This window comes from Haliotis rubra, unplaced genomic scaffold (genome assembly GCF_003918875.1).
Source record: "Haliotis rubra isolate DU_JTF1 unplaced genomic scaffold, ASM391887v1 Scf279, whole genome shotgun sequence".
Taxonomy (NCBI): domain Eukaryota; kingdom Metazoa; phylum Mollusca; class Gastropoda; order Lepetellida; family Haliotidae; genus Haliotis; species Haliotis rubra.
Window position 1 is genome coordinate 963,844 of NW_025766880.1, and position 72,089 is coordinate 1,035,932.

At 39.4% G+C, this 72,089-nt stretch overlaps 2 protein-coding genes and 1 pseudogene across 5 annotated transcripts; 2 read left to right on the plus strand and 1 right to left on the minus strand.

Moving 5' to 3' along the window:
* The first annotated feature begins 563 nt into the window (after positions 1–563).
* LOC124281083 (acid-sensing ion channel 3-like) lies at positions 564–10,233 on the plus strand. 4 transcript variants are annotated; one of them, XM_046717098.1, is made up of 10 exons: positions 564–647; positions 847–982; positions 1,551–1,707; positions 3,619–4,339; positions 6,331–6,429; positions 7,224–7,407; positions 8,188–8,247; positions 8,384–8,560; positions 8,683–8,774; positions 9,351–10,233. In XM_046717098.1, the coding sequence occupies exons 2-8, from the start codon at positions 979–981 to the stop codon at positions 8,452–8,454; spliced, it is 1,296 nt and encodes a 431-aa protein (XP_046573054.1). In that variant the 5' UTR covers positions 564–647; positions 847–978; the 3' UTR covers positions 8,455–8,560; positions 8,683–8,774; positions 9,351–10,233. The 4 variants fall into 4 exon arrangements, with proteins under 4 accessions (XP_046573054.1, XP_046573055.1, XP_046573053.1 ...); XM_046717099.1 differs by having other exon boundaries at positions 575–647; positions 852–982; positions 1,468–1,707; XM_046717097.1 differs by having other exon boundaries at positions 575–647; positions 852–982.
* A 2,176-nt stretch (positions 10,234–12,409) lies between these two features.
* On the plus strand, positions 12,410–28,216 carry LOC124281092 (acid-sensing ion channel 3-like). Its single transcript, XM_046717107.1, has 8 exons — positions 12,410–12,816; positions 14,408–15,119; positions 17,261–17,359; positions 17,832–18,009; positions 19,568–19,627; positions 20,213–20,390; positions 20,670–20,761; positions 27,719–28,216. The coding sequence occupies exons 1-8, from the start codon at positions 12,665–12,667 to the stop codon at positions 27,856–27,858; spliced, it is 1,611 nt and encodes a 536-aa protein (XP_046573063.1). The 5' UTR covers positions 12,410–12,664; the 3' UTR covers positions 27,859–28,216.
* Positions 28,217–34,312: 6,096 nt separating this feature from the next.
* On the minus strand, positions 34,313–41,775 carry LOC124281056 (annotated as a pseudogene).
* Between the last annotated feature and the right edge of the window lie 30,314 nt (positions 41,776–72,089).

Here is a 72,089-nt window from a genome sequence, read left to right on the forward strand (position 1 = left end):
TACTTTGTGTAATACTATAATCATAAGAATCAATTTAAAACCAACCAAACCTCGTTAACTCAAAATACGGAATAAGACGAATATTCGAATGAGCCTATCAAATTCATCATTGGCTGAAGTGTTTGATTAGGGCAAAATACTAGCCTATATGGTATGGGGTGGAATAGGCCTGAACCACAGAGTGGGTCCTGTGGTGTTCCAGAACCTTTGTCCAGGGAGAGGAGGCGGCATCACAGCGGTGCGCTACATCGACCAAGTTCTCAGACCCCACGTCATACCACATTTCGCACGTGACCGGAACAACATTTTCCAGCATGATAACGCCCAGGCCCATACTGCCAGAGCTACACGGGACTTCCTACAGCAGAACAGTGTCACCATTATGCAGTGGCTAGCCCTTAGTCCTGATTGAAACCCAACTGAACATCTTCGGGATGAAATTCAGAGGAGACTGAATAATGTCATACCAAGGCCGAACACAGCCGATTTAGTGCGCCAGGCCTTTCCCAGAGTGTGGTTCAAGGTGCCAATGGCCTTCATCAATCGATTGGTGCACTCCACGCTGTGCTGCAGTCATTGTGGTCACACTAGATACTGAAGTCAAGAGTCTGAATGGACTGCAAACGTGCACGTAATGTCTTAAAAAGGTGCGTTATTCATTGATGCGTCAAGATATTGTACACATAAAATGTTTTTGATCCGCTTATTATGTCCATTTCTGTAATTATTTGATTACAGTGCCTATCTAATTTTGAATTCGTACTGACGTTTTCTTTGCTGCTGAGTATATATATATATTAAGGATTTGCGACCCAAAGCAGATTAATGTGTCCTGATTCTGCTTAGAACAGTGGACGACATTCGCGCTTTGTATTTGGACCCCTGGTCTCTGAAGACCTGGATCATATGGAGAGACACAGAACATCCTACTCAACGAATCCCTGGACTGCTGTAACCCCATGAAAGTGTTAGTTACATATGCGTCAGTAATCTACCATGAGGGCAGTGGGAATCCCACTTTATCAATAACTAATATGCTCTATGGCCTATGTTACCTGTATATTTTCATTTTCTGATCATAATAACTCCATCAACTCATGAGCTTTGCTAGAACAATACGTTTGGAATCACTGTTGAGGACAAGATAATCACAGGTCATCATATCCATTAATATTATGGTCACTCAGTGCTTCAATATGCATTATTGTCTGAATGCTGTGATATGTTGGGTCGTGTCCGTCAACATCTAAACATGCCCATTGAAGCTATGATTAAACCGAAAGTGGATGTGATAGGAGGGTGTTCCTTTGTGTCAGAGACGGTGCCGACAATACTGCTATTAAGTTGGGTTTAACTACGCCGGTGACCATGCAAGCAAATCAGGCTATAATCAGAAAAAGAAATCAGCTTTTTATAAGGAATGAGATGGGATGGGGGCATTGTTGATTGGAGTACTGATTACTGTAGCGTTGGAGCACCAGTTGCAGATCACAACCAGTGAGGCAATCTTTGGGTCCATTTCATCAGTACATGAACTTGATTGGGAGCAGGACTGAGAGCAGGCTGTGCAATGTCTCCTCCGGTAGATGGAACGTCTCTTTCGAAGAAGTGGACTGCTGTGAAGGTGGTCGTCGATGACTATATGTCCACGGCGACTGTGCATGGATTCAGCAGGGTCATCGGGAAACAGTTGTACTTTGGGCGAAGGTGAGTTTTCATGAGCCACTGATTGTGGTAACGCATTTTTAAATTTCAATATTCCCATGTGACTAAATTTAGTGGTAATTCCATCCTATTTTCGAACGCAAACTATCCTCAGTATTTTCGATTGTCTTCAGAAAAAGTTGAGGTATGTCCTACTTTTGTTAGCTTTGCTTCAATAATCGTACAATTTGCGCAGTTACTAGTACGTACGTACACTTCATTCAAGGTTTGTAGCCCTCACAGCGTAATTTGCACAATCACTGTCTGTTGCACGACGAAGGTCGAGCATAGTTACGTGTATGTTACAAATATGTTATTTATCATTATAGGATATCTATATTATTATAGGACATTTATATAACACACATGTCCACGCAACTAGTACATGCTCAAGGCGCTGGTATTTTGTCCCTCGATCATTGGATGTCAATTTCAACGGCACATCACATTATCAATCTCAACTCCCGGGGGTTCATGCAACTCTTGCAGTCACTAGGCCCACCGAGCTATTGCAACTTTACCCATTCACAGCTGGGTGGACTGGGATACATAGTCACAGTACTTTGTCCAAGTACCCTCAACTGTCCCTAGTATGGTGGTCAGTTGTTGGCCATTAATAGCCTGTTTTTATATTATTTATTGTCCAAATAGTGCTATTAGTTTTAACTTCACATGCTAGTTTTAATTTGAACTGTGATGGTCTAGTTGTTTTACTGTGCTTGAACGACAGGTTTTATTAAACATACAAATTCATTATTTGAACATATTCATGTTGCCACCATCTGGTGATTTACCAACGGAGAAACAAATAAAGGAACACAGGAATATTCAAGTGTTCCTTTAATATTTTCTAGTTTTCATCACCAGCTTTGAACAGCGCTGTGGTGATGGAAAAATGGAAAATAATAAAGGAACGCTTGAATTTTCCTGTGTTCCTTCATTTGTGTCTCTACGTATATTTAACCATAATAAATGCTATGTTAAGTGGTCTATGTACCATCCACTCTTTGAGAAGCCTTAGCTTTACTTGATATGCATGTGTGTATTGTCACCAGCAGCATTTTGTCACTGTTCGTGTGAATCTTGGTATTGCATGTTCATACTGTACGTAGATCTACTCTTTGTATGCATGTGTGTGGCAGTGGTAACTTATCCACAAAAAAACCCACCTGAATCCTTTCTTGTGTCTTTTCCTCAAAAGAGGGCAAGTATCTCCCTGGCCCCTTGTCCCCACCTGTAACAGGGATTCAGCAATAAAATATTAAATACAAAAACCAAGTACAGATTCAAGTATTTTGGGTGCGATTAGGTGTCTGACTGTGGGTTCAAATCTCGCATGTGACTCAACCCAAACAGTACTACAATATTTACCCTACTGATGCACTGGTATTGGTGTTGACATTTATATTTCATGAACCCAAACTGTTTTTGAAGGATATGTGGCGCGATGATATAGTTACTCGTGTAAAGTAATATGTCCTTTCCCTGTGACCTAGTCGTCTATTGCGATGTAAGCCGTCGTGTCTCTTAGGCCGGTCAGAAAACTATGAATGTGGCTTTGAACCCCACATTCGTTTTCAATGTTTCGAGTCGTGCCCATGATGTTGATCACTGGATTGTCTCGCCCGCACTCGATCATTTACACACCGCCGTCATTTAGCTGGAATATTGCTGGGTGCGGTGTAAAACTAGACTCACTCATTCACTTACTGGAGTCGTGTCAGCTTGATCAAACATGTGGTTGACGCCTAAGTCTGGATTTTATCCGCTTTCTCAAGCTAACACTCTCATTCATTCCTTTATTACAGTGTCAAGACCATTTCTGGTGTCCCCCGCCGTGATATTGCTGGAATATTGCTAAAAGCGGCGTAAAACCAAACTCTCACTCATTCACTCTTTCATTACATTATTCAGGTTCTTTTGGCTCCTGGTCGTCCTTGGCGCCGGTGTGGCTCTGGCTATCCAGGTGTACGCGGAGTTTGAAGTCTACAATGCCCGACCTACGTTAATCAAAGAACAGTTCAGGGACATTGTGGACATGGTCAAAGAGCTGCCGACCATTAGCCTCTGCCCCTTGAAAGGTTTTGAAGGAATAGTGAACCACTCCTCCCCTTCGCCTCTCACTCGAGAAGAGATGGTTATGCAGAGATTCGCCTACCCATCATCACATATATCAGAGAGTCTTTTGTCCAGTGTCCACATTAAAGTGTACGGATGGGACGATACTGGACATCCCGACACGCCAGGACGTCAGACGTTTCTCAGTCCATTTAGATTACAGGAGCTGTCTGCGAGTCGCTTCTTGAACAGGTCATGGGAGATAAGTGATGGTCTACCAGCTTTTTTTAATGACTCAGATTCTGGAGAGGTGTTGAAGATCCTTGCTAGATCAAGCCGTGTTCTGGATGTGAAGGGCTGCCCAAGAAAGATACAGTCATTGTATGATCTCCCATGTTGCAGCAACTTCTTCTCAGAAGTCTTTACAGAGACGGGAGTGTGCCAGACCCTCAATATGACAGCACTTATCAAGGAAGGCAAACGGAAGGGTTTCTTCGCTGAGAACAGGTTCCTAGTTGTCGTTGATGCCATGATGCAGACAGACTTAACGATGTTCACAAACGTGAAAGGAATTCAGGTACGAAGTTTATGAACTATTCACGGCAACGGACGTCAGGTACAGCTGTAATCAGTCTTTAGTTCAGGATATGAATAGTTCCGGATAAACACAAAGCGAGATCCAATCTCAACATTGTATGTTTTTTCATTACATTGATGGCAATAGGCATTCATTGAATGACAAACCGTGCAAGTTACGACTAGTAAAAGCTCAATTCTACCATGGCTACGTGAAATACTCGAATTTGATTGGACAATCAATAAAATTAGATACTATCAATCCTGGATTAAAGATGCGTGTGATTTCATGACCGCTTCACTGCACACGTATACAACATTGCCGCACTACAACAGCTTGACCACCAATATGGCTAATATCAACACAACAGACGCAAGTCAAAACATTGATTACACAACAAGGCCTAGATTTTCGAAGCTCTCTTAGCGCTAAGATAGTCGTAAGTTAATGTTAATGAATGGCACTTACGACAATCTTAGCGCTAAGAGAGCTTCGAAAATCTAGGCCCAGTATCGTTTCCTGTTGACTGGGTTCCGTCCTATTACGCAACTTATTGAGACCAATTCATTCAACTGGAAACATACATATTAAATTATTAATCAGTATTATTTGATATATCTAAGCACTTTTATATTGCAACACTACGCACCTTCTAATCATTGCAAACACGTAGTGCAGCGTCCTCTGTCGTACAGCGTTCTCTGACAAACGGAAATCTGGAAATCGTGAAAATCTCAAAACGAGGCTTTGCCGCTAGAAAAGTTTGGCGGTCTGATACCGACTTGGTATTATATCAGTCACATTGTGCGTTACAAACCTACACTGAATAAGCACAAAGAACACATAACAGTGAGTGTAACCAGTGAGCCAGATGCATTGCGAATCATTTTACGACCTCATAAAACGTGGGCAGTCTGTGACGTCTTAGTTAAGGTCATGCTGCCTACACCTCTCTCTTTTCACTTTCACATGAGAAAATTTGGATCGGCTGAAAAGTAGGTCATTGTCTGAATAGGTTTGCGGATGGAAATGCTTATAAAACATTTATTAAACTCGAAAAATACAATTATATATATAATGATTTTTCCTCCACAATTATTAAGGAACCTCATTATCACATTACCTTTTATTATAAAAATATTCAAACTCAATTACAACGCACAGTCCCAAACATAAACAAACAATATCTATATTTTAAATCAGAAAGCCTTGTAAAAATACATCCCTATCTATACAAAATTTGCAGCAAAGCGTTGACTACCTGGTAAATGGTATATTTGTTTCCGTTTAGAATGGAAAATTCGGAAGATAACGGTCAGGCGTAACGCCAAATTTATGCCGCTCAGACTCCATCATGTCCCGTTGCATCGTTAAAAAAAAACATGTCAGAAATTGAGCTACCAGAATTCTGGTGTAGAATGGAAAATTCGCAAGATAACGGTCAGGCGAAACGCCAAATTTATGCAACTCGGACTCCATCATGTCCCGTTGCATCGTTCAAAAAATACATGTCAGAAATTGAGCCACCAGAATTCTGCTCTCTGTCAGCTGCCCCGCACTGCTGGGGATCTATGTTCGTACACTTTGAAAATAGCTTGACCACAATGCAGTCCCAAATGATGAATACAATTTCCAAGGAATCCCAAGTTAGTCGCATGCACATAAATCATTGCGATAGGAGTGCCGGGGGCACGTGCGTGAAATCATGATCGTAACTCGCCGGTCGTAAAAATCAACAGTCTTTGATGAGTTACAACACTGATTCGTAGGTCGATCAAAAAGGATTGGATCTATTCTTCGATTCTGCAGGGTTCAAATGAAATTTAGAGACTATCAATTCGGTCTAACATTCATCTAATTTCCAAACACAGTACGTTTATCTCCTAAGTGTGCGTGCTCCAATTTCTGAAACAAAGCTTTCATTACATTGTTTTCCACTGCTTAAGGTTCTTGTATCATTATTTTGAGTCTTGCTTTCTCTTATTTGTCAGGTCGTCGTCCATGCTAGCGATGATCCAGTCATGCCGACCAAGAGTGGGGTCTTCGTTCCTTCCGCCACACACTCCAAACTGACCATCGATACCACAAAGGTTAGGACCCTCTTACAAGAACTGTTGTTTGTATGGTTGTTTCTTCGTTCGTTCGTTCACGCTGCGATCAGCAATAAATCAGCTAGATGACGGGGGCCTATAAAGAACCATGTCTGGGCACATGAATCAAGTGAGTGATATCATGAGCATCAAGGCATGCCTCACATGACTCACAGAGTCCCCGAGCCTGAACCCACAATATGATACGCCGTCCCTTAGGACCGGCAACGGTTGCTAGGGACTTAGCAAGAATCCTCAAGATATTCTTAATGCTAATGTATCCAGTGTTAAAGACTGGGATATTTACGATAACCGTAAAGAACGTATAGAATATTCCATGAGGTAAGAGTGGAAACGAAAAAGAAGACGATATAACACTGCATATTGTAGCCTCTATTATTACTCAGCTTTGATGAAGCATGAATGTGTTTGAGTGCTTGAACGTTCTGTCAACCGGCAGTTAGAAATAGTCGACCATTCTGGTAGGAGAGCTGTCGGAAAGATCCGACTGTTCCACGTCGCCGGATTGTAAGTAATCTGGACTTGATGGATGGGAAAAGATATCAAAAGAAACGTCATCTTGGGAACGATGACGCCATGAAGCCCCGTTCTACGTTAATCGATCAGTGCATTATTATGCTTGAATATACGAATCTTATGTTTTCTGTGACAAGAGTGATGACTTACATCATCAAAATTACTTTTGATGAGGAGGTTGAAGATATTACGTTTGTGTGCATCGGACTGTGGAAGAGTAGTTGCACAAAAATAAATATGATCTCTTTGTTTTACAGAGAATAAATTTACCACCACCGTTTACAACAGCCGATGGATTCTGTATTGACACTGATGCCGAACCTTTTTCCCGAGTTTTGACGAGGTTTCCCGAACACAAATACAGTTTGTACGCCTGTGAAAGGGAGTGTCTCATTAACTACACCGTCAGCGTGTGTGGGTGCAGGCATCCTTGGGATCCAGGTGACAGCTTCATTAATTACCTTGGAAAAACAATACGAGATATTACCAATCTGCTTCAACATTATCGGGTTTAAAAAAACACAATGCAAAATACATGATGTCAAAACAATTTTACCTGTAGAGGCAGGCTTGACGTTACGTTGATACTATTGTGGGACGATACTTACAGCGCTGTTTACACGACATGTCATTCCAATGACGGCTTATTGACGAGATTCATGAAGATCCGGATTAGAATTGATCTTCAGTAACCCATGCGTGTCGTAAGAGGCGACTAACGGGATCGGGTGGTCAGGCTCGCTGACTTGGCACATGTCATCGTATCCTAAATGTGTAGATCGATGCTCATGTTGTTGATTACTGGATTGCATGGTCCAGACTCGATTATTTACAGACCGCCGCCATGTCGCTGGAATATTGCTGAGTGCGGCTTGCGCTTCTTACGACAAGTATGGGTTACTGAAGATCAATCCGAATCCGGATCTTCACGGGTTTCCTTATTTTGAGATTATAATACGTTCGTGTTTGAATCCTATAATCCTCATATACATCCCTGACATTTCGCGTAGAGTCATACAGGCAGAAATCTGTATGATGCACGCCCATATGTAATTATCTCTGCCCAATACGTTTGTTTGGCCGAAAAATGAACCCGTTAGGTATAGTAATGTTAAGTATATCACCAGTAATTTATGTAGGTTGTCGATCAATTCCAACTAGTTAGCTCCTTTTGGATAGATGTGAAATGATACTCTTTAAATTATACTATTGCTATTCCAGGAGCGGAAGACATATGCAGTATTACCAGGACGGTGGAATGCATCTGGGAAGCTGTTGACCGTAAGATTAAAGACAGTCGCGAGAAAATGAAATAAAAACATCTTGTACCTTCTGTGCTTTTTTCTATCTGGATAGTTATTTAATCTCGATTATATTTGTTATAACGCATTTGTAGATTTCCCCTTGGAACCCATAGAATTGGTGAAAACGCAACTTTGCGGTCATGTGACTGTCCGTCCCCCTGCATATCCTCCATCCACGAACTGAAGCTCCACTCCGCATTGTTGGGTCAGTTTGGAGATAACTTGCGGGAAGGTGCACGTGGAGTTGATGGGGAAACCTGTGATTCTTTGAGAGAAGCATTGTCTAAAGGGTAAATATTTACTAATCATGTTCTAGTGTCTCCCCTCCTAATTTAAAAGAAATTAGAATCTTTGTATGCATGCACACGTACAGAAGAGCGTCATTTGAATAACAATACCATAACCATTTCAGATTCCGCGGTATCCAACTCATTGACGTAGGGTTCCCCATGAAAATACGAGAAGTGAGGCAGACACAGATGAAGACCATCGGTGATACACTGGGTAGGTGCATGATGGGAAGATGTAGTCACTCGGGTGGTGAGTGTGAGCGTAGATACACAACATGAGAAGTTCTTCACCGGCTGGTGAATGTGTCGGTTGCTATACGGCTGTTAAGACAGCAATATTATTCATAGCAATAAAACTTCCTACCAGCGTTATATTCAGAAGACAATAAGACAAGCAAGGGGCGGTGGGGTTGCCTGATGGTTAAAGCGTTCACTCGTCACGCTGAAGACCCGGGTTCGATTCCCCACATCAGCATGTGTGAAGCCCATTTCTGGTGTCCCCAGCCGTGATATTGCTGGAATATTGCTAAAGCGACGTAAATCACACTGACTCACTCCCTTGCTGGGAAACATTTTATCTCTAGATTTGTTATTTTAATGAACACTTCATTATAACCACACACAGTAATGTGTATAAACACTCCGATACATTTGTCTTAATTACAATTTTATATATATCATGTATAAAGTATGGCCTTCAAGAGTTCGCTATGTTTCGAATATTTTACACAAGGTACATGCCCGCCTTCCCGCACTGATGTGCGTGTTACCAAACCGTTTCTTCCCACAGCTGCCCTTGGGGGTCTCATCGGCCTGTTCCTTGGATTCAGTATCGTGTCTGTGGCGGAGATTGCCGAACTACTGTTTCTAATGCTCCGAGGCATCACTTGTCGGATAAGGAAGCAGGAGACCCAGGTTCAAAGTGTGAAGTAAATTGATGGTTACATGTCGATTGCTACACGCTGTCCGGCCATAATATACAATTGAGACATGTCATCGCAATCAGTGGATCTAAGCGCGTTGGGTTCCTTGTGAACGGGCTGGTTACTTCAATATACATGTATCTGTTTTTGACCCCCCATACTAAGGTATTCTATTGCTGACATAAAATTAATTGTTGTCCAAGCATAATGATTGATTACAGACCTTTCGCGTTCATGGAATGCGATGTTCACAGCAGGGGTAAGAAGAAAAAACTTCTTCGTGGGTCTCAACGCGGTGATTGTCAAGTTCAGAGATGCAAACTGTCTCATGTATCGATGTACGGATTTTACGCAGCTTTGGAATCCAGTACGAGAGAAATGAATATGTCTTCGGGGTTTAGAGTCAAATTTAAAGCTGATTCTACTAATGAATGGTTTGGGCAGATTTCTTCCTCAGTTGACCTACTGGCCTTATACAGGTCCTTTTTAGTGGCATTGTTAGAAGTTGGAGAGTCAGATAAGGACAAACTTTATGGACGAACAACTTCTTTATTCAGATGATGCAACGTTTCAATACAGATTCTTGTATCGTTGTGAAGCAGGTACCTGCTTGACAACGAAACAAGATTCTATACCTGCTTCACAACGATACAAGAAGTGTTTCACCCATAAAGTTTGTTCTTATCGTATGCATGACATTATTTTATGTCACTTCTACCAAATTGTATGATTAAACAATTGATGTCGTGATGCCTGGTTGTGTTATTTGAGGCCTTGTCAGTGGGAACGACTTTAAGGTTTTCATGCAGGGCATCCAGAAATAAAATTCGTTCCTCTTAATGATTTTAATGTTTTAATTCCAATTTTTAGGAGGCTGCTCATGGTATGGGCTATATTTTATTTATGAAGAAAGGTTGTCATTGCCAGTCATAGAGAGACATATCCTGACATTACATGACCAAACCATGTTGTTAGCAGATAAGGAGTATTGAAACTACAGACTGTCGTCATACAGCTGGAATATTGCCGAGAGCTTCGTTAAACAAGAAACAAACAAACAAACAATCAAATCATTCTGATATGACAGCTGTCGAAAAGATCCGACTGTTCCACTTTGCCGGATTGTAAGTAATCTGGACAAACAATGAACAAGCTACAATGAATGACAATACAGATTTCTAGTACAATGCAGTTGAGTCACAAATCTAAAATATTGGTCACAAATATAAAATATTAACTCACCAGGGTCTTGACATTTACAGTGAGAGCAGACATACTGATTGAAGGTTGTTTACAATGACAGCAGGCAAGCACGGTCAGTCTAGAAATGTTGAGAAACACGACGATGGCAGACTGATGTGTATAACTCCAGTAATGTGAAAAGTCCGTGTGCAACGCAACAACCAGCCTTTATATAGCTTTTTTTACAGTTCTCGAGCATTCTAGCAAAACTAGGCTGCATCATTATTCTCTCAGAACGATGCGGAATCATGTGGAACACACGACCGGAAGTCAAAACAAATACAAAAGATTGCCCCAAGGGAGGCAACTCTGAAGCGCTATCAAAAAGGGCGTACCGCTACAAATACTATTGCCGTTGAACATATATGATGCGAGATGCGAGCCAAAACCCACACTCAAAGCTTTAAACACTGTGACCCATAATAACTATCACCTAACCAATGACAAACCACAAAAACCACTCTCTCACAACAGATGTTAACAGAGATCATGAGAAACGTCATTTATGGATCGATGACGCGATGAAGCAAATCGACCCGTTCCATGAAGCCGCCAGGTAAATACAGCATTAAACAACAAACAAACAAATTATTCTTGGATGTAGTTTATGTATAATATATCAGCACATGTATATCAGTGCAACCAAATCAGTTTGAAACCCAACCACTCCACTCGTCACACACGTCAACTCCCAGAAGGAGAAAAGCATCCTTTGTGATTCACCCGGTGGGGATTCCTGGATAGAATAACTCCCCAGCAACCTGTGCGTATTGTAAGAGGCGAGCTAATGAATCTATTCAGGATTTACTGACCGCCTTTGATCATGTCCTGACAGACGGGATCGATGTTAGTAATGGGCATATACTATTGTAACAGTATGAGTTATAGTAGTAATGAAAGAATTGGGAACACATTACAACTGGTAGTGAAGTATGGCAGTAGTTGTTCTGACAGCCACTGATCTTGTCAAACCATAGGGGTAGCGAGTGAGTTTATTTTTGTGCCGCTTTTAGCAATATTCCGGCAATATTACGGCGGTGGGCACATTCGCCACATGTCGCATGTCCAAACTATAGCATGTGTTTTGATGTTTAAGGCTTCGTGGCATAAACGTTCAAGATTGTGAAAGGTGTATGTTGTCAACGCTCTTCTTTGTTCTTATTCTAGTATTAACATTTATTTTTCATGATCGCCTACCTTTTAAGAGTGTATATCAACCAATGAAGTGTCTGGTCCAGACTCATTTATCGATCGTCGTCAATGGCTGGAACATTACGCAATGAGGTGCTTACCATCACAATAAACAAACCTGTAATAATTCATAAGCATTACGGTTACATTTTTAGTTACGAAGGCAGTTTGAGAATGATGTGACTCACTCTTCCCTCCATAAAGATTTAATGCAACTGGTAGAGGTTTCAACGATGTTGTGTTGACATCAAACACGTTGCCAGAATAATATTGTTCACAAACACTGTGACTTGTACAGTTGACGCTGTCTGGTTTTGTGTGCTTGAGGGATGTGATCAATTATTTCAACAATTAGCATTACTTTTCATTTTCCGGGCCAGGAGGGAACATCCCAAATTCCCAAATCAACACAGACCAGTATTTGCATTTAATTTCGACGGTTTGTGAAGCCACTATGACTGCACTTAAACCTAATGCAAATCATTTACATACAGCCATTGATGGAACACCAAGCCTAATGGTCCAGTGTTAATCATTGTTCAAAGTATTGATTACAGGAAAACATATGTAGGTTTTCGTTAGCTTAGAGACAATGGTAGGTAGGGTGTTCAGTTTGATTTTGCACATGTGGCTATCTCGTTGTCTCCATTAAGGATATCCGTGTGGTATACAGGTCGTTTTATTCCATAGTGGCTGAACAAACTACCACAGAACTGTATTTGGAATGTGAAAAAGGACTAGATTCCAAATGGCCGCGTTTGATTCAAGAGCAGAGGTAGTTTTGCCTCCTCGGGAGAAGAAATGGGATGCCGTCAAAGGTGCCGTTCATGAATATATGTCTAATTCTACAGTGCATGGTTTCAGCAAAGCTGTTGGTCAACAGTTGTACTTTGGAAGAAGGTGAGCGAACGATTTAAATTGTTTCGAACTGTGTTTTCGTCTGTAGTTTCTCAGTCACACCATATGTCGCCAGTAATCAGACTTGGGTTGTTACAATGTGATGGGGTTGCCATGTTGTCTTGTCTAACCTAATATGTTAGGCAATGGTCTGTACTGGCACAGATTGTGTAAGAGATGTAGATGGAAGGTTGCTGACTGCAGGGTAAAGCATCATTCAATCTCTTATTGTGTTCAATACACTGTCCATCTTACAACATTGACAACGCATCTCACAAAAACACACACCTCACATCGTCCATAAATAACTCTCACGAACAATAAACATCTCACACAACCAACAGATCACCTGAAAAAAAACCATAACACATCTATTTCCTCCATAAATAAATCTAACTAACAATAAACATCTCAGGCTACCAATAGTTTATCTCATATCGACGCATGGCCCTTCTCACGCCGTATATAACCCATCTTACAACATCCATAGCACATCTAAACCCAACCGCAAGGCATCTATTATCCTCCGTAACTCTCACAAACTATAAACATCTCAATCTACCAAAAGCCTATCTTAAACCAACCATAACTCACACTGTCCATAGCCTATCTCATTTATCTCTCCCCTTGATACCAAGGAGCTCCTGTCTGCCTCTTGTTACCAAAGAGTCTCTGTCTCTCCCTTGTTACCAAAGAGTCTCTGTCTGCTCCTTGTTGCCAAAGCGTTCCTGTCCCCCATTGTTACCAAAGAGTCTCTGTCTGCCCTTGGTACCTTGAGTACGTCTGTCCCTTGATACACAAGAGTCCTGTCTCCCCTTGTTACCAAATAGTCTCTGTCTGCTCCTTGTTGCCAAAGTGTTCCTGTCCCCATTGTTACCAAAGAGTCCCTGTTCATGTCTCCCCTTGTTGCCCCAAACCCCTGTCTCCCATTGTTACCAAAGAGTCTCTGTCTGCCCCATGTTACCAAAGAGACTCTGTCTGCTCCTTGTTGCCAAAAGTCTCCCATTGTTCAGTCTCTGTATCCCTTGTTACCAAATTCTCTGTCTGCCTTGTTACAAAGAGTCTCTGTCTGCCCATGTTACCAAAGAGTCTCTGTCTGCTCCTTGTTGCCAAAGCGTTCCTATCTGCCTCTTGTTACCAAAGAGTCCTGTTCATGTCTCCCATTCCTGTCTGCCCTTGTTAGCAAAACGTCACCCCTTGTTACCACAGAGTCCCTGTCTCCCTTTGTTGCCAAAGGAGTCTCTGTGTTTCCCCTGTTGCCGAAGCGCCCTGTCTGCTTGTTATCAAAGGGTGTGTGCCCATTTGTTACCAAAGAGTCCCTGTCTGCCCCTTCTTACTACTAGCTACTGTCTCCCCGTTGTTGCCAAACTACTGTTTCCTAGCGTTTGTCAGCGTCAGCTACTAGTGCTGTCCATTTGGATGGTACCATCACTGCCACCACTACCACTACTACTACTACCACTATATACTACTACTTTTACGCCGTCCTTAGCTCATATCACCCATCCGAAACGCATATCTCACTGTATTTAGAAACTTGCCTCCCACAACCAATAACTCTTCTTAAAGTCGCCATGTTGTTATTTTCTTGTAGGCTGCTTTGGATGTTAATCATCCTAGGTGCAGCTTTGGGTCTTGCATCTCAGATCTACACGGAGGTGGAAACCTACAATGCACGACCAACATTAATCCAAGAACAGTTCTTTGACGTTGTGGATGTTGTGAAGGAGGTCCCGACCATTAGTCTCTGTCCCTTGAAAGCTTTGGAAGTAAGTGTCAACCATGCAGACTCAAATACACCTCTCACTAAAGAAGAGATGACACTCCAACGGTTGGCTTATCCTGCGTCCTACATATCGGAAAGCTTCTTGTCAACCCTCCACATCAAACTTTTCGGCTGGGTTGAGGACGATTCAAGTTCATCCGCCCTACTACACTCTTCTTCACCGGCTGATCCATCATTGCAGGTCTTTGCGGATAGGTCATGGGAGAAGGAGGCTGGTTTGCCGCAGGTATTCAATGACTCTGATTCTGGCGAGCTCCTGAAACGCCTTGCCATTTCAAGTAAGAATTTAAATTTGACGACCTGTCCCAGAAAGAGAGGTTCTTTGTATGATCTCCCATGCTGCAATAACCTCTTCACAGAGGTTCTCACCGAGACAGGGTTGTGCCACACCCTTAATATGACGGCTGTGGCCACCGAAGGAAAACAGGTGGGATTTTTCAGCGATAACAGGTTCACCGTGGTCGTTGGTGTGAAGGTCTTCAATGATCTGACGCTGTTTGAAGATGTGAGGGGACTACAGGTCAGTATCCTACTCCAAGTAGGCTGTGACGTTACAGAAGACGTCAATATCGGCTTACGTTGACTGCGTATAAAGCAGCAGGAGAACTACGTGAGAGCAAATTGGTAGTGTAAGCATGCTTTGTTCAGTGCCATTTTTGCATGATGTAGGCAATCTACGAACACGATGAAGACATTATACCAGTGTCTGCATTACGCAAGGACAATCCGGAGAAAACATAATAACGTTAGACGTAACACGAGACAGGTCACACTCACAGTCCTGACGTTACACAATTGAAAGACAACACAAACTAGGCATAAGAAAAAATCTGGACGTTACATAAGGACAATCTAGTCGTTATATAAGGCCAGTCTGCACGTTACACAAGGACAATCTGGGCATTACACAAGGACAATCTGGACATTACACAAGGATAATCTGGACATTACATAAGGACAATCTGGACATTACACAAGGACAATCTGGACATTACATAAGGGCAAACTGGTCGTTACACAAGGGCAATCTGCACGTTACATAAGTACAATCTGGACATTACACAAGGACAATCAAGTCGTTATATAACGCCAGTCTTCACGTTACATAAGGACAATCTGGACGTTACATAAGGACAATCTGGACATTACATAAGGACAATCTGGACATTACACAAGGACAATCTGGACGTTACATAAGGGCAATCTGGTCGTTACACAAGGGCAATCTGCACGTTACATAAGTACAATCTGGACATTACACAAGGACAATCTGGACATTCACAAGGACAATCTGGACATTACACAAGGACAATCTGGACGTAACATAAGGACAATCTGGACATTACACAAGGACAATCTGGACATTACACAAGGACAATCTGGACATTACACAAGGACAATCTGAACATTACACAAGGACAATCTGGACATTACATAAGGACAATCTGGACATTACACAAGGACAATCTGGATGTTACATAAGGGCAATCTGGTCGATACACAAGGGCAATCTGCAAGTTACATAAGTACAATCTTGACATTACACAAGGACAATCTGGACATTACACAAGGACAATCTGAACATTACATAAGGACAATCTGGACGTTACATAAGGACATTCTGGACGTTACAGAAGGACAATCTGGACATTACACAAGGACAATCTGGACATTACACAATGGCAATCTGGACGTTACGCAAGGACAATCTGGACGTTACATAAGGACAATCTGGACATTACACAAGGACAAGTTGGACATTACATAAGGACAATCTGGATGTTATCTGAGGGCAATCTGGGCGTTACATAAGGACAATCTGGACATTACACAAGGACAATCTGGACATTACACAAAGGCAATCTGGACATTACACAAGGACAATCTTGACGTTACATAAGGACAATCTGGACATTACACAAGGGCAATCTGGACATTACACAAGGGCAATCTGGACGTTACACAAGGGCATTCTGGACATTACACAAGGGCAATCTGGGCATAACACAAGGACAATCTGGACATTACAAAAGGGCAATCTGGACATTACAAAAGGAAAATCTGGTTATTAGTTACGGACAATCTGGACGTTACACAAGGACCACCTGTGTGCTACACTAGGACCATCTGGACAATCTGGATGATACAAAAGGACAATCTGGATGTTACGCAAGGACAATCTGGATGTTACGCAAGGACTATCTGGACTTTACAAAAGGACAATCTGGACGTTATACAAGGACAATCTAGACAATCTGGATGTTACATAGGGACAGTCTGGACGTTGAAAAGGACAGTTTAGACATTACATAAGGACAATTTGGACGTACATCTAAGCTTCTGAAAGGGCGATCAATCAAACTATAGCCTGTTTGGGACAAAATGATACCGATTAATCACAATCCAAATGTAATGAAAATATCACACCAACTCTGGAAAAGTTTCATAACGTTTGTCTCCAAAATAAAAACGTTACTTAACAAACTATCATCATTCATTTTATTTTCCGTGTGAAATTTTACTAGTGTAAAGTAACGGCAATACTTTTGTGGGAACGTTCTGCGTTGAAAAGAATGTTTGATCAAGAAAATATTTGGAGGTAGATTGTGATTCATCTGTATCATTTTGACCCACACAGACATTACATGACTGCTGTTGTAGGTAGTTGTCCATAACACTGGCGACCCAGTCCTGCCGACCAAGAGGGGTGTGTTTGTATCGGTCCGTACTCAGTCCAGGCTCACAATACAAACTACAAAGGTGAGAACAACCTGTGAACAACAACTATTGACACGAATAGGAGCAATAGCACTTGAGGGGTAATTTATACTTGGAATGTGCAACGTTTTTAAAAAGGAAAGATGTGCGATTCTCACTAGATATGGTTGAACTAATTAGTATTCCCTCTTCCAAATGCCTGTTGTCGATTCTCATCCAGGTACACTGTGCCCCGTGGCAATTCTTGTGTCCCCCCGCCGTGATATTAATGGAAAATGGTAAATGTGGCGAAAGATCATTGCCACTCACTCGTTCATTCTATACAAATGATTGCCGGTTAGAATAAGGATTGGCCTCTATAGTTCTGTGTCGTCATGGCGACGTTGGTTGCTAACTGTCATATTTGTCTTCTACCGTCCAGAGTCCGTTTGTCGTGAATATTGTTTACAATGAGGTTCATATGAAACAGTTCACTTAGCCAAAACCTTTTTTCAAAATTTTCGTTTTTTGTCAGAGAATAAACTTGCCTCCGCCGTTTCGATCAGCCAATGGCTACTGCCTTGATACTGATGTAGAATCGCCGATTTTAACGAGATTCCCCGACTACCAGTACAGTGTGTACGCCTGTGAGAGGGAATGTCTCATCAACTACACTGTACATGTCTGTGGGTGTAGGCACGCCTGGGACCCAGGTGAGTATAGTATACGATAAGAATTATTTTGGTTCACGTAAATTCACATAACACTCATGACTTGCCACAGGCATGTCACATGTGACGTCACGTCAACAAGACAACCATAGTTACAATTTAGAATGTTTTCGTGTAAGCCCGACAGGTTGCAAAGCTTTGTATTTAGATAGTATTGAGGGCTTGCCCCGCCGGTGACACCCATCATGATCACATGCAAAGTCTAGTCAATCAGTTCTCTACTGGAACTAATACCTTTTGTTATACAGTCTTGTGGAGAGTTTTTTGGATTGTTTTTTTGTTTTTGTTTTTTGTCAATCTGATTCTTTATGAATAGAGCTAAATATGAAATAGCTGAGGCGGTCTCGCTTGACTCTTTACATTCAAGTTCAAGTGGGTAAATCAGTGTGAGGGAATTGGCTATTTGGTGGTTATTGAACGATATTAGATCATCATACCTGAAGCGTGAATTAAACGTCTTGGCTAAATTCTTGTTTCGATCTTGCCAACCCTAGCAGAAATTCTGATCTACGTGTATGAAGAAACAGATATACAAGGAGGGAGGACAACTGGGGACCATGGGGATGCCTACTTCTTGTCGAAATGTTTTACACCTAAAAATAATACAAATGAGGAAGTCCAACATTTGACATAATGTTTCTCAGTAAACTTCATCTGACGTTTGTTTTCATTTTCAAACAAGTGTCCTGAACCTCTGAATGTGGATATATCTGTGTTCCCCACGATGATTTACAAATACCCCATAGATCTGGGAATGAAGATTTTCCTTGAGTTTGCCATGTGGGATAATGGTGTACAACGTTGAAATATCAAATGTTTTGACCGAACTGAGTTCCGTTTCTGAGATTGTAAAAATTCCAGCTAATCTTTGAAATCATGAGAATCAACATAATAGTAATTCCGCTTGTCTAAAAAAATACGTTATGTGAATATGAAGAAGGTCCTTCCTTGATAGTATTAAGGATTATGGATAATCTTTGAGACAGGGATTTGGTTGTACATTTGCTCGACCCAGCAATATACAGCTCTTTGTACGGATTTTCATGTAGCTTTGGAATCCAGTACAAAAGAGGAATAGGCATGTCTTCAGGTTGTAAAGTCAAGCCGAAAGTTGATAGCAACAATGAATGTTTTTCGTCTTCCTCAGACTTCTTCCTCAGTTAACATACTGGCTTATGTGACATTTTGTTAATATGCCATGTATACCAACACCACCACTAAGGCTGTATTAAATCATTTGGAGTTTTGTGCTTCCATTGTTTCTGTTAGTCTACTGCTTTGGCCAGACTCGATTAATTACGGTCCTCGTGGTAGAGCGAAACCACTACTGACGTTAAACATCATTCTACCATATGATGTTGAAAAAAATGTTCTAAAGTATCGAATCTTCATAAGTACGATCTGAGACATGAAAGCACAGTGAGGTTTTAGCCTTACGCTGTGGGGCATTCCGCAACGCATTTCTTGATTTTCCTCATTAACGTTCAACAACTACGGTCAATGGTACAAAATGTCTTAAAGAGGAAATATTGCGTTTCAGGTCAGGAAGACATGTGCAGCATCATAGATACTGTTAACTGCATATGGCCAGCAGCTGCCGGTGGGTTTTACTTAACTAATTAGCTTCCATGTTAACTTTTAAATCAGTAAGGGCAGTGTTCATTTCAGACATTTTTAGTGTAAATCCTTTGATGGGTACCGGTCTGTATTTCTCACTTTCTCAATTGACCAATCCCTGAAGGCCCGGGTTAGAATTGATTTTCACAAACCATGCTTGTCGTAAGAGGCGACTAACGGGATCGAGTGGTCAGACTCGCTGACTTGGTTGACACGTCATCGTATCCCAATTGCGTAGATCGATGATCATGATGCCAATCACTGGCTTGTCTGGTCGGGACTCGATTATTTACGTGCTGCCTTCATAAAGCTGAAAAATTGCTGAATGTGGCTTTAAAAACAAACAAACAAAACAAGCAGTTGATCAGGGTTGCGCTCTCAAATATAAGTGTGTCTTTATGCTGAACAACTAACCTTAGCAAGCAAATAGAACCCAGATCACTGTGCTGCGTTTGAATGCTTTCATTTGTAAAGATATTTCGTCTACCATTTCAGTGTCCAAATTATATTATACAAATTGGAACAGCATTTAGAGAGTTGAACGTTGTCGTTTGTTGCATTTATTTAGAATACGGTGACAACCCAAGTTTGCAAACATGCCACTGCCCCACTCCGTGTCGAACCTCAACTCATGAAGTCACGATCTACCCAGCAGCGTTGGGGAAGTTCCAGCCCACACGGTTTAGGCCAGGTGACCAAGGAGTGGACGGTGAAACATGTAGAGACACACAGGTGTTGAGTGGCAGGTACAGATTATGTACACGTTCCCAGTCAAGAAAGGCGTGGGTTGAAGTCGTAAAAGGCAAAGGAAACGCAACTTCCAGACCTGATTCTGTAGTTACCACCATATACACCAGTTTATATTACTAGACAGGTCGTTTCACTGATGTCAGAGTGCGTACATCATGTAGTACTGTTTTTTATCGCTTTTCGTGGGAGAATGCAATATCACAAAGCTGAATTAATTCATAACACTTATAAAGTTACGATACATACAAGCTGTGTTAGATTCTGTATTTTTTCAGTAATTACGAGGTGCTGCTGTTAGATGTGGGTTTTCCTGTCAAGATAAGAGAAGTAAGGCAATTGGAAGCAAAGACTTTGGGGGATATTCTTGGTGAGTACACACGATGAGCCATTGTTAAACAAGACTGTAGATTGTACCCAAAGTGAGTACAAAATGTGATACTGGCCTAGACTAGGACACTAGATGGTACCCTACGAAAGTACAGAATTGTGACACTTAACAAGGACAATAAATGGTATCCCAGGTGAATACAAAAGGTGATACCGGTCTAAACAAGGACAACAGATGGAACCCATGTGAGTACAGTGTACCACCTGTTGTCCTTGTTAGAACAAGGCTATAAAGGGTACCCTCGGTGAGTTCACAAAGTAAGACTGTTGTGAACAAGGGCTCTAAAAGGTATCCACAGGGAGTTCATAAAGTAAGAGAGTTATGAACAAGTACAATATATGGTACCCTCGGTGAGTCTATGAAGTTAGACAGTTGTGAACAAGTACAATAGATGGTACCCTCGGTGAGTCTATAAAGTTAAACAGTTGTGAACAAGTACAATAGATGGTACCTCTCGGTGAGTCTATAAAGTTAGACAGTTTGATTTAAACATATTTATTCAAGAGAATGGATTGGGTACAAGTTATGCCAACTTAGTGAAACCCTCTCCTAGTTAGACAGTTGTGAACAAGTACAATAGATGGTACCTCTCGGTGATTTCACAAACTTAGACAGTTGTGAACAAGTACAATAGATGGTGCCCTTGGTGAGTCTATAAAGTTAAACAGTTGTGAACAAGTACAATAGATGGTGCCCTCGGTGAGTCTATAAAGTGAAACAGTTGTGAACAAGTACAATAGATGGTGCCCTCGGTGAGTCTATAAAGTGAAACAGTTGTGAACAAGTACAATAGATGGTGCCCTCGGTGAGTCTATAAAGTTAGACAGTTGTGAACAAGTACAATAGATGGTACCTCTCGGTGAGTCTATAAAGTTAGACAGTTGTGAACAAGTACAATAGATGGTACCTCTCGGTGAGTGTCTAAACTTAGACAGTTGTGAACAAGTACAATAGATGGTACCTCTCGGTGAGTGTCTAAACTTAGACAGTTGTGAACAAGTACAATAGATGGTACCTCTCGGTGAGTGTCTAAACTTAGACAGTTGTGAACAAGTACAATAGATGGTACCCTTGGTGAGTCTATAAAGTTAGACTGTTGTGAACAAGTACAATAGATGGTACCCTCGGTGAGTCTATAAAGTTAAACAGTTATGAACAAGTACAATAGATGGTGCCCTCGGTGAGTCTATAAAGTTAGACAGTTATGAACAAGTACAATAGATGGTACCCTCGGTGAGTCTATAAAGTTAAACAGTTGTGAACAAGTACAATAGATGGTACCCTCGGTGAGTCTATAAAGTTAGACTGTTGTGAACAAGTACAATAGATGGTACCCTCGGTGAGTCTATAAAGTTAAACAGTTATGAACAAGTACAATAGATGGTACCCTCGGTGAGTCTATAAAGTTAAACAGTTGTGAACAAGTACAATAGATGGTGCCCTTGGTGAGTCTATAAAGTTAGACTGTTGTGAACAAGTACAATAGATGGTACCCTCGGTGAGTCTATAAAGTTAAACAGTTGTGAACAAGTACAATAGGTGGTGCCCTCGGTGAGTCTATAAAGTTAAACAGTTGTGAACAAGTACAATAGGTGGTGCCCTCGGTGAGTCTATAAAGTTAAACAGTTGTGAACAAGTACAATAGATGGTGCCCTTGGTGAGTCTATAAAGTTAGACTGTTGTGAACAAGTACAATAGATGGTACCCTCGGTGAGTCTATAAAGTTAAACAGTTATGAACAAGTACAATAGATGGTACCCTCGGTGAGTCTATAAAGTTAGACTGTTGTGAACAAGTACAATAGATGGTACCCTCGGTGAGTCTATAAAGTTAAACAGTTGTGAACAAGTACAATAGATGGTGCCCTCGGTGAGTCTATAAAGTTAAACAGTTGTGAACAAGTACAATAGATGGTGCCCTTGGTGAGTCTATAAAGTTAAACAGTTGTGAACAAGTACAATAGATGGTGCCCTTGGTGAGTCTATAAAGTTAGACTGTTGTGAACAAGTACAATAGATGGTACCCTCGGTGAGTCTATAAAGTTAAACAGTTGTGAACAAGTACAATAGATGGTGCCCTTGGTGAGTCTATAAAGTTAAACAGTTGTGAACAAGTACAATAGATGGTGCCCTTGGTGAGTCTATAAAGTTAAACAGTTGTGAACAAGTACAATAGATGGTGCCCTTGGTGAGTCTATAAAGTTAGACTGTTGTAAACAAGTACAATAGATGGTACCCTCAGTGAGTCTATAAAGTTAAACAGTTGTGAACAAGTACAATAGATGGTGCCCTTGGTGAGTCTATAAAGTTAAACAGTTGTGAACAAGTACAATAGATGGTGCCCTTGGTGAGTCTATAAAGTTAGACTGTTGTGAACAAGTACAATAGATGGTACCCTCGGTGAGTCTATAAAGTTAAACAGTTATGAACAAGTACAATAGATGGTACCCTCGGTGAGTCTATAAAGTTAGACTGTTGTGAACAAGTACAATAGATGGTACCCTTGGTGAGTCTATAAAGTTAAACAGTTGTGAACAAGTACAATAGATGGTGCCCTTGGTGAGTCTATAAAGTTAAACAGTTGTGAACAAGTACAATAGATGGTACCCTCGGTGAGTCTATAAAGTTAAACAGTTGTGAACAAGTACAATAGATGGTGCCCTTGGTGAGTCTATAAAGTTAAACAGTTGTGAACAAGTACAATAGATGGTACCCTCGGTGAGTCTATAAAGTTAAACAGTTGTGAACAAGTACAATAGATGGTGCCCTTGGTGAGTCTATAAAGTTAAACAGTTGTGAACAAGTACAATAGATGGTACCCTCGGTGAGTCTATAAAGTTAAACAGTTGTGAACAAGTACAATAGATGGTACCCTTGGTGAGTCTATAAAGTTAAACAGTTGTGAACAAGTACAATAGATGGTGCCCTCGGTGAGTCTATAAAGTTAAACAGTTGTGAACAAGTACAATAGATGGTGCCCTTGGTGAGTCTATAAAGTTAGACTGTTGTGAACAAGTACAATAGATGGTGCCCTCGGTGATTTCACAAAGTTAGACAGTTATGAACAAGTACAATAGATGGTGCCCTCGGTGATTTCACAAAGTTAGACAGTTGTGAACAAGTATAATAGATGGTACCCTCGGTGATTTCACAAAGTTAGACAGTTATGAACAAGTACAATAGATGGTGCCCTCGGTGATTTCACAAAGTTAGACAGTTATGAACAAGTACAATAGATGGTGCCCTTGGTGAGTCTATAAAGTTAGACTGTTGTGAACAAGTACAATAGATGGTACCCTCGGTGAGTCTATAAAGTTAAACAGTTGTGAACAAGTACAATAGATGGTGCCCTTGGTGAGTCTATAAAGTTAAACAGTTGTGAACAAGTACAATAGATGGTGCCCTTGGTGAGTCTATAAAGTTAAACAGTTGTGAACAAGTACAATAGATGGTGCCCTTGGTGAGTCTATAAAGTTAGACTGTTGTAAACAAGTACAATAGATGGTACCCTCAGTGAGTCTATAAAGTTAAACAGTTGTGAACAAGTACAATAGATGGTGCCCTTGGTGAGTCTATAAAGTTAAACAGTTGTGAACAAGTACAATAGATGGTGCCCTTGGTGAGTCTATAAAGTTAGACTGTTGTGAACAAGTACAATAGATGGTACCCTCGGTAAGTCTATAAAGTTAAACAGTTATGAACAAGTACAATAGATGGTACACCTCGGTGAGTCTATAAAGTTAGACTGTTGTGAACAAGTACAATAGATGGTACCCTTGGTGAGTCTATAAAGTTAAACAGTTGTGAACAAGTACAATAGATGGTGCCCTTGGTGAGTCTATAAAGTTAAACAGTTGTGAACAAGTACAATAGATGGTACCCTCGGTGAGTCTATAAAGTTAAACAGTTGTGAACAAGTACAATAGATGGTGCCCTTGGTGAGTCTATAAAGTTAAACAGTTGTGAACAAGTACAATAGATGGTACCCTCGGTGAGTCTATAAAGTTAAACAGTTGTGAACAAGTACAATAGATGGTGCCCTTGGTGAGTCTATAAAGTTAAACAGTTGTGAACAAGTACAATAGATGGTACCCTCGGTGAGTCTATAAAGTTAAACAGTTGTGAACAAGTACAATAGATGGTACCCTTGGTGAGTCTATAAAGTTAAACAGTTGTGAACAAGTACAATAGATGGTGCCCTCGGTGAGTCTATAAAGTTAAACAGTTGTGAACAAGTACAATAGATGGTGCCCTTGGTGAGTCTATAAAGTTAGACTGTTGTGAACAAGTACAATAGATGGTGCCCTCGGTGATTTCACAAAGTTAGACAGTTATGAACAAGTACAATAGATGGTGCCCTCGGTGATTTCACAAAGTTAGACAGTTGTGAACAAGTATAATAGATGGTACCCTCGGTGATTTCACAAAGTTAGACAGTTATGAACAAGTACAATAGATGGTGCCCTCGGTGATTTCACAAAGTTAGACAGTTATGAACAAGTACAATAGATGGTGCCCTCGGTGATTTCACAAAGTTAGACAGTTGTGAACAAGTACAATAGATGGTACCTCTCGGTGAGTCTATAAAGTTAGACAGTTGTGAACAAGTACAATAGATGGTACCCTCGGTGAGTCTATAAAGTTAGACAGTTGTGAACAAGTACAATAGATGGTGCCCTTGGTGAGTCTATAAAGTTAAACAGTTGTGAACAAGTACAATAGATGGTGCCCTCGGTGATTTCACAAAGTTAGACAGTTATGAACAAGTACAATAGATGGTGCCCTCGGTGATTTCACAAAGTTAGACAGTTGTGAACAAGTATAATAGATGGTACCCTCGGTGATTTCACAAAGTTAGACAGTTATGAACAAGTACAAAAGATGGTGCCCTCGGTGATTTCACAAAGTTAGACAGTTATGAACAAGTACAATAGATGGTGCCCTCGGTGATTTCACAAAGTTAGACAGTTGTGAACAAGTACAATAGATGGTACCTCTCGGTGAGTCTATAAAGTTAAACAGTTGTGAACAAGTACAATAGATGGTACCCTCGGTGATTTCACAAAGTTAGACAGTTATGAACAAGTACAATAGATGGTGCCCTCGGTGATTTCACAAAGTTAGACAGTTGTGAACAAGTACAATAGATGGTGCCCTTGGTGAGTCTATAAAGTTAAACAGTTGTGAACAAGTACAATAGATGGTACCCTCGGTGAGTCTATAAAGTTAAACAGTTGTGAACAAGTACAATAGATGGTACCCTTGGTGAGTCTATAAAGTTAAACAGTTGTGAACAAGTACAATAGATGGTGCCCTCGGTGAGTCTATAAAGTTAAACAGTTTTGAACAAGTACAATAGATGGTGCCCTTGGTGAGTCTATAAAGTTAAACAGTTGTGAACAAGTACAATAGATGGTGCCCTCGGTGATTTCACAAAGTTAGACAGTTATGAACAAGTACAATAGATGGTGCCCTCGGTGATTTCACAAAGTTAGACAGTTGTGAACAAGTATAATAGATGGTACCCTCGGTGATTTCACAAAGTTAGACAGTTATGAACAAGTACAATAGATGGTGCCCTCGGTGATTTCACAAAGTTAGACAGTTATGAACAAGTACAATAGATGGTGCCCTCGGTGATTTCACAAAGTTAGACAGTTGTGAACAAGTACAATAGATGGTACCTCCTCGGTGAGTCTATAAAGTTAGACAGTTGTGAACAAGTACAATAGATGGTACCCTCGGTGAGTCTATAAAGTTAGACAGTTGTGAACAAGTACAATAGATGGTGCCCTTGGTGAGTCTATAAAGTTAAACAGTTGTGAACAAGTACAATAGATGGTGCCCTCGGTGATTTCACAAAGTTAGACAGTTATGAACAAGTACAATAGATGGTGCCCTCGGTGATTTCACAAAGTTAGACAGTTGTGAACAAGTATAATAGATGGTACCCTCGGTGATTTCACAAAGTTAGACAGTTATGAACAAGTACAAAAGATGGTGCCCTCGGTGATTTCACAAAGTTAGACAGTTATGAACAAGTACAATAGATGGTGCCCTCGGTGATTTCACAAAGTTAGACAGTTGTGAACAAGTACAATAGATGGTACCTCTCGGTGAGTCTATAAAGTTAAACAGTTGTGAACAAGTACAATAGATGGTACCCTCGGTGATTTCACAAAGTTAGACAGTTATGAACAAGTACAATAGATGGTGCCCTCGGTGATTTCACAAAGTTAGACAGTTGTGAACAAGTACAATAGATGGTACCCTCGGTGAGTCTATAAAGTTAAACAGTTATGAACAAGTACAAAAGATGGTACCCTCGGTGAGTCTATAAAGTTAAACAGTTATGAACAAGTACAAAAGATGGTACCCTCGGTGAGTCTATAAAGTTAGACAGTTGTGAACAAGTACAATAGATGGTACCTCTTGGTGAGTCTATAAAGTTAAACAGTTATGAACAAGTACAAAAGATGGTACCCTCGGTGAGTCTATAAAGTTACACAGTTGTGAACAAGTACAATAGATGGTGCCCCCGGTGAGTCTATAAAGTTAGACAGTTGTTAACAAGTACAATAGATGGTGCCCCGGTGATTTCACAAAGTTAGACAGTTGTGAACAAACGCTATAAAGGTACCATCGGTAAGAGATATAGGTGTTTTAACCATGAATGAGATATTGTGACAGAAAAGAAGAAAAATGTAAGTCCTTGTCATTACAGCTGGTGGTGTATTGATGCATCAGTACTCAGACAGTACTTACCTGAGTCATGGGAGTGGGCCGAGTTGAAACTCTCTGGTCGTACTCAAAGAACAAAACATTACATACATGTTTGTCATAAGGATATATATTACTGATTAATGCATCTACGAAATTGTGAAAAGCGTTCTGATAATGTAAATGTACATTTGATACAATCTGTTTCTTCCCATAGCTGCCCTCGGGGGTCTCATTGGCCTGTTCCTTGGATTCAGTATCGTGTCTGTGGTGGAGATTGCAGAGCTCCTATTCCTCATCCTCCGAGGCATCACCTGTCGGATGAGGAAACAGGAGATCCAGGTTGAGGATAAATAAAAGTGAAAAAAAAGTGACATGAGTTGCACATGCTTTTGTTGCAACATGGAGGGGAGTGTTTTTATCATGATAAGCCCAACACTAGGTGATTATTTGTCTGTTGCAATCTTTTGTTAAACCTCTTGGAACTGACATATACTGAAGAGCAAAAGAAAGTATACACCAATAGTTACTTGAAGGTGATGTGTTTGGGGCCATATGGTGGCAGTGTTTCATGAAGTGACTGTTTACAACCTTCTGACTTTTGGGGCAAATCCAATTCTCAAGTGTATATTCTTTCTTTCAGTTGGGTCTGAAACTATATATTTTGTCACGATACAATGTGTACATTGAAGCCATGTAATAAACGATAATCTATCATCTCAAATCTTTGTGCTTTGTTATGAGACATACACATCCGTTCCGTGTGGAACCAAAGACAGCAAACGTCATCAGCAACAGCACAGAGCATTAGTTTATCAACCCCTCCCAGGTTGCTGTATCTGTATCATACATACATACACTGCACTCATTATACAGCCATTAGGTGAGGTGAAATTGGGTTTAACGTCGTGCTTGAGAATATTTCGCTCATATGACGACGTGCATGCGTGTGTATGTGTATGTGCGGCTGCTTGTACTAGCCCAGACTTAAGCTGGTTTTATAGTGCTAGCCCACTGAGATACCATGCCGCAGTGAAGCATGAATACCCCACTCAGACACATTATACTGACTCCGAGCCGACCAGTCCTTGTTGTACCCATTAATGCCAAGCGCCAGGCAGGGACCAACAAGTACCATATTTTAACGTCTTTTGGTATGACGCGGCCGGGGATCGAACCCGCGACCTTCCGCTCTCCGGGCGGATGCTCTAACCACTACACCACGGAGGCGGTCATACAGCCATTAACATGAATACCACCAATCACCAATCACTTAATGACAGCATCCTGTACTTTACCTGACTATATTAACTACCATTGATATTAACGGTTCATGGAGCCTTTTTGTGGTGGTGTGTTTTAAGCATTCGTTTGGATGGTTTGTAAATTCTCACAGGAGCCCTTGTAGCTATACCTGACCTGTTTGTTTCCAACTTTTGATATTAGTATCACGTAGTCCAGAGGTTCCAGTTTTATAGTTTGGCAAGACCTCAATCTGCCTTTGTATACTTTCAAACTGGGCGTGGTCTCTGCCAAAAGTTAAATGAAACCAAAGAAATACCTTCTGAAATGAACAGCTTTGCTTTATAGGAAATGCACAAAACTATAGAATTATAGACTTGTTCCTCACATGATGCATGTAAAGGCATGACGTGACAAATGGCGTTCCCAATCCATTGCTTTTTCTCACAAGCTACACCAATGTACACCAATAAAGAACTTTCATCATTAAGAGAGAGTGAGTGACTTAAAATATATTGTCACATCAGCAATATTTCAACCATATCATGACAAGAAAAATCTATATATTTAACCTCAATAAATCTATACCATAAAAACCTGTCATCAAAGGACAGTAAAATCACCAGAATATCACATATTTGGTTTAAAACCAGCATGCTATAATAAATGGTATCACTAACAGCAATCAATACAATATAGAAAGGGGTTAAGATCACCAGAAGTCCAAGTTAGGCTACCACACTAGGGGACGTTGGGGACTTACGGTATGAGTCAGTTAGTTAGGTTTAACCTCACTTTGAGCAGTGTTCCAGTTATATACCATGGCGTGTCAGCTTGATGTGAGAGGAAAGCCCGAAGTGGTGCATGTCTCGTTTACCACTGGTGAAACACAGGTATGGATCTGACAAACCCAGAAACAAACTAAGAGGACCCTGGATTCAAGCCCACAATTACAGACTTCTGGGGGCCCAAGGGACACAACTCTGCATGAGTTGCGTCCCCTTAGACGACAGGACTTCCTTGCCTCTTCATCAACTGAAAGATGGCTAAGACGGGTTTCACTTGTTTGCTCAACACCATTAGAAAATGAGAAAATCACAGCTATCTCACATGGCCATGTTTGTTTCTTGCTTACCTCTGCACACTATTCCAGCTGCATGATGGCAGGGTATAAACAGTCTAGTCTGGATCAACCTGATTATTCATTCAGTTGCATTCAGAATGCTGTGGGCCTATACCTACTTGGAATCACAGTGATACGGCAACCTGTATATTATGAAATGTGGACCAGCCAAATGTGTGGCCTCATGTCTTAGTTTTCCACCCTAAGGGTCTCCAACCCAGTATCTCTCTTCCTAACTTCAGCATCGGTCAGTGTGAGATTCAGCCAAACCAAGAGGTGCGAAACTTGGGAGTTATTTTTGATTCCTCACTGTCGATGGAGCCACAAATTAAAAACATCTGAAGAAGGGCGTACTACCACATTCGCAACATCGGCATGATTCGACGATACCTGGACGTCAAGACTACAGCATCTCTTATTCAGGCATATGTAACATCTCGTCTTGACTACTGTAATGCGCTTCTTGTGTGTCTCCCAAATTATCTTATACACAAGCTTCAGAAGGTGCAGAATACTGTGGTCTCTCAGTCAAAGAAATCAGACCACATTACTCCCGTTCTTCACTCACTTCATTGGCTTCCCGTCCACTACCGCATAAAATATAAACTCTACTCCTTGTTTTCAAAAGTATACATGGTCTAGCTCCTCAGTACCTCTGTGATCTGTTCCACTGTTATACTCCTGTACGTTCCCTCCGATCAAATGACCAGTGTCTTTTGACAATTCCTGTGACTAGGACAAAAACATATGGTGACAGGTCACTCGAGACGACTGGCCCTCATCTCTGGAACAATCTTCCATCTCACCTCAGAACACAACCAGATTTAGCTGTTTTTAAATCAAATCTAAAGACGTGTCTCTTTGCTGAAGCACTTGAACTCTATGTGATATCTAGACCATCTTAGAGCCAAAGCGCCTTTGAGCGGTTTACGGATATTGGCGCTATACAAGTACATGTATTTGTATGTGTGTGTGTGTGTGTGTGTGTGTGTGTGTGTGTGTGTCCCTATAGGGAGACAGAAATCAGCCACGTCCAACATTCAGACCTACAGGTACCAGTTTTGTCAGCTCTTGACAACCATGAGTGAGTGAGTGTCTGAGTGTGTGAGTGAGTGTAAGTGAGTGAAAGAGTAAGAGTGCGAGAGAAAATGAGTGACTGACTGAGTGAGTGAGTAGCAATATTCCAGCAGTGTCACAGAAATGGGCTTCACACATAATACCCAAGTTTGGAAACGAACCTGGGTCTTCGGCATGACAAATGAACACTTTATCTACTAGGCTACCCCACCACCAGCGACAACCATGACATACTGGCAACCGATTCTGGCATGGAAACCACTTAGAGTTTCCAGTTTTCCCTTCCAAAGAAGACCTTCCCTGAGTGTCTGCCTGAAGAGTGGAAGGATGCTGGATTGATCCATGGCTGTGTCACACAAATGTTGCTAAAAGTTGCTCTTGATGTTACCCTGACATTTGGCATTAAGAAGATAACACAAGGACTTATTAAGGACTGTTAAACAAGGTGTTGACAACAAAGAGTTTTATTGTCCAGGATCTTGTTATACAAATGTGTCAGAATATCAATCCAACGGGTATCAAACGTAAACAGTTTACCAAACAGATCAGAATGTATGCACATTTATACAAATTCTCAGCAAATTACATATATACATAGCTGTACAAAATACAAATATTCACAATAAATTAACATTATATACAGCTATTCAGCAACGACTATAAAACACTGACGCTCCAGAGATATGGCAAACAATGACTCAAAGGCATCAACATCTACACTTTCAAACAGAAATAATAAGATTTGTGTGAAGGAAATGAAATAAAACTACAGACATCTTTTATGTTAAAGTGGTATAGCATATTGATCATATATTGTGAAGATATATTGCAAAGTGAACATCAAGCATTATAAAACAAAAGCTGATCTGTCAGAATTAGACCACCAACAGATTTAACTGACTGAAAACAAAATGTGGAGAAAATCAAAGTTTTCTCATGTCAGAGAAATCAGATAGGGTTCTTTGCTGCATACATTGTTGAGTTTTATGACTCAGTTCAAAGATAGTTTATATGACACCTATGAAAGCTTTCTTTATAAGCCTAATAAAAATAACGAGATGTGAAGTTAGTTGATCTGTCATGGCAGATTGATATTGCCATAACATACAGACTTCAATTATTGTTTTTCATTAACTAGTTTTAAGTAGCCTTATCTATGGAGCCATGTAAAGAAAGTTGTAACAACTCTGGTTTTATATTGTTATTAAGTACACAATATGTTCACTGAAGGTGATGATGCTCTGACATATTAGGATGGTTTAATATCAAATTACATTCAGGATGAAACTTTAACATCCCACTGCCCATAGACAACCATGAAGGATAGTCAAGAGGTGATGACACACTCTTCTCTGCTTGATTGTCATTTGGAGTGAAATAAGGGTGAATAAAAAGCAATATAAATGTATAGTACATCATCAGTCAACAGGAAGATGCTTCAACACAGTTTAATCTGGTCCCCAGATGCTTCAACACAGGTTAATCTGGTCCCCAGATGCTTCAACACAGGTTAATCTGGTCCCCAGATGAACATTCCACCCAAGAGTGGGGGAATGCTACATTTTCAAAAGCATCTGGAAAGGGAGATGTTTATCATTTTGATGTGAAGTTTACATGATAAAGAGCTTTTAAATTGGGTAAGGGGCCAATTACACAACACAAAACTGACATTGCAAACTCTGACGTTCACACAGTTTGGCCCTCCCACTATGAAGATTCATACCCACATAAAGCCACAAAAAATGAATATTCTTAAACATTGTTGGTTTACATAGTTTTCATAAATTATGACACATCAATCCATACAGTTCCTATTCACTGAAAGATGCATCTGTCTGTGCCTCCACTTCTATAAACGATGATGACTTCAAAAATGATGCAATTCATACAACACACTTATGCAGCATGACTATTTTTCCAACAGAAGTTCACTTACTGTGACAATTGTCTAGTTATCATGATGAAACAAGAACAAAGCCCTAACAGTGGTGCGTGGTAATATGGCACTGCGGTAACATTTTTACACTGACAAACACGAGCACGTCAAGCACTATCAGAAACAATGTTTACACCTGCAACAGCTTGGTACAAATGTACAAGATTTCATTTCCTATTCACTGAAAGATGCATCTGTCTGTGCCTCCACTTCTATAAACGACGATGACTTCAAAAATGATGCAATTCATATAACACACTTATGCAGCATGACTATTTTTCCAACAGAAGTTCACTTACTGTGACAATTGTCTAGTTATCATGATGAAACAAGAACAAAGCCTTAACAGTGGTGCGTGGTAATATGGCACTGCGGTAACATTTTTACACTGACAAACACGAGCACGTCAAGCACTATCAGAAACAATGTTTACACCTGCAACAGCTTGGTACAAATGTACAAGATTTGACTCAATATAGTTACACAATATCATAAAGCACCATAAGAAAAGTCAGACATGTGATTCCTGCCATTCTGTGTGGAAGAAACACTCTGATTACTGTGGGCAGTTTACTGCAAACCCTGATTTGGTTGTTTACCAAACCCTGGAGAGCTGTTTACAACAGATCCATGAGAGCTGTTTACAACAGATCCATGAGAGCTGATCCACCAACTGAACTGTTACAACAGATCCATGAGAGCCCAGTCCATGAGAGCAGTTACAACAGACCTGTATGAGAGCAGTTTACAACACCCATGAGCTGTTTGCATGAGAGTTGATCCAATGGACATCAGATTTCATTTCATGTCTTTTCATGTCTGATTTTGAAGTAAATTCAGAGAAACCTTGTCCTTTCTTATGGACTTCTAATCCACCGGAATGCAGAGAGAAAGGAGACCAGCTTGCACAGAATCTAAATTAAGTCTTAACTTAACAACATGAGGAGATAGCATGCATCATCTAAATAAGATTATTTTGATTTGTTTTGTAAAAGCAATCTGCATTTGATTTAACTACACTGCTCACCATCTACAAGAGAGTTTCAGTAGCATTCATAACACACAGAAGTAAGAAAGAGCTGGCATTCACCTCTGTAATGAACCCTCACCAGGTATGAAGAGGGCAGACCAAGGATCATTACCAGGTTGAAAACCAAAAACCAGCAGTTCCTGGTGAACAAGGGACATAACTCTTCAAAGTATCAGCTGCATGTGAGTCCATCCACCCTCCATACAGACTAGTTTGATGCTGGCATGCTTAATATTAACACACAACATCGTTTAAGGGGTTACATTTTCCAAAATTTAGACCAGGCTCATTCACTGACAAATTGAGATAGTGAAATGCTTGCATTAGTTTACGTCAATCCAAATTGTTCAAAACCTGTGTATATGTCAAATAACATCATCTACTGGTCCCTGCTGACACACACGGTCATGTGTGGTGAGTTATTGGTGGGTATCATTAAGCTATCGTGGGTGTTATGGGAGTTTAGACGATTGCATCATTTCACAGCAAACATGTAGAATATGAAATGATGGAATTCATGACAAAGTCCACTAGCCATTTTGTAACAGAGAATTCATTCCCTCTGGTAATTCATCCGTTAGAATAATGCCCTTCGGTTATTGTTTCCATTCGGACAACGTCATCTGAATTATCTATTCCATGCCTAGGCAAGAGAATCGTACACTTAGTATATATTTTTCCAACCCAGAAACATTTACAGGCGGAATGAATTATCCTTTACAATTTCCCCAGACCCATGGGCTGTGATCACATGTCTGACAGTTGACTGACAGCGTCTATTTCTTCCTCATATCAGCGACAACGACTTCCTTGTTCTCCAAGATCTTCACATGGGGACTGGACTGAAAACACGAAACAGTGAGTGAGTTGGGTTTAAATCCACTTCTTAAGTATTTAATATGTCACTGTATGCCAGATTAGAGGGTACTGAAAGCCTGGAACAATGTAGTTCTTTGACGTTTAATGACATTCGACACTCGAGCTAGAGTACGGAGCTGACAAATCTAAAAACAATCGATGCAAATCCGGGATTCAAACCCACAATCGATGGTATCTGGCACTCCTACAGGGTAATTACAGCAGAAAACTGCTCAGCATGTAACTATCAGCTAAGTCATTAATTTAAGTTTAAACTAAATAAGCTGAAATAAATGTCTGAACATAAAGGGTACTCTCCACCCTAAAAAAAGCAACTGCATGCATGAAAATAATTGAAATTATTGTCTTGAATGAACTTATTGTTACTATTTACTTGTCTAAAAATATACCCCTGAAGTAGATATGTAGATAAACTTTTATAAAAGATAAAAACCGAGCATTTCTGGATAAATGCAATGTTTTATACTTACCTGATGTTACACAGTGCTCAAGCTTCACTACCTTAACCTAACAGACAGCACTTTAATAGACAGACAGTAGAAAACAGACTGATATCTATGTCGTGCTACCCCAGAGTTATCTACCTTGGCTGTGCAACCTCATATTCCTCAAATTCGGACCATAGTCCTGCCGTCACTTGTGTGCTGATGTAAGCTTCCCAACCTTATGGTGAAGCCTCTATGTATAGATACAGGTCATAAATCGGCTGTTTTAAAGTAGTTCTTCCACAGATGTTCGACTTGACAGTATACAACATATGATTGGAACTTTCTGTCAGGTTAAGGCAGGGCAGGTAAAGCACTGTGTAACGTAAGGTAAGGTAAGGTAAGACTTGGAGGAATAACACCATTAAACTACAGTGCCAATAACAATTCTGTCAGGGCTGGTCAGACTTCACACATTCAATCTGACCACAATAATAGGACAAGCATATATCTTGAATCCCGTGAAGATCCAGGTTAGAATTGATCTTCAGTAACCCATGCTTGTCGTAAGAGGCATCTAAGTGGATCGAGTGGTCAGGCTCACTGATTTGGTTGACACATGTCATCGTATCCAAGCATAGATGCTCATGCTGTTGATCATTGGATTGTCTGGTCCAGACGCGACTATTTACAGACTGCCGCCATGTAGATGGAATATTGCAGAGTGTGGCATAAAACTAAACTCACTCACTCACTCACTATATCAAGTTCATCTGGGTAAAGGAGACTAAGTTCATGGCATCAAGTGGAGCAGGGAGACTTCATATTCAAACACTACATGACAAGACATTGCTCCTACCAACTTACTTCAAACAGTGGAGGCTCTTTGGTGTGATAGTGGAAGCCTGGTTGACTGCAGCTCCCTATTTCTGCGATGCCACGGTCATTTGTCAGCCGAAATATACCTGTTCTGTAACCACAAATATAAACTAGGTTCAACCACAAAAATACAAACAAAGTGAGTGTTTATGGTTTTACACTGTATTAGCAAAATTCCAGCAATATCCTAGCAGAGAACACCTGAAATGAGCTTCACATATTGTACCCATGTGGGGAATCGAACCAGGATCCTCAGTGTGACGAGCTGACGGACGCTGTAAACCATTAGGCCACCCCACTTACTCATTATATTTTGGGGAGCACACAATGGCGATGGCCTCAGGCAGCATGATCTGGTATGGGTAGTGACTGTGTAGATCAACACTGGACAGGAAAGCTGTTTGTGTTGGATGGGTCTGTAAATTAGGAAGATTCAATGAATGTTTGTACAGAGCTTTCAGTAACATTCCAACAATATCACAGGAGAGGACACCTGAACTGAATCCATAGTATGTCAAGGAGGTCCTCTTGCTTAGAGCATACCATTCAGAATTTGAAGTTAACTATAGTAATTTGAACAAATCTAAGTTTTAAACTTCTTTAAGAAGTATATACTAAATGCTAATTGCACATTTGTAGAAATTTCTTATAATATCTACCACAAATTTTTACCTTATGCATTTACCTTATTACCACAAATTTGTACCTTATTTGTTATTGACCTACCATATGGTGTTACTTAAATGATGTATTTGCTTGTCTGACCTACAGGTCTGTATCTCTGTTTCTGCCACCATAGACTACCTACATGTATCCAGCCGAGAGGTTGATGAGGTTGTATTTGTCTTGGTAGTCAATGAGGTCGATCTCGTTCTCCATGTCGCAGCTGTCTGGCGTGCCGTGCTGCTGGGGGATGAACAGGTGGGTCACATGGAACTGGTTCTGGGCCTGGAGTCAAACAACATCTAATATTATATCGGCCCTCCCCAATTTATATCTGCCACGGCTTACTTTTTCAAACAAAACCTAGGAGTCGATTTTGATCCTTCACATAAACATCTTTGACTAGCATTAACTAGGACTTAATTGGACACATTTGGCTGACTGGCAGGATGTCACTGACATACAGGCCAATATTGATATTCAAGGCAGTTTTAAATCCAGCTCACTCACTCATTAATTCAATCTGAAGTTCCTTACCAGAGTCCCAAACAGTATGCCTAATGTTTCGGTCTTCTTGTCAGTGTTGCTTTGAGCCATCTCAATGAACTTCCTCATGAGGTCTGTGGGTACTGTGATCTCCCTCAGACCTCCTGCCCACCCCACCTCCAATACTGGTGAAGTGGTCAAAGGTCATGACAGAGGGCTTGGTGCTTCTATCGACTGAAGGGGATTACTTGACCTGAAACAGGGTTCGTGATTCAGTAGAGGAGGCACATTAGAGACATTCTGTACAGAACCGCATCTGGGACTTGTGCTAACTTCGCCCAGATCTGCTTGTGGTGGTGGTGTTGTTGTTGTTGTTGTTGTTGTTAATACCTCACTCAATCTTCCAACTATATGACAGCAATTTAAAAACATTTTAAAAGTCTGGGCAAGATATCCAGTGATTGACGTCACAAGCATCAATCCAGCGCAATTGGGATATCATGTTCTCGGGCATCAACCACATCAGTGTTACAACAAACATGGTCTGAACTGGACATGTCTCCCCAAGAGGGGGCAAGAATAAGATGCAGGGATTTATATTCTTACCCAGAATCCCCAACAGTTGGTCTGTATAGATGCATCTTTCTACATGTGTTTTCACAATTACTGAGATGAAATAACGTTGAGAGAAGGGTACTAACTGAACCTAAGGTCTGTCATCACTGGTGATTGAGTGATTAAGGATAGTTTTCCTCACACTTTTAGCATTATTCCAGCAAAATCATGCAGTATCAGGGAACACCAGAAATGGGCTTCATACACTATGACAGGGCGTAGGAAGGGTAGCCTAGTGGTTAAAGCGTTCGCTCATCACGTGAAGACCAGGGTTCGATTCTCCCACATGGGTACAATGTGTGAAGCCCATTTCTGGTGTCCCCACGTGATATTGCTGGAATATTGCTAAGAAGCGGCATAAACCATACTCACTCACTCACCTCACTCATACACTATGACGAGAAAACACTTTATATGATGGTCCTCAAGACACTTGGCATTACCTGTATGCCACATGGACTGATGAATGAATACTGGACAGCCACTTCAAGAAACCATGCATCTTGTTAGCCAGTTGGTTTATGGATATTTTATGTCCGTTTTTCTTTACTTCTTTCTGCAAGCTTACATCATCATCATGACCTATAACGGGTAGAACTAAATGCTCTTCTTCGTTGCCCCTAAAATCACTGACTTTGATTTCTTGCATGGTCGAAATGAAAGTATTGAATGAAACAGATAGAATGAAATTATATCTCACTTATTGAAAACAAACCATCTACACATCTTACTCATTATCACTGATTGCCATCTTCTTCAGTTCTCTGTCGGGTATACCCGGTACTAGACGAAGGTCCCACAATCTAATCGTGATGAAGGCGTGGGCAGAAGGCAGGGTGGTGGATGCAACCCCGGGACTACTGATGTCATTCTCAAGCCAAACTGACTGTCCAGTCCAGGATCTGTTGCCGGTACTATTGTCGGGTACTGTTGCCACGGCCAACCCTGGGCTGCTGCCGGTCCTGATCCCTGTGCACCGAATTTCGTAGCTCTGTAATCGCTCCTCCTGTTCCCGTAGCTGTGCTTTTTCATCAGCTTCCTTTGGCCTTGAGTGCTTTGATGGCTGCCTGCTCCTGCCTGCACTCGTTCCTCCTCCCTCCTCTCCTGAGTTGGGCCTCCTGTCCAACGCTTCCTGTCGCCACTGCAACACAGACCATGGTTTAAGCGAACTTTAGGATACAATGGATAACACCTGTTTATCACCTTTTCCTATTTAGTTCATTTATTTACATGTTTGTGTTCCAAGGATACCTGTCATTATTTCGCAGGGAGATAACTTTACACTGGTGTAATAGTCACTTTTTACTTATAACATCTATAAGGAACCAAACCAGGGCAATTGTTTTTCTTTATCAAAACCTACCCATCAAAGCCAAACTTGGCCAGATGGCCCCAAAGGTACTCCTCTGTCTGCCCAGCATACATGGTGATGTTTCATGTCCACCACCTATGTGTGGCTATCCTCCTTCACTCAACAGACATGAAGAAGTACTCTAACATTAAACCAAACTTTCTATGTGTATCCTCTAGATACAAAATCTACATCATAGTAGCTTCATAATAATACTATTGGTATAACGGCTGTGTACGTGCCTTTACAGCAGCCTGCCTTTTCCCTCTCCTGGGCAGTGTATCTCTGCCTTCAATTTACTCTTGATTTCTTCCGCAGGAAGAAACACATGCTTCAGTTTCTGTAAAAAGTATGACAACACAATTTGTTCATTTCAGGAACTGGATCCAGCTTCAAAATGTTTACTGTGACTTGTTGTATTTCCTCTTTATGACAAAATGGGGATTGTGACGCTGGAACATAGCAAAACCAATTTGCTTGAGGTTGACAGATAATATATAGCAAAACAAAACATAAAAACAGCTGCATTTGTGTCATTTTCTAGGTGAGGCTGAATACTTCTTGAACGTCCCTCATAGGGAGTGAATTTGGGGATTATTTTCAGTCTGCAAAATGACAGCTGTATCACAGCCACATGAAAATAATCCAAGTCAACCAGACTAACCATTGTTTGATATGATCAACATCCTTCACTGTAAAAGTATGATCTTGAACAAGGGAGGTAATTATAAGGATATAATCTCTTTATTACAACAAGATTGGACAGATGGGTGGATAATGACAGGCAGACTTGAAATGACTAGTTTCAAGTGAATTTATGCCTTACACCGTTTTAATTCCACAAGAGTTCTGTGTAGAGCAGACTTGTAATCTGGATGTCTAGGTAACTTCTCTATAAATAATCTGTAAAGCACATTGAAAATACATCAATTAAGTAAACCTTTAAAAGGATTACAACATATTTATTGTTTGTAATGACATATCAGAGCTAAGTCTGTCCAATTCACTGATGCAGGGGCTGAGATGAGGGCATACACAGTGTGTATAACACATGCAGACAATAAGTTTTCATCATTGTCCCAACATTTAACAATCTTTAGCATCACAGAAAATACAAAGGAAATTGTAATCATCAGTAAAATTTCTTTTCCTGTTAATTCACATGCTAAAGCTACATTGTACACTTCTTAACTGCATAATTTACGGGACCAAAATAAATCTTTTTCTCAAAACATGTGAGGTGAGGTGAAATTGGGTTTAACGTTGTACTTGAGAACTCAAAACATGTAGTCAAGGAGGGTGGTGCACATCATATTAAAGTGTACACTATACAGAAGAACATAGAGTAGCCTGCATACTGACTGGGACGGTACAACTTCAGGATGTCACAGGATGTCACTTGATGATTACACAACCAATTTGAAACTAAAGTGATATTGATGCTTTCATATGGAACCGGGTTTTTTTTCAAGAGAAAATATTTTATAACAAAATGGTCAACAAACTATACATGAAATACACCGGGTTAGTATCTGACAGTATTCGACCTAAATGACTGAGTGAGTGGCACTATATGACCATGCACTACAACTGTCCTTGCACAGCATCAACAGTGATCAGCCATCAAATCACTGTTTCAAATAAGCACAGTGTGGTTATGTGTATTGACACCTCTAATTGTATCTACAGACCACAATTAGAATTGAGATAATTCCTGATTCATGAGTGAATTTTTGATGATTTACTTTGCTCACAGGATCATGCGGCTACACAGGCTGGAGAGACAAACCAATTCGTCTGTGAGTGCCCGTACAACAATGGAGTCACACTCACGTTGCGTACTTGGAGTACAGGATAAAGGCACTCGCAGGTTCCCTCATCCAAGTATATATTTGCCATTCTGATCATCTCTCGACCTGAGCGAAGTTAGAGTTTGGGTGATATTGCCTTGTCCACATCGACCTTGGGCCATAATCACAGAGAAGCTCGGACACGAGCTGCTGGTTAAGTGGATGTGTATTGTGAACATCTGTACGCCATCAGCTTCTATTAGTGAACAGACATATACATGTTGGAAATACTTAAAGGGACATATCTGGATCACCTCAGATGCCAATATTCAGCCCCAAGTCTGCAACAAAAGTTAGTTACCAATTCAAAACCAGAAATAGGAAATTTCCAACTCCTCATACATGTATTTGTGTAATGCTATTGTTTGTAGATGTTAGGGCAGGAACGGCCAATGAACCAAATTTTCCACCTAGGTACCCACCCCTATTACCCTAACCCTGCCAGGATACCTGGTATGTTAATTCCTGACATCAAATTTGTAAGAAATACAGCAATATTAACTTCAGCTTGGAGGCTAAACTTTCATGTTTTTCAATATTTTAACCATGTATTATATTCAAATAAGTGTGACTGTAAGTATGTCTAAATCTTCAAAGACAATACACCTTTTAATAATGAAAGAATAACATATTACATTGTTTTAATTTATTAGTCACATGATCATACTTGGGTCGAGGTATTGACCGGCGGGGAACCAGGGTTCAGCATTATTACCATGATTACCCACCCATCCCAGGTATCCAGGTTACCATCAAGCCCTAGTAGAGGTCATTTGTATATTACTGGTTACAGGATCAGTGATGATACCTGTGTTTCACTCAGTTTAAGAAAAGAAAGAATTTCTTTTGTAAATTGAAATCTTGAACATAAAATTTATTTACAATAAAACCCTGTACTTTTCTTCCCCAAATAATGGAAAACAACCCCAGACAGTATCAATTTATAGCCAGTGGAACAGTTTATGCAAATTTTCCACTCATATTCACTATTCAGGCATCTGTGTAAAATATTTTGGTATAAACAGCTGAAAGTTGAAACTATTGTTTTAATATGTTAATTATCTTTGAATGTAAAATAAAAGCACATTTATCATGGTGGTGGCATCAGGTCTGGCTTACAATGGATGGGCCACAAATTAGTCAAAACTTGGCAACATTAACTTTAAATATTCGTCCTTGCCCCAAACTGAAATATTACCACAGTTACCTCGACTATGTTTGGAATATTCATCTTTTGCCCATCAGCAAATGCAAACCAGTTGGATAGGAGAGATGGTAATGTGAATATTATTATTAAATACATTTGTCATCACAGGAAATCTGCAAAACACTGGAACTTTTGAACAGAAAATATTATTTTTGCAAAAAATAAACTTTAAAATTGACTTGAAAATATTTGGAATATGGTCAAAGTTTTGACAAATAAATTAACAATGCCTTCAACAAACAATAGGTCACTACAATCATTTGTTAACAATTAAATATGTTGGTATGTTACAAGACTACAATTCACAGAAAGAATGCAACATACTTTATAGGGGATCTGCCATTACCATACATACACTATACACCATAATAACATAAAAGAAACCAGCATGCCAATGGTAATGTCAATGAACAGTGTTAGACACAAAATATTTATCTCAACACAGCCTAAACAAGTTGAACAACAAGTTTCATTTTCATCATGTTTTGTTATAGATAAAACTAGTACTAATGAGAGAGAATGTATAAGTCCATGACCCAAAATGCATACCAGTTGTTTACTGACAATTGTGTACTGTACAAGAAAAGGTCATACAATGATGAGTGTTTATCAAAGAGACACTGAAAGACACTGAAAACACTACAAAAGCAGCAAATCTACTATATTTGAAAAATAGCAGTTAATGAGACATGCTAAAACATAACTGATGGTAACCATTCTGATGATTAGTACAAACTAACAATGGAAACATTGCTTAGGAGTTAACAACATCATGAGCCAAATGTGGGGTTGTAATGTCAACATCAGGGAAATACTGATAGACGTTGTGCAATAAAGATATTTTACCAAATAACATAAAATAACAGGCCGATTTAAAAGCAAGAACACCTACAAATATTTGTTCACATATTTCCACGAGCACCATCAACACCAGGTCAAATATGTTTTCTGTCAGCTACGTATAAATCCTACCCCTAAAATCTCTGAACTTGTGAAACCTATTAAATGGTTCTCAGTACAAGCAAGCAGGTAATGTGTGACACTGGCAAGCTGTTCAAGCATAAAAGCATTACTCCACGTAGAGTCATTTTCTAAAGAAATCATATGAGGGATGACAGTGAAACAGCTGCGGACTGCCGGACAAAATCCAGCTGTGTTCATCGAAAATATGACATCACCAAAATACCAATCGGTTCTAAAATTAAATATATGAAATACCTCTAAAGTATTATACCGATGTCACTGGGTGACACGTCTGAATTTCTCTTTCACCTCAAAGCGTAAATTCGATAAAAGCCTTCTCGGTTCATGTAAACACGGCAGCCATCTTGAACTTTAATACTTCAGGACAGACAACGTGGTGTCCTAATAAATGGCTTGTTCATAATTAGAGCTTTGTGAATTCATATCATGATATCGATTTGATAATAAACCAAATATATTACAATTATTTATGTAATAATTTGTTTTAAAATTGAATATGACAGTGAATAATGGTTGAAAAACTTATATCAGCCGGTACCTCACGTAAAATATTCTTCATCCGATATTTTATTTGCCTATAAAATTTAGTTACACAAGCCAGTTTGACAAACTGTAGCTTAAGGAAAAATGAGGGAATATTTTATTGAAAGCTCACGTGTTGGTAATTTATAATATAATTCAGAATTAAAACAGTGAAATCTTTTTCTATATTTTCGCTATCAAAAAATACGTCAAATTCACTTAAGTGTAGAGCTGAAATTGTTGATAAAGAAAGCATTGTAGCAGTTGGCAACTAGGTTTTGCTTAAAAGTGCATTCATCGTGGTTTTAACGGACCTTCACGGAGTTACATCTTACTATTTGTAAAGAATAGACATGAACAATTTAAGTCCCTTCAAAATGACCATGAATCAGTCGTTCCTGTCTATTTGAGCTTTCATATACTAGTATATTATTAATATTATTAATATACATAGATATATTATAGTGAAACACATTTGAAGTGTATGTACGCTAAAGGTGTAATCCCAAATAAAACATATGGCACATGTATCTAAGCTGCAGTACATTGTAAACTTTCCAGAATTTGATCGGATGAAACATTTCACAGAGCATAATTAACATTCCATTCTTAGATGGCTGACTCTGTGTGCTGGCGATTAGGTGCCTGACGCGTGGGTTCGAATCCCGGATGATAAATATAAGAATATGTAATTGTTATCCCAAATTTAACCTGTGTTAATCTGATTGATTTCTAAATGGCATTGCGTACCTATCGTTCTTCATCTTGGTTGCAGGAGATATTGATTGAGGGGCGTGGTGTGTATTATTGTGTGTGTGTGTGTGGAGGTTGTTATTGTTATTTGTTGTTGTTGCTACTCATTACTATACTTTTACATAAACAGGAGATGGAAGGTAGGAAATGGCACGGAAGCAAAATATGATACAGTAGTGGTATTGTGATTTGGTTGAATTACCAGAGTCTGCTGACAAAAGAGAAACTATTCAATGGAAGTTACTCCTCCATTAACTGTATCCCATCTTGAGAGTTATTATTGGTTATATGAACAGTTGGGTTTTAGGATACCGAATAGGTTTCACTATAACGATGTTCTATGGGACTCGTAGTTATGGGAGGGCGGTGGGGTGGTGTAGTGTGGATTACAAAGCGTTGGCGAAGCAATCATGCCGAACACGGGTTCTATGAATAAAGGTTCCACTCACATATACTGTATGAATAAAAGTTCCACTCACATATACTGTATGTGTAAAGGTTCCACTCACATATACTGTATGAATAAAGGTTCCACTCACATATACTGTATGTGTAAAGGTTCCACTCACATATACTGTATGTGTAAAGGTTCCACCACACATACTACTATACTGTATGTGTGTGTATGTAAAGGTTCCACTCACATATACTGTATGTGTTAAGGTTTCCACTCACATATACTGTATGAATAAAGGTTCCACTGACATATACTGTATGTGTAAAGGTTCCACTCACATACACTATATGAATAAAGGCTCCAATCACATATACTGTTTGTGTTAAGGTTCCACTCACATATACTGTATGTGTTAAGGTTCCACTCACATATACTGTATGAATAAAGGTTCCACTCACATATACTGTATGTGTAAAGGTTCAACTCACATACACTATATGAATAAAGGTTCCAATCACATATACTGTTTGTGTAAATGGTCCACTCACATACACTGTATGAATAAAGGTTCCACTTTCATACACTATATGAATAAAGGTTCCACTCACATATACTGTATGTGTAAAGTTTCAACTCACATATACTGTATGTGTAAAGGTTCCACTCACATACTCTGTATGAATAAAGGTTCCACTCACATGCACTGTATGAATAAAGGTTCCACTCACATATACTGTATTTGTAAAGGTTCCACTCACATATACTGTATGAATAAAGGTTCCACTCACATATACTGTATGTGTAAGGGTTCCACTCACATACACTATATGAATAAAGGTTCCAATCACATATACTGTTTGTGTAAATGGTCCAATTACATACACTGTATGAATAAAGGTTCCACTCACATACACTATATGAATAAAGGTTCCACTCACATATACTGTATGTGTAAAGTTTCCACTCACATATACTGTATTTGTAAAGGTTCCACTCACATATACTGTATGTGTAAAGGTTCTACTCACATATACTGTATGTGTAAAGGTTCCACTCACACATACACTGTCACATACATGAATAAAGGTTCCACTCACATGTGTAAATGGTCCACTCACATATACACTATATGAATAAAGGTTCTCAATCACATATACTGTATGTGTAAATGGTCCACTCATATACACTGTATGAATAAAGGTTCCACTCACATACACTGTATGAATAAAGGTTCCACTCACATATACTGTATGAATAAAGGTTCTCACATACACATATGTAAAGGTTCCACTCACATATACTGTGTAAAGGTTCCACTCATATACACTGTATGAATAAAGGTTCCACTCACATACACTATATGAATAAAGGTTCCACTCACATATACTGTATGTGTAAAGTTTCCACTCACATATACTGTATGTGTAAAGGTTCCACTCACATACACTGTATGAATAAAGGTTCCACTCACATACACTCACATGAATAAAGGTTCCACTCACATATATGTTTGTGTAAAGGTTCCACTCACATACACTGTATGAATAAAGGTTCCACTCACATATACTGTATGTGTAAAGGTTCCACTCACATATACTGTATGTGTAAAGGTTCCACTCACATATACTGTATGAATAAAGGTTCCACTCACATATACTGTATGTGTAAAGGTTCCACTCACATATACTGTATGAATAAAGGTTCCACTCACATATACTGTATGTGTAAAGGTTCCACTCACATACACTATATGAATAAAGGCTCCAATCACATATACTGTTTGTGTTAAGGTTCCACTCACATATACTGTATGTGTTAAGGTTCCACTCACATATACTGTATGAATAAAGGTTCCACTCACATATACTGTATGTGTAAAGGTTCCACTCACATACACTATATGAATAAAGGTTCCACTCACATATACTGTATTTGTAAAGGTTCCACTCACATATACTGTATGAATAAAGGTTCCACTCACATATACTGTATGTGTAAAGGTTCCACTCACATACACTATGAATAAAGGTTCCAATCACATATACTGTTTGTGTAAAGGTTCCACTCACATATACTGTTGTGAATAAAGGTTCCACTCACATACACTGTATGAATAAAAGGTTCCACTCACATACACTATATGAATAAAGGTTCCACACTCACATATACTGTATGTGTAAAGTTTCAACTCACATATACTGTATGTGTAAAGGTTCCACTCACATACTCTGTATGAATAAAGGTTCCACTCACATGCACTGTATGAATAAAGGTTCCACTCACATATACTGTATTTGTAAAGGTTCCACTCACATATACTGTATGAATAAAGGTTCCACTCACATATACTGTATGTGTAAGGGTTCCACTCACATACACTATATGAATAAAGGTTCCAATCACATATACTGTTTGTGTAAATGGTCCAACTACATACACTGTATGAATAAAGGTTCCACTCACATACACTATATGAATAAAGGTTCCACTCACATATACTGTATGTGTAAAGTTTCCACTCACATATACTGTATGTGTAAAGGTTCCACTCACATATACTGTATGTGTAAAGGTTCTACTCACATATACTGTATGCGTAAAGGTTCCACTCACATACACTGTATGAATAAAGGTTCCACTCACATACACTATATGAATAAAGGTCTCAATCACATATGCTGTTTGTGTAAATGGTCCACTCATATACACTGTATGAATAAAGGTTCCACTCACATACACTATATGAATAAAGGTTCCACTCACATATACTGTATGTGTAAAGGTTCCACTCACATACACTGTATGAATAAAGGTTCCACTCACATATACTGTATTTGTAAAGGTTCCACTCACATATACTGTATGAATAAAGGTTCCACTCACATATACTGTATGTGTAAAGGTTCCACTCACATACACTATATGAATAAAGGTTCCAATCACATATACTGTATGTGTAAGGGTTCCACTCACATACACTATATGAATAAAGGTTCCAATCACATATACTGTTTGTGTAAATGGTCCAATTACATACACTGTATGAATAAAGGTTCCACTCACATACACTATATGAATAAAGGTTCCACTCACATATACTGTATGTGTAAAGGTTCCACTCACATATACTGTATGTGTAAAGGTTCCACTCACATATACTGTATGTGTAAAGGTTCCACTCACATATACTGTATGTGTAAAGGTTCCACTCACATACACTGTATGAATAAAGGTTCCACTCACATACACTATATGAATAAAGGTCTCAATCACATATGCTGTTTGTGTAAATGGTCCACTCATATACACTGTATGAATAAAGGTTCCACTCACATACACTATATGAATAAAGGTTCCACTCACATATACTGTATGTGTAAAGGTTCCACTCACATACACTGTATGAATAAAGGTTCCACTCACATATACTGTATTTGTAAAGGTTCCACTCACATATACTGTATGAATAAAAGGTTCCACCTCACATATCACTGTACTGTGTAAAGGTTCCACTCACATATACTGTATGAATAAAGGTTCCACTCACATACACTGTATGAATAAAGGTTCCACTCACATATACTGTATGTGTAAAGGTTCCACTCACATACACTATATGAATAAAGGTTCCAATCACATATACTGTTTGTGTAAATGGTCCACTCACATACACTGTATGAATAAAGGTTCCACTCACATACACTATATGAATAAAGGTTCCACTCACATATACTGTATGTGTAAAGTTTCCACTCACATATACTGTATTTGTAAAGGTTCCACTCACATATACTGTATGTGTAAAGGTTCTACTCACATATACTGTATGCGTAAAGGTTCCACTCACATACACTGTATGAATAAAGGTTCCACTCACATACACTATATGAATAAAGGTCTCAATCACATATGCTGTTCGTGTAAATGGTCCACTCATATACACTGTATGAATAAAGGTTCCACTCACATACACTATATGAATAAAGGTTCCACTCACATATACTGTATGTGTAAAGGTTCCACTCACATACACTGTATGAATAAAGGTTCCACTCACATATACTGTATTTGTAAAGGTTCCACTCACATATACTGTATGAATAAAGGTTCCACTCACATATACTGTATGTGTAAAGGTTCCACTCACATACACTATATGAATAAAGGTTCCAATCACATATACTGTTTGTGTAAATGGTCCACTCACATACACTGTATGAATAAAGGTTCCACTCACATACACTATATGAATAAAGGTTCCACTCACATATACTGTATGTGTAAAGTTTCCACTCACATATACTGTATGTGTAAAGGTTCCACTCACATATACTGTATGTGTAAAGGTTCTACTCACATATACTGTATGCGTAAAGGTTCCACTCACATACACTGTATGAATAAAGGTTCCACTCACATACACTATATGAATAAAGGTCTCAATCACATATGCTGTTTGTGTAAATGGTCCACTCATATACACTGTATGAATAAAGGTTCCACTCACATACACTATATGAATAAAGGTTCCACTCACATATACTGTATGTGTAAAGGTTCTACTCACATATACTGTATGTGTAAAGGTTCCACTCACATACACTGTATGAATAAAGGTTCCACTCACATACACTATATGAATAAAGGTCTCAATAACATATGCTGCTTGTGTAAATGGTCCACTCATATACACTGTATGAATAAAGGTTCCACTCACATACACTATATGAATAAAGGTTCCACTCACATATACTGTATGTGTAAAGTTTCAACTCACATATACTGTTTGTGTAAAGGTTCCACTCACATACTCTGTATGAATTAAGGTTCCACTTACATACACTGTATGAATAAAGGTTCCACTCACATATACTGTATTTGTAAAGGTTCTACTCACATATACTGTATGAATAAAGGTTCCACTCACATATACTGTATGTGTAAAGTTTCCACTCACATATACTGTATGTGTAAAGTTTCCACTCACATATACTGTATGTGTAAAGGTTCCACTCACATATACTGTATGTGTAAAGGTTCTACTCACATACTCTGTATGAATAAAGGTTCCACTCACATACACTGTATGAATAAAGGTTCCACTCACATATACTGTATTTGTTAAGGTTCCACTCACATACACTATATGAATAAAGGTCTCAATCACATATGCTGTTTGTGTAAAAGGTCCACTCATATACACTGTATGAATAAAGGTTCCACTCACATACACTATATGAATAAAGGTTCCACTCACATATACTGTATGTGTAAAGGTTCCACTCACATACACTATATGAATAAAGGCTCCAATCACATATACTGTTTGTGTTAAGGTTCCACTCACATATACTGTATGTGTTAAGGTTCCACTCACATATACTGTATGAATAAAGGTTCCACTCACATATACTGTATGTGTAAAGGTTCAACTCACATACACTATATGAATAAAGGTTCCAATCACATATACTGTTTGTGTAAATGGTCCACTCACATACACTGTATGAATAAAGGTTCCACTCACATACACTATATGAATAAAGGTTCCACTCACATAATAAAGGTTCCACTCACATACTGTATGAATAAATCACATACTCTGTATGAATAAAGGTTCCACTCACATACACTGTATGAATAAAGGTTCCACTCACATATACTGTATTTGTAAAGGTTACACTCACATACACTGTATGAATAAAGGTTCCACTCACATATACTGTATGTGTAAAGGTTCCACTCACATACACTATATGAATAAAGGTTCCAATCACATATACTGTTTGTGTAAATGGTCCACTCACATACACTGTATGAATAAAGGTTCCACTCACATACACTATATGAATAAAGGTTCCACTCACATATACTGTATGTGTAAAGTTTCCACTCACATATACTGTATGTGTAAAGGTTCCACTCACATATACTGTATGTGTAAAGGTTCTACTCACATATACTGTATGTGTAAAGGTTCCACTCACATACACTGTATGAATAAAGGTTCCACTCACATACACTATATGAATAAAGGTCTCAATCACATATGCTGTTTGTGTAAATGGTCCACTCATATACACTGTATGAATAAAGGTTCCACTCACATACACTATATGAATAAAGGTTCCACTCACATATACTGTATGTGTTAAGGTTCCACTCACATATACTGTATGTGTAAAGGTTCCACTCACATATGCTATATGTGTAAAGGTTCCACTCACATACACTATATGAATAAAGGTTCCAATCACATATACTGCTTGTGTAAATGGTCCACTCACATACACTGTATGAATAAAGGTTCCACTTTCATACACTATATGAATAAAGGTTCCACTCACATATACTGTATGTGTAAAGTTTCAACTCACATATACTGTATGTGTAAAGGTTCCACTCACATACTCTGTATGAATTAAGGTTCCACTCACATACACTGTATGAATAAAGGTTCCACTCACATACACTATATGAATAAAGGTCTCAATCACATATGCTGTTTGTGTAAATGGTCCACTCATATACACTGTATGAATAAAGGTTCCACTCACATACACTATATGAATAAAGGTTCTACTCACATATACTGTATGTGTTAAGGTTCCACTCACATATACTGTATGTGTAAAGGTTCCACTCACATATGCTATATGTGTAAAGGTTCCACTCACATACACTATATGAATAAAGGTTCCAATCACATATACTGTATGTGTAAAGTTTCAACTCACATATACTGTATGTGTAAAGGTTCCACTCACATACTCTGTATGAATTAAGGTTCCACTCACATACACTGTATGAATAAAGGTTCCACTCACATGTACTGTATGTGTAAAGATTCTAATCACATATACTGTATGTGTAAAGGTTCCACTCACATACACTGTATGAATAAAGGTTCCACTCACATACACTGTATGAATAAAGGTTCCACTCACATATACTGTATGTGTAAAGGTTCCACTCACATGCACTGTATGAATAAAGGTTCTACTCACATATACCGTATGTGTAAAGGTTCTACTCACATATACTGTATGTGTAAAGGTTCCACTCACATACACTGTATGAATAAAGGTTCCACTCACATACGCTATATGAATAAAGGCCTCAATCACATATGCTGTTTGTGTAAATGGTCCACTCATATACACTGTATGAATAAAGGTTCCACTCACATACACTGTATGAATAAAGGTTCCACTCACATATACTGTATGTGTAAAGGTTCCACTCACATACACTGTTTGTGTTAAGGTTCCACTCACATATACCGTATGTGTAAAGGTTCTACTCACATACACTGTTTGTGTTAAGGTTCCACTTACATGCACTGTATGTGTTAAGGTTCCACTCACATACACTGTATGTGTTAAGGTTCGCACTCACATATACTGTATGTGTAAAGGTTCTACTCACATATACTATATGTGTAAAGGTTCCACTCACATACACTGTATGTGTAAAGGTTCCACTCACATATACTGTATGTGTAAAGATTCTACTCACATATACTGTATGTGTAAAGGTTCCACTCACATACACTGTATTAATAAAGGTTCCACTCACATATACTGTATGTGTAAAGATTCTACTCACATATACTGTATGTGTAAAGGTTCCACTCACATACACTGTATGAATAAAGGTTCCACTCACATATACTGTATGTGTAAAGGTTCCACTCCCATGCACTGTATGAGTAAAGGTTCCACTCACATATACTGTTTGTGTAAAGGTTCCACTCACATACACTGTATGAATAAAGGTTCCACTCACATACAGTGTATGAATAAAGGTTCCACTCACATACACTGTATTTGTAAATGTTCCACTCAGATATACTGTGTGTGTTTGTAATGTAAACTGTATTTGTGTATAGCATGCCACATGCGTTATATAGCCTGCCACTCAGATACACAGTGCGCACGACATGCCCCTCAGTTTTACTATGTGAATATTGCGAGCCACTTAGATATATAGTGCACAATTATGTATAAAGGATACAAGGTATGCTTATTGCATGACGTTTAGATATACTGTATGAATATGTTGTTTGCCACTTGTATATTCTCCTCAAGAACATGAAGGCATACGTGACATTGACTTAATGAAAGCCAACATCAGACACACGATATTTGACGCAGCTGTTCAACCGGTGCACAAAGGAACCACGCCAAGGAAAGTTAGTTGCAGGGCGGTTGGTTGCGTCCCATAGCACCATCTCAAGACGTTGGTATCATCATGGTACTTCACGTGTCTCACTAACGCCAAGGACAGTTAGTTGCAGGGCGGTTGGTTGCGTCCCTTAGCACCATCACAAGACGTTGGTATCATCATGGTACTTCACGTGTCTCACTTATTTCAGCTACAACCATTCCAGGATTGAAAAGAATATATTGCAAGACAATGAGCAAGTGCCGATGAGTGAGCCAGGTTGTACCGTCATGGCCACGGATCTTTTATCGCCGACTGCACCCGGAAGGCCGACGGATTTGACGGTGGCGACGTCATTAAGTCTGCGGAAATCTCAACAATTAGTTGAACCAACCTGGTGCAAATTCAGCTAAAATTACCTGCCCAAAGCTACTGTGATAAAATCTTACATCTACACTTTGATCCCTTTCATAAACCACTTCAAGACTGAACTCGATACAAAACCACAAACACTGCAATAACTTGTACCAACTCCAAACTTGGCTAGAGGCTTGAGATCGAGGTGTAGGCCCAGAAAAAATTGATGCGTACTGAATTATCATGGCCCTGACCTTTAATATGTACCATATTTAACATGACTATTTGTTCCTGCCCACACCAAAACGCTGGTTGTACGTTATTATAAATGCTAATACATATACAGTGACCGCATTGAAATACATACATTTAGATTGTCCAGATGCTAGATTTCATTGGCGTATTCAATGTCCTCCTCGCAGTACGTGAGCAGGCAGTCTTAGCGCACATACAAGATAGCCTCGATGCTGGGCGTTGGAGAATATGATACTTAAAGTAGCTATACATGAGCAAAACACCATTTGCTTTCCCAAATAGCATCTATTGTAAATGTTTTTGTTTAGAACACACCCACATAGTGCTATGACAATGTGAAACTTTTCAAAATCGTGTATAAACATATCTAGCTGTAGATTTTGGAAACCGATATCATGCAATGCTTTGAAAGAAAACAATCGCTTTTCCCACCGACAGGGAAAACAAACTCCTGAAAAATATTATTGTATACGTTTACACCGGACAGAAGGGGCTTTTTGATGTAGTTGAACTCGCAAACCCCATTTTCTCTATCTTGAGAATAATTAGCAAAAAAATGTTCCTCCTGATTATTTTGCAAACATGTCGAGGTTTATACCAAAACTTTAGGATAGTTTTTTCTAAACAGGCTTGCAATGTTTTCCTTCTGTTTGAAGTCTCTATCAGGCCTTATTAAACGTTCTACGGTCTCGTTCGGGTGGATGTATCTGGAATAAGGAAGCCAACTCCAATGACCAACATACGTGCCGATCCAGTCTTCCCTCTCCGTTGGGTTCTCTCGCTGCCCCCAGGCAGTCGTCAACAGGCGATATCTCGGCGGCCACCTGCGCGCGTGGCTGGAGTGGTCATCTCCGACCAGGTACACTGGCCATCCAGGTCAGTCGAGGCCAAGGGACGCTTATCCGGAAAGTTTCGAGTAGCATTGTAGTCACAGTGAACACTCCAGTTGACGAGAGGACATTGTCGCCTGCCTTTGATATGCTGCGTGCACAGATAATCGGATGAGATGTTCGGATATGAAGAGGCGGTCAAATCTTTAACTCACCACAGATCTGCCTGACACTGTCCACCTTCAATAGCTCTGTGCCAGAGTCCGATAATCGCCCCTTAACTAAGATACAAGGGCTGATTAGGGTGAACAGCGTTGTCATTGTAATCCCCTCCAAGGTTTGGAGACTGAAATTCTTTTCTTCGTTATATGTGGACAACACTTCAGCCTGGTATAATCTGAACTTTATCTAGTGGAATATGGCGACGAAAAGTTCACAACACTTAACGTTTGAAACTGACCTTACTACCCTACCCTACACGGCGTGGCGTGGCGTGGCGTGGCGTGGCGTGGCGTGGCGTGGCGTGAAAATTGCATCGTGCAGCGTGGCGTAGCGTAATATTGAGTAGAAATTGCGAGGCATGGCGTGGACATTGTAGGATGTGGCGTGGCGTGGCGTGGCGTGGCGTGGCGTGGCGTGGCGTGGAAATTGCAGGCTATTGCGTGGCTTGGCATGGTGTTGCGTAGTGTGGCAATTATACATGATTTACTATTTATTCTTTGTTTTATTGCCCGAATGACCTGGGATCATTTTCTTTCAATGAATGACAATTAGTTCAACGTTTTGTCATATGTATGCTTCATTATTATGGGGTCATAAACATCAAGGTTTTCAGCTTGACTTTGTAACCAGGGTAGCGGTTATAGTAGATAGTAGGAGTGATTGAAAATCGAAGATGAATCATACAATTAATCATTAATTAATGATATCAAAACCTGAAAATAGATATGCAGATATCCAGGTAATAAACTAATGCACATTTATGCTCTACTTACTTGCTGAATACCACCTTCAGAAAATATAACGATCTTTGGTATCGTGTGAAGGCGGGGTAAACTCGCTGCCGCGCTTGTATGATAAGGTGGAAACCGAGAATGGATTATCCTTGAAACAGTAAAAGGATAGTTTAAAGCTGCTTTATCATATGTAAGTGAGAACTTTGACTTTCTTTCAACCACTTTCTGAATAAACATTTTGCATCAACACATTGCTTAAACATGTTCGTTTGATATTATAAGGGGTAAATGGATCTAAGGCTGTGTAATGCTTTGTTCGTCCTGGATGGTGCTCAGTTTAGCTCTGATACGGAGTATTTGTAGAGGATTAGACCCTATTACTTGTACCGACTCGAGTGCAGTAATCGGAGACTATTTCAAACATCCCTTATACCAGCAACACAAACACATGGGCATTTCATGGCCACTCACAAACGCCAAAACACATTTGGAAATTAAACGCTATGACTGAAAGCACTAACGAGTGGGCTTCAAGTATGCATTGTTATGATGGCAATGAGATAGCAGTAAAGCTGACGAAGGACACTGGTTTAAGCCAAATGCCCATCTGTTCCATGGATGATCTTATTCTGCGGCTATCTCTGCTCACTCTTCTGGCTTGCACTCTGTATCATTTGAATAGAGCCACTAAGTAATATAGCAATACTAATTTGAAACATCATTCGAAACGTGTAGTTGGCTTTACAGGAAGTGTGTCTCAACCTGTACTAGTCGACATCCTCGAGAAGTCAACACAACCTTGACCAGTTGACACAACTTAGACAAATCGACAGAACCGGAGTAGTCAACACAAACTAGTCGACACGCCTTGCACTAAGCGAGCTATCACCCTCAAACAGAGCGCCACAAGTAGTTGTACGATGATGTCATTCTGTGGCATACACGCTGTATGTCTCTCTGTACAGCACGTGCATGGGCACAGTGATCGGTAGAGTCGAATGTTAACGCTGAGGAAGTGCTGATTATGTGTTGTGTTGACATTGCACTAAGGAGATTGTAAGGGACCTTAAGAGCTCGTTTATTATTCAGACCCTTGTTTAACACGTGCGTCGTATCAAATGTCCACACTTGCCGAGTAAACATAATGTTGTAACTCGCTGGTGGAAAACGAATCGATAGAAATCTGAATATTTTAGACACTTTGTCTCAAATAGTTACACAGTTAAAATATAAGTATCATATCTATAAGGCGAACTGAAGTTCTCGCTTTGTATTTATTTGTTCTGTTTGCAGGAAGAACTTCTATACCGGCCGCTTAATGTGTAGTCATTATGATAACATATCTACAGTGACAATCTACATCTACAGTGACAATCACTGTCTCCCAGTCCTCACTGACAATATCGACGAAAGGTGTAGGATCAAACTTGAATATATACACTGTAATATAACTATAACTAATTGTTCTGTAGTATACATATATATGCTACATTACCTACGAGGGCCAAACATTAAAGGCATTCGATATATGATAAACTGAATGCCATTAACTGACTCTTAGTGTAGACGTAACGATGGTTTTAACCTTGCGACGAGAAGACATGATATGCACACGACTCGGCCGGCAATAGGATAGCAAGACGTTTTGACCTCTAGGTGGTTGGCGGTGGGTAGATGGAGGGTGGAGATACTTGAATGGACATGCAGCTGGTCGGGGAGCTATCTCGTCTACCTATGTCCCTCCCAGTGAGGTAAGGAAGCATAATGAATAGTGCTCATTGTAAACTATTTTGGACCGACACAGTTAAACGAATCATATCAGTAAACCTTTCGAGAAGATTGATTGCGCAGGATTTACGTTATGACATAATAACACATATTTTCCCCCTCCTCACTTAACAATATTCTAGATCCATCTAAGAAGGAGTGAAAGCCGATCATTAGAGAGTTTCACACCTGATGGGACAGGTTTTCACGAAGTACATGATATCTATTTCGCTCTCTCCTATCTAGCTTCGAAAAGAAATTATATAAGAAAACTAGCCTAATGTATCAGGAAGTATTTTTGACAAGAAAGTCATCATTCCAACACGTGCTCGTCGTATGATGGGAGTCGTGCAGAACACTGGAACATATGCATACATATACAGTGGGACCTTCCAGGCGAACACGTTCTTATTGACATGATCATAATCTCTCAAACAGACCCTGAATCAAAACTGTCCGGACAATCCAATATTCTGTCATTTTGAGATTTCAGCAGCCACGGGATGAAGAAATTCTCTTGGCTCCTTTCTATCATTTCACAAAACAACAACAAATACCTTTAAATATTTTCAGTTCAGGAACATTTTGGAGCATGTGGCATAGCAAAACAAAACAAAAGCAAAACAATTGTTATATCAGCCTCTTAGGACTCAGTCCAGAGATGAGTACTTTCTGAAATACAAATCAATTACATTGCATTTGATATTCCACACGTAGAAAGAAAATGTATATATCAACAACCTACCGACTGAAAACATTTTCGGCTAAAGAGCAACCAGAGTCCCAGTCAGAATTTTGTACAATCTAGAGAAAGAGGCAACAGGGGAAGCCGCCAGGCCTTGTATCTGACAAGTGGCAACCCTTGGTAGATATCTTGACGTTACTAATACTCTGTTTACTGAAACCATTTGGCCGCCCCTGCTTGCCCTTAAATATTGACCTTAATGTGTAGAGAAAGGCGCCTTGATAAAAAACAACAAATCGAAAATTCTGAACATGAGCAGCAGAAAAATGAAAAACGCCATGAACTTAATACTTCCACACACATTTTTTCCTTTTGTTAAAAACACGGTTAGAATGACTGCGTGAGATTAGCATCGTTTTGGACAGTATTCCAGTGATGTAACGGCGTGTGACCTTGGACAGTATTCCAGTGATGTAACGGCGTGTGACCTTGGACAGTATTCCAGTGATGTAACGGCGTGTGACCTTGGACAGTATTCCAGTGATGTAACGGCGTGTGACCTTGGACAGTATTCCAGTGATGTAACGGCGTGTGACCTTGGACAGTATTCCAGTGATGTAACGGCGTGTGACCCTGGACAGTATTCCAGTGATGTAACGGCGTGTGACCTTGAACAGTATTCCAATGATGTAACGGCGTGTGACCTTGGACAGTATTCCAGTGATGTAACGGCGTGTGACCGTGGACAGTATTCCAGTGATGTAACGGCGTGTGACCTTGGACAGTATTCCAGTGATGTAACGGCGTGTGACCCTGGACAGTATTCCAGTGATGTAACGGCGTGTGACCTTGGACAGTATTCCAGTGATGTAACGGCGTGTGACCTTGGACAGTATTCCAGTGATGTAACGGCGTGTGACCTTGGACAGTATTCCAGTGATGTAACGGCGTGTGACCTGGGACAGTATTCCAGTGATGTAACGGCGTGTGACCTTGGACAGTATTCCAGTGATGTAACGGCGTGTGACCTTGGACAGTATTCCAGTGATGTAACGGCGTGTGACCTTGGACAGTATTCCAGTGATGTAACGGCGTGTGACCCTGGACAGTATTCCAGTGATGTAACGGCGTGTGACCTTGGACAGTATTCCAGTGATGTAACGGCGTGTGACCTTGGACAGTATTCCAGTGATGTAACGGCGTGTGACCTTGGACAGTATTCCAGTGATGTAACGGCGTGTGACCTTGGACAGTATTCCAGTGATGTAACGGCGTGTGACCCTGGACAGTATTCCAGTGATGTAACGGCGTGTGACCTTGAACAGTATTCCAATGATGTAACGGCGTGTGACCTTGGACAGTATTCCAGTGATGTAACGGCGTGTGACCGTGGACAGTATTCCAGTGATGTAACGGCGTGTGACCTTGGACAGTGTTCCAGTGATGTAACGGCGTGTGACCTTGGACAGTATTCCAGTGATGTAACGGCGTGTGACCTTGGACAGTATTCCAGTGATGTAACGGCGTGTGACCTTGGACAATATTCCAGTGATGTAACGGCGTGTGACCTGGGACAGTATTCCAGTGATGTAACGGCGCGTGACCTTGGACAATATTCCAGTGATGTAACGGCGTGTGACCTTGATGATCGTTTGGGTGAAACCCACGAGCATGGATTTGGTGAAACTGAGCAAGCTGGGATTCGAACCCTCGATTACAGGTTTCTGTGTGCCAAGTACACAACTCTGCACGGCTAACTGCCTTAGAGCTTTGGACCATATGTTTCTCAACCCAAACAATGTTTAGTAATCGGTCACCATCTTACTACATACGCACAACATTTCACACGTCTAAACTTGTTTCTATTCTAAACATGTGAACATGTAAACGTCGTCTGAAAAGTGACAATATGTTTGGAAAAGTGGAGGATGTACTCAAGCTACCTGTACTTCTTTTTTCGCTGGTTTGTAATTAGTAACCATGTTGCTGCCAGATCTACCGTCCTATCAGACGGCACAGGAAATCAGTGAATGGGAGCGTGGGTGTTTCATCAAAAAAAAATCTTGATGTCATCACTAGACGTTTGAGTCTTTCATACGTTAAGAAATATATATAACACATCAAATATTAGATTGTCTGAATGTTGTTTTTGTTGTTATTGCTGTTTCCTTTGCTTTTATACTTACAACGGTAAATACTAGTCACTGATTGTAGAGGGGTCGTTAATTTAAACTGGGAAGACTTTTGCAACAATATGCGTTGATTCTAAACACCTTTTGAACATATTTAGATCCCGCACGCATCAACCCAAATGCAACAGCATTTCTACTTCCAGAATGGCACATGTTAGATTTTGTCACTCATCAATCTAGCTGGCTTTAGATACAGAGGGATACACAAGGTCTTGAAAGAAAGCAGTAAATTGTCCATACCTTAAAGGTACAATTTCGAAAGAAATATTAACTATAACACATGTGTATATTAATGAATATACACATAACATATATCTTATATCGACTACTTTCCCAAATCGATTTTTCCGAATACATGGTTCTGGCAGGACCAACTTGTATTTTTCTTGTATTTGTACTTTTTAGTGGTAAATGTGTTTGATGATCGTATCTCTGCTAATTGCATTACAAATCGTAGTTTCCACTCTTGACATGAGACGTATATGTTGTAACCATAAGTGTTCTTTTATCAGTATTCAAATTATAAAATATTTGCATTCTGTGCAATATCTGCAACGTCTGCCTCCTGGCTCATCCAGCATGTTTTAATACTTCCAGGGTCAAGCACAACAAACCAAACCGTCTTGGGCACGAATAGTGACATCCTGATGCAACACTTACACTGAAGTGAGGATCACGTACAGCCTATATCTTTCAAATTAAAGAGACTCATTTTATTCATTGCACTTTATCCTTCTACACACTGGCAAGTCACATATAAACTATTGTACTGCAGATGTAACTCTTCACTGTAGATAATTGATTACCTTGTACTTATTACACTTTCTCGTCAATGCAGTTTTTAGAAATTTTACAGGCTGTCAAGTTTCCTTACGACAAATTGTACAGACACACATTTTACCTCTTGGGCTTAATAAATAATAACAATAGACAAATGCGTCTCCACAACCTGCAGGAAAGGGCACAAAACGTACAATATGTAAGGAAAACGTACAATAAGTGAAATGCGCCTCAACAATCTGTGGAGGGCTGTTATTACAATAAGAATGTGCATGTACTTTCTGGAGCTACTAGAGAGTACAAGATGAAATATGTTTTACAGACAGTAGTAAGGTGTAAGCACAATAGGTAAATGTGTCTCTACAATCTGCAGTGAGGCAAAAGCACAACAGGTAAAATGTGTGTCTATTATCTGTAGTGTGGGAATGAGCACAATAGGTAAATGTGTCTCTACAATCTGCAGTGAGGCAAAAGCACAATAGGTAAAGTGTGTGTCTATTATCTGTAGTTTCGGAATGAGCACAATAGGTAAATGTGTCTCTACAATCTGCAGTGAGGCAAAAGCACAACAGGTAAAGCGTGTGTCTATTATCTGTAGTGTGGGAATGAGCACAATAGGTAAATGTGTCTCTACAACCTGCAATGTGGTAAAAGCACAAGTTGGTAAAATGTGTCTGTGTTATCTGTAGTGTGGGAATGAGCAAAAGAGGTAAAATGTGTGTCTATTATCTGTAGTGTGGGAATAAGCACAATAGGTAAAATGTGTGTCTATTATCTGTAGTGAGGAATAAGCACAACAGGTAAAATGTGTGTCTATTATCTGTAGTGTGGGAATGAGCACAATAGGTAAATGTGTCTCTACAACCTGCAGTGAGGTAAAAGCACAAGTGGTAAAATGTGTGTCTATAATCTGTAGTGTGGGAATAAGCACAATAGGTAAAATGTGTGTCTATTATCTGTAGTGAGGAATAAGCACAAGAGGTAAAATGTGTGTCTATTATCTGTAGTGTGGGAATGAGCACAATAGGTAAATGTGTCTCTACAACCTGCAGTGAGGCAAAAGCACAATAGGTAAAATGTGTGTCTATTATCTGTAGTGTGGGAATGAGCACAATAGGTAAATGTGTCTCTACAATCTGCAGTGAGGCAAAAGCACAATAGGTAAAGTGTGTGTCTATTATCTGTAGTGTGGGAATGAGCACAATAGGTAAATGTGTCTCTACAATCTGCAGTGAGGCAAAAGCACAACAGGTAAAGTGTGTGTCTATTATCTGTAGTGTGGGAATGAGCAAAAGAGGTAAAATGTGTGTCTATTATCTGTAGTGTGGGAATAAGCACAATAGTAAAATGTGTGTCTATTATCTGTAGTGAGGAATAAGCACAACAGGTAAAGTGTGTGTCTATTATCTGTAGTGTGGGAATAAGCACAATAGGTAAATGTGTCTCTACAACCTGCAATGAGGTAAAAGCACAAGTGGTAAAATGTGTGTCTATAATCTGTAGTGTGGGAATAAGCACAAGAGGTAAAATGTGTGTCTATTATCTGTAGTGAGGAATAAGCACAATAGGTAAAGTGTGTCTATTATCTGTAGTGAGGAATAAGCACAACAGGTAAAATGTGTGTCTATTATCTGTAGTGTGGGAATGAGCACAATAGGTAAATGTGTCTCTACAATCTGCAGTGAGGCAAGAGCAGAACAGGTAAAATGTGTGTCTATTATCTGTAGTGTGGGAATGAGCACAATAGGTAAATGTGTCTCTACAACCTGCAATGAGGTAAAAGCACAAGTGGTAAAATGTGTGTCTATAATCTGTAGTGTGGGAATAAGCACAAGAGGTAAAATGTGTGTCTATTATCTGTAGTGAGGAATAGGCACAAGAGGTAAAATGTGTCTATTATCTGTAGTGTGGGAATGAGCACAATAGGTAAAATGTGTGTCTATTATCTGTAGTGTGGGAATAAGCACAATAGGTAAAATGTGTGTCCATTATCTGTAGTGAGGAATAAGCACAACAGGTAAAATGTGTGTCTATTATCTGTAGTGAGGAATAAGCACAACAGGTAACATGTGTGTCTATTATCTGTAGTGAGGAATAAGCACAACAGGTAACATGCGTGTCTATTATCTGTAGTGAGGAATAAGCACAAGAGGTCAAATGTGTCTGTGTTATCTGTAGTGAGGAATAAGCACAATGGGTAAAATGTGTGTCTATTATCTGTAGTGTGGGAATAAGCATAATGGGTAAAATGTGTGTCTATTATCTGTAGTGTGGGAATAAGCATAATGGCTAAATGTGTGTCTATTATCTGTAGTGTGGGAATAAGCACAAGAGGTAAAATGTGTGTCTATTATCTGTAGTGTGGGAATAAGCACAATAGGTAAAATGTGTGTCTATTATCTGTAGTGTAGAAATAAGCACAATAGGTAAAATGTGCTTCTATTATCTGTAGTGTGGGAATAAGCACAATCTGTAAAATGTGTGTCTATTATCTGTAGTGAGGAATAAGCACAAGAGGTAAAATGTGTGTCTATTATCTGTAGTGTGGGAATGAGCACAATAGGTAAATGTGTCTCTACAATCTGCAGTGAGGCAAAAGCACAACAGGTAACATGCGTGTCTATTATCTGTAGTGAGGAATAAGCACAAGAGGTAAAATGTGTCTGTGTTATCTGTAGTGAGGAATAAGCACAAACGGTAAAATGTGTGTCTATTATCTGTAGTGTGGGAATAAGCACAATAGGTAAAATGTGTGTCTATTATCTGTAGTGTGGGAATAAGCACAATAGGTAAAATGTGTCTATTATCTGTAGTGTGGGAATAAGCACAAGAGGTAAAATGTGTGTCTATTATCTGTAGTGTGGGAATAAGCACAATGGGTAAAATGTGTGTCTATTATCTGTAGTGTAGAAATAAGCACAATAGGTAAAATGTGCTTCTATTATCTGTAGTGTGGGAATAAGCACAATCTGTGAAATGTGTGTCTATTATCTGTAGTGAGGAATAAGCACAAGAGGTAAAATGTGTGTCTATTATCTGTAGTGTGGGAATGAGCACAATAGGTAAATGTGTCTCTACAATCTGCACTGAGGCAAAAGCACAACAGGTAACATGCGTGTCTATTATCTGTAGTGAGGAATAAGCACAAGAGGTAAAATGTGTCTGTGTTATCTGTAGTGAGGAATAAGCACAAACGGTAAAATGTGTGTCTATTATCTGTAGTGTGGGAATAAGCACAAGAGGTAAAATGTGTGTCTATTATCTGTAGTGTGGGAATAAGCACAAGTGGTAAAATGTGTGTCTATTATCTGTAGTGTAGAAATAAGCACAACAGGTAAAGTGTGTGTCTATTATCTGTAGTGTGGGAATGAGCACAATAGGTAAATGTGTCTCTACAAGCTGCAGTGAGGCAAAAGCAGAACAGGTAAAATGTGTGTCTATTATCTGTAGTGTGGGAATGAGCACAATAGGTAAATGTGTCTCTACAACCTGCAATGAGGTAAAAGCACAATTGGTAAAATGTGTGTCTATAATCTGTAGTGTGGGAATAAGCACAATAGGTAAAATGTTTGTCTATTATCTGTAGTGAGGAATAGGCACAAGAGGTAAAATGTGTCTATTATCTGAAGTGTGGGAATGAGCACAATAGGTAAGATGTGTGTCTATTATCTGTAGTGTGGGAATAAGCACAATAGGTAAAATGTGTGTCCATTATCTGTAGTGAGGAATAAGCACAATAGGTAACATGCGTGTCTATTATCTGTACCGAGGAGTAATCACAAGAGGTAAAATGTGTCTGTGTTATCTGTAGTGAGGAATAAGCAAAAGAGGTAAAATGTGTGTCTATTATCTGTAGTGAGGAATAAGCACAACAGGTAACATGCGTGTCTATTATCTGTAGTGAGGAATAAGCACAAGAGGTCAAATGTGTCTGTGTTATCTGTAGTGAGGAATAAGCACAATGGGTAAAATGTGTGTCTATTATCTGTAGTGTGGGAATAAGCATAATGGGTAAAATGTGTGTCTATTATCTGTAGTGTGGGAATAAGCATAATGGCTAAATGTGCGTCTATTATCTGTAGTGTGGGAATAAGCACAAGAGGTAAAATGTGTGTCTATTATCTGTAGTGTGGGAATAAGCACAATAGGTAAAATGTGTGTCTATTATCTGTAGTGTAGAAATAAGCACAATAGGTAAAATGTGCTTCTATTATCTGTAGTGTGGGAATAAGCACAATCTGTAAAATGTGTGTCTATTATCTGTAGTGAGGAATAAGCACAAGAGGTAAAATGTGTGTCTATTATCTGTAGTGTGGGAATGAGGACAATAGGTAAATGAGTCTCTACAATCTGAAGTGAGGCAAAAGCACAAGAGGTAACATGCGTGTCTATTATCTGTAGTGAGGAATAAGCACAAGAGGTAAAATGTGTCTGTGTTATCTGTAGTGAGGAATAAGCACAAACGGTAAAATGTGTGTCTATTATCTGTAGTGTGGGAATAAGCACAATAGGTAAAATGTGTGTCTATTATCTGTAGTGTGGGAATAAGCACAATAGGTAAAATGTGTCTATTATCTGTAGTGTGGGAATAAGCACAATAGGTAAAATGTGTGTCTATTATCTGTAGTGTGGGAATAAGCACAATTGGTAAAATGTGTGTCTATTATCTGTAGTGTAGAAATAAGCACAATAGGTAAAATGTGCTTCTATTATCTGTAGTGTGGGAATAAGCACAATCTGTGAAATGTGTGTCTATTATCTGTAGTGAGGAATAAGCACAAGAGGTAAAATGTGTGTCTATTATCTGTAGTGTGGGAATGAGCACAATAGGTAAATGTGTCTCTACAATCTGCACTGAGGCAAAAGCACAACAGGTAACATGCGTGTCTATTATCTGTAGTGAGGAATAAGCACAAGAGGTAAAAATGTGTCTGTGTTATCTGTAGTGAGGAATAAGCACAAACGGTAAAATGTGTGTCTATTATCTGTAGTGTGGGAATAAGCACAAGAGGTAAAATGTGTGTCTATTATCTGTAGTGTGGGAATAAGCACAAGTGGTAAAATGTGTGTCTATTATCTGTAGTGTAGAAATAAGCACAACAGGTAAAGTGTGTGTCTATTATCTGTAGTGTGGGAATGAGCACAATAGGTAAATGTGTCTCTACAAGCTGCAGTGAGGCAAAAGCAGAACAGGTAAAATGTGTGTCTATTATCTGTAGTGTGGGAATGAGCACAATAGGTAAATGTGTCTCTACAACCTGCAATGAGGTAAAAGCACAATTGGTAAAATGTGTGTCTATAATCTGTAGTGTGGGAATAAGCACAATAGGTAAAATGTTTGTCTATTATCTGTAGTGAGGAATAGGCACAAGAGGTAAAATGTGTCTATTATCTGTAGTGTGGGAATGAGCACAATAGGTAAGATGTGTGTCTATTATCTGTAGTGTGGGAATAAGCACAATAGGTAAAATGTGTGTCCATTATCTGTAGTGAGGAATAAGCACAATAGGTAACATGCGTGTCTATTATCTGTACCGAGGAGTAATCACAAGAGGTAAAATGTGTCTGTGTTATCTGTAGTGAGGAATAAGCAAAAGAGGTAAAATGTGTGTCTATTATCTGTAGTGTGGGAATAAGCACAATGGGTAAAATGTGTGTCTATTATCTGTAGTGTGGGAATAAGCACAATAGGTAAAATGTGTGTCTATTATCTGTAGTGTGGAAATAAGCACAATAGGTAAAATGTGTGTCTATTATCTGTAGTGTAGAAATAAGCACAATAGGTAAAATGTGTGTCTATTATCTGTAGTGTGGGAATAAGCACAATCTGTAAAATGTGTGTCTGTGTTATCTGTAGTGAGGAATAAGCACAAGATGTAAATTGTTTCTGTACAGTAAGTGGAATGAAGAACGAAACATTGTAATTAATTACATTAGTATAATTGGGTTCTACAATCTAAAGTAAGAAGTGCCTACAGTAGGCAATACACGTCTCTACAAACTGCAGTAAGTAGTAATTTCAGGAGATGAAGTAGAAAGCATCCAGCTACTGTAATCATAAATTTACAACAGTAAAATGTGTCTGTTCTCTTCGAGTAAGGAAAACGCTGTACAAACTATAGTACGGAGGTAAATTACAATAGCAAATTAGTTACCTTCTCTTTGGAGTAGGAACACTGTACAGCAGGTCAAATTGGCTTCTTTCCTTTATAGAAGGGAGACGTACACTAGGTGAAATATGGCTGTACAAACTGTACTTACTGCAATAAGTCAAAATAGTAAATTTGTCTCTACAAACTGTAGTCAAGACTAGATACAATAAATATAACAGTTATCTGCCCACTAAAGTAGGGAAAGGAATGATAAGTTAAGGTGTGTCTACAATCTGTAATTTAGTAGGTGATATAGATATTGTTGAGTTGATTTAGTGAGTAAACTGAGACAGAAATTATGAGCCAATATTGAACTCTTTAGGGAACAATGAAATTTCACATTTACCTGCAAGGAGGGTACCAAGTCACGTTGACACTTGATGAGAGATTATCTATTTGATGTTCTTAGTAGTGAAATGATGAGAGGTCTACTGTTTAATGTCCTCTGTAGTCAAATATAGAGGTGTATGGATAGTAAATTTTAAGTCCATTACCCTTTAAGTCGGTCGTGGACATAATCGTTTAAAAACTGGACAGGCACAACATATAGGGACGGCAATGAATTGGGTCAGAAAAAGAAAAGATAAAAACAAATATGTCAACTCGTAAAATGAAATATGACTGAAATCACAATACGTTTATTTATAGATGTTATCACCTGTATGTTTTCACCTTTGGGTCACTTACATATATAATCAAAAGTGGCTGTACATACTCGTGAACTCATACACACAACGCCTGTAAAAGGTCTTTGTTTCCCTTGTCACACCAAACCTTGTCATCGTCAGTATTACTTTATATTAGTGCATTACCACATATGTCATGAGAAGGTCACAGGTAAACAATAATTTATCAGGAATCACTCAATTACAAGTACAGTCCATGTGGAAGGTAGTGATGCAGGGTATGGCGGAACAGAGAAACGTTTTAAAGGGACATTACTTTGTTGTCCATCGGCCCGAGACTACAATAAACGTGGATAGAATACGCCGTGGAAACATATTTACACGAATTTTACAAATGAATGAACTGCGAAAATAATCGATTCGTTTGGTATTTGCTCACTGAACAAAGGGCAACAATTACTGTTTCTTGTGGCGCCCTCCACAGAGAAGCTTTGAACTACATATCTCACTTGGCGGGAATCAATAGGGACTCTGGGACAAGACTAATATGGGCATTTATCCGATTATTGGTGCAAACAGTGCAGAGATGGAAATGTAAATAGGAAATAGCATTTCCTGATCAATTTGAAATGGGTTCCTTCGTCTTTTAAACGTATCTAAACTCCTTGTCCTGCGCGCCTTGTTCGACAAGCCAGACCAACCTTTTATCACGCTCATAGGGCTCAGGGTAAATATACAACACTCCATCCCAAAACGAACAATAAGGATTTTTCTGTTGATGATGGGAAAGTGCCTAAACCCGTTCTGATATGAAGGTGCTTGGTTCCAGTTTTATGACAAGCTTGGTGCGGTCAGTTTTTCAAATCTCTTTTAAATTAGTCAGACGTTTTAACATTAGGCTGCATAATGGAAATCTATCTTACGCAACTGTGCTCGGTGGTGAGATCTTGACACCAGGTTGTGGCACTGTTTCAGAGATACAGACATGCAACAATGACCGCTACAAGGAAGATGGGGTCGTGTCGCAAGTACTTGTTTTGTATATGTCGTCCCTGAATCGCAGAGTGAATAACAAAGTCCTTCTTACATTTCCTCGTAGCACATTTTCCCACATTAGATCTTTTCACTGTCTGTTAAAAACGTGTCCACTGAAACTATGCAATATGGCTTTTCACATGGGTAGGAGAACAGAATGAAGTTAGGTACAGACTAATACACTGCATAGCACTGGACCATTTCAGCCTTGAAATATGATATTTGCTACAGAACTACAATGTGTGGCGTTATAATGTAATATAGATTCATTCTCAGTCAATCACTATCAACCCGTAAACATCCGGGTTAGAATTGATCTTCAGCAACCTATGCTTGTCGTAAGAAAAGGGATCGTGTGGTTAGGCTTGCTGACTTGGTTGACACATCTCATCGTGTCCCAGTTGCGTAGATCGATGCTCATGTTGGTGATCATTGGATTGTTTGGTCCAGACTCGATTATTTACAGACCACGGTCGTATAGCTGGAATATTAAACAATAAACCAACATTAAACGTACATTAGACATATTGTTTTTACACCCGACGTACATTAGGCATATTGTGATCTACAACAGGCATGCATTAGACATATTGTTTTCTTTAAAAAGGTAGGGGAACTTTCAAGTTGGATAGGAAGTATAAGCGTTAACAAACTTTTCAAAAACTGATATCTTATGAACGCAACACCTCTTTATCACCACGTGCACAACGCAGTAGTAGTATGGGGTGTCATTCTTAATTTTGACGGTTTTCAAGAATTTCGTAGACCATCAATTTTGACAATCATCTTGAATCAAACAATTGTTAGTGTTTGTTTCTAGCTGCTTCTTTTGTTTGAAGATGAAAATCGTACACATGCAAATTTCACGTCATACACCGATCATCTTTCAAGAGTGATTACTGTACAAACAACTATGGTCATAAGGAAGTGCACTCTGAAAACATTCACTATTATCATATCAGCTTTGATTGACTCCGAGATATAACAACGTATGGTATAGATTTACAATGTCTTCATTATTTACAACACGAAATTTCATTCATTCACCTGATGAAGGGGCAAGAAGTAGCCAAGCAACGTCGTGCTGTAAGTAATAAAGAAGTTGTAAATCCATGTTACCTTCCAACTTCTAAATGCCCATCAAGCATCTGACTCAGATATATCTCCAAAGTTTGTCAATCGTAAATTAAAAATGAAGTTCCCCTACTTTTTTAAAGAGTATACATAAGATGCATTGTGTTCTACACCAGACGTGCATTAGACATATTGTTTTTACACCAGACGTACATAAGGTATGTTGTTTTCTACACCAGACGTACATTAAACATATTGTTTTCTACACCAGACGTACATTAGACATATTGTGTTCTATCCAAGACGTACATTAGACACATTGTTTTCTACACCAGACGTACGTTAGACACATTGTTTTCTACACCAGACGTACATAAGACATATTGTTTCTACACCAGAAGTACATTAGATATGTTGTTTTCTACACCAGACGTACATTAGGTATGTTGTTTTCTACACCAGACGTACATTAGACATATTGTTTTTACACCAGACGTACATTAGGTATGTTGTTTTCTACACCAGACGTACATTAGACATATTGTTTTCTACACCCGACGTACGTTAGGTATGCTGTTTTCTATCCCAGACGTGCATTAGACATATTGTTTTATACACCCGACGTACATTAGGTATGTTGTTTTCTACACCAGAAGTACATTAGACATACTGCTTTTACACCAGACGTACATTAGATATGTTGTTTTCTATCCGAGACGTAGATTAGACATATTGTTCTCTACACCCGACGTACATTAGGTATGTTGTTTTCTATCCCAGACGTGCATTAGACAGATTGTTTTTACACCAGACGTACATTAGGTATGTTGTTTTCTACACCAGACATACATTAGACATATTGTTTTCTACACCAGAAGTACATTAGGTACATGTATGTTGTTTTCTACACTAGACGTACATTAGGTATGTTGTTTTCTATCCGAGACGTGCATTAGACATATTGTTTTCTACACCAGACGTACATTAGACATATTGTTTTCTACACCAGACGTACATTAGGTATGTTGCTTTCTATCCCAGACGAACATTATACATATTGTTTTCAACACCAGACGTACATAAGGTATGTTGTTTTCTTCACCAGACGTACATTAGACACATTGTTTCCTACACCAGACGTACATTAGACATATTGTTTTCTACACCAGAGGTACATTATACATATTGTTTTCTACAACAGACGTACATTAGACATATTGTTTTCTATCCCAGACGTACATTAGACATATTGTTTTCTACACCAGACGTACATTAGGTATGTTGTTTTCTATCCCAGACGTACATTGGACACATTGTTTTCTACACCAGACGTACATTAGGTATGCGGTTTTCTACACCAGATGTACATTAGATCTATTGTTTTCTACCCCAGACGTACATAAGATACATTGTGTTCTACACCAGATGTACATTAGACATACTGTGTTCTACACCAGACGTACATTAGATACATTGTGTTCTACACCATGTGAGTGTTTAGTTCATTGTACCTAACAGGCAGCATGGCTGTATGATCCCCAGGGATTTGAAAAAGTATCGGAAAGTACGATAGTGTCCTATGACCTTGAACAGTAATGTACGTAGCGCCGTGAGCAGGCAATGTCTGGATATGAGCGCCATATAAGTGGACTATTACTATTACTATTGTCTTCTACACCAGACGTACATTAGACATATTGTTTTCTACACCAGACGTACATTAGACATATTGTTTTCTACACCAGACGTACATTAGACAAATTCTTTTCAACACCAGACGTACATTAGACAAATTCTTTTCAACACCAGACGTACATTAGACATATTGTTTTCAACACCAGATATACATTAGACATATTGTTTTCTACACCAGACGTACATTAGACATATTGTTTTCTACACCAGACGTACATTAGACATATTGTGTTCTACACCAGACGTACATTAGACACATTGTTTTCAACCCCAGACGTACATTAGACATATTGTTTTCCACACCAGACGTACATTAGACATATTGTGTTCTTTAACAGACATGCATTGGACATATTGTGTTCTACAACAGACATGCATTAGACATAATGTGTTCTACAACAGACATGCATTAGACATATTGTTTTCTACAACAGACATGCATAAGACATATTGCTTTCTACACCAGACGTACATTAGACATATTGTGTTCTTTAACAGACATGCATTAGACAAATTGTCTTCAACACCAGACGTACATTAAACATATTGTGTTCTTTAACAGACATGCATTAGACATATTGTGTTGTACAACAGACATG

Excerpts from the sequence above, each read along its gene's own strand:
- LOC124281083 (XM_046717098.1), top strand. Across the intron at positions 4,340-6,330 it reads CAAACGTGAAAGGAATTCAG|GTCGTCGTCCATGCTAGCGA; the intron begins GTACGAAGTTTA and ends CTTATTTGTCAG. Across the intron at positions 6,430-7,223 it reads TGACCATCGATACCACAAAG|AGAATAAATTTACCACCACC; the intron begins GTTAGGACCCTC and ends TTTGTTTTACAG.
- LOC124281092 (XM_046717107.1), top strand. The coding sequence starts at position 12,665 with ATGGCCGCGTTTGATTCAAGAGCAGAGGTAGTTTTGCCTCCTCGGGAG. Across the intron at positions 19,628-20,212 it reads CATATGGCCAGCAGCTGCCG|AATACGGTGACAACCCAAGT; the intron begins GTGGGTTTTACT and ends GCATTTATTTAG. Across the intron at positions 20,762-27,718 it reads GACTTTGGGGGATATTCTTG|CTGCCCTCGGGGGTCTCATT; the intron begins GTGAGTACACAC and ends TTCTTCCCATAG.